The sequence below is a fragment of the Artemia franciscana genome, unplaced genomic scaffold (assembly GCF_032884065.1).
Source record: "Artemia franciscana unplaced genomic scaffold, ASM3288406v1 Scaffold_1424, whole genome shotgun sequence".
Taxonomy (NCBI): Eukaryota; Metazoa; Arthropoda; class Branchiopoda; order Anostraca; family Artemiidae; genus Artemia; species Artemia franciscana.
The window spans coordinates 21,595-93,683 of record NW_027062825.1 but is presented as its reverse complement, the minus strand read 5'-3'; the positions used below and the strand labels follow the sequence as shown (position 1 = coordinate 93,683).

The window sequence follows — 72,089 nt, the reverse complement described above, 5'->3', positions numbered from 1 at the left end:
TATGATATCCCCATCTGTTTTCTCGAGTAGACAAAAAGATTTTCAAGTGACTTCTTGCATGTAAAGCATAGTTGGGTAGAGTGGAAAACACTCGGCCAGCATTCTAAACCACTAAGGTGGCAGCTGTTTTCTTATAGTTGCTACCAGATAGGGAGCAGTTCTTTCCTGCTAAGGAATGAAGAAAACCTATCTCAAATAAGGAGCAAATGATAATTAGCAAAAGGGAAAAAAACTTCTAAAATAAAAAATTTCAATCTGCCAAATACACTTCCCAAATTTAACTTAAGACTGCTCATGACACCTATTTGAGTATTTGAGCAGAAAATGGCACATCTACAAAATGTCAAGTAACTAGTCAATGAAAAAAATTATAGCATTTTCTGAAGTCTATAACACTGAACCAGATTCAAAGTTATATTTATAGAACAAAGCGTTGAATGATAGCAAAAGTGTCCTCTTAAATTAAAACCTTAAGACTGTAGGGCTGCAAAAAAAAAAGAAGAAAAAAAATACAAGAGTTCGTGGTAGCGAAATGTAAGTAACGAGCGACCCGAATTGGAGGAAGCAGATAGGAGCTTGAAACCTCTCCAGTAGGGTTCTATGAATCCGATGGTGTGATTTGACTTCTAGGGGTGTTTCCCCCTTTTTGAAAAATCAGGCAAATTTTCTCAAGATTGTAGCCTTTGATGGGTAACATTTAACTTAATTCCGTTTTTTCGAGTTTCGTTTACTATTGAACCATGTCGCTCCTTACTTTCAGTTGGTTCTATTGGTTATAACTCGATATTTATACCTACAAACTTGCTGCAGTCTTTTCCTAAACCGAATTTACCTAGGCTAAGATACCATCTATCTTTGTTTCTACCAAGTTGGGCAATAAAATTTCCAAATAAATATACGATATATCTATCCGGGATCATATCTATTTGTTCATGTAACTGAAATTAAAATTTATCTGAGTCACTACTATCTCATTAGTCGGTTCTACAGGAAAAAAAAAACAACAAATTTTCTTTCACGGACAACTTTCTTGAGACTTATGAGACAAATCGCAACTCATTAATCACAAAAAAAGCAAAAAGTCGAATTTCTGCTTAAAAAGTCGCGCAGAAATAGTTTGCTTATTTTGATCGTGGAGCTAGATTTAAAGTGCTAGATATGCACATTCCTTGGATCAAGCAAATAAAATTCTGCTGTATATTTCCTATTAATTGAGTTGCACTTTTAACATTACCTATGTTCTATAGAGCCCAGAAACTACAAGAGACATGTGTATGGCCTTGAGCCAAGGGATAAGTCCAAACTAAACCCATCTTTACTTACCTGCAAAAAATAAAAAATAAAATGCCAACATTTCTTATACAGAACTTAAACCTTAAATCCAATCCTTTCAAATATACAGAAAAACAATAAACCAAACAACACTTTTAATTTGAACAATCTAATTAGTTTTCAATAGAGAACAAACGGAACTTAATTGAAATAAGGGCCATTTGCTTAATAGAATAATCAAACTAATAGAATGCACATAGCTTTTTAAGGGGACACAAAGGCAGCAACATCAATCTCATTTCTGGTAATCACTGTTGATTTTAGTTTTAGGCTTTTAAGCTTAATCTCTTCATTCAAGTGATTTCTAGTCAATCTTAGTTTGAAATCTTTTACTGGGTAATTTCTGATTGTTTTTAGTTTTACTTCTCACTTACTTCTATTTACTTCTCATAAAAAACTACTTTTTGTTTAATCTTAAAATAAAAAAACCCACCAACAAAAGACACCATATCAGCCTAATAAATAATGTTTTGTTGGTGAACCCACCAACAAAACATCAGCCTAATAAGACTAAATTAGTTGCTACAAATATATAGAGAAATAAAAACATAATAAATAAATAATATATAGAAGCATGAAAAGTTTATAGAAACTGGGAGTAGATTGAGATTGGAGGATGCATAGGCATAAGCCCCACTTCGGGTCGTTTTATCATATAAATTTACTTATCTATAGACACATGACTTCAACAAGGTTTCAACTTGATGTCAGCCTAAGCTATTTACTTGGTTTGAAAACCTTGCCTATGAGACCACATGAATTATGAATTATTATGAAAAGAGGGGAGGAAAATTTGAGAGGCATGGGTATGAAGGCCCCACTTTTGGTCGTTTAATCATAGAAATTGAAAATTTGTGCATACAGGAAGTACTCGATCACTTTTTTCTAATCACAAAACTTACTCTGACTCACCTCAGCTATCATTTTTCCCTTTTCCGTGTGCATGTTACTGTGAATGTCCAAAATCTGGTTAATGTTGACATTCACCAGTGAATGTCCAAAATTCCTTTTTCTCTGCTTGGATTTTATTAGCTTTGTAAATCCACTTTTTCAGTCTTATGCTTGCTTTGATGGTGGAAGTTAATGTTTGGTTAGGTTAAATTACATACTAATCTCAGAAATGGGCTAAAAACCTAACCTAACCTGTCACCATCAAAGTTTCCATAAAACTGAAAAAGTTGAACTGAAAAATTACATTAATATTATCCAATAATAGGCTAATATTATCTAAAACTTCCACAGAGGTTCAGCAGACCAAATTTAGTGTGTGGAGGGGGGAGGGTCCTCCTCCCTATAATTAGAAATGGTTATACATAGAAATATAAAAACATCCACTATTTAGCTTTGTATAGATTAACAAACATTTATAATGAATGTGGTACCATACATGAAAACTGTTTCAAGTCTGTATCTTTCTAAACTTTCCTGGAGAAAGTTTTTTTTAGACCAACAATAGAGATGAGCTACCTTGCCTCCCATTATGTCAGCATGGCTACACAAGCATTCAAATCAAGCTTACCACAATTTGTGAAGATCAACATTGCTCTTAAGTCGTAACTCATCAACTTTCCAAGATCTTCCTACTTTTACTTCTTGAGCCCCAAAATTTTTTGGATCATCAAAGAATTCTAGAAACCCAAAGAGGCTACTAGAAGTGGACAGGAAATTCTTACACTGAGAGTCCCTGAAAGACAATAAAATATGTTCTACATTCAGTTATTTTTGGAATACCTAAAATAAATCTACAACAGATATTCACAAATAAAGAAAAGCTGGGCTAAAGATCCCAAACAATTATTAATGGTAGCAGCATCAACACACACATAATAAAAAAAACAATGGTTCAAAACAGGAAAAAACAACTTAATTTTTAGAATCATAGAGTTTGCAAAAATTGCAACTTCACAGATCTAAATCTTAAAATTCCTTGGGGAAGAGGGTCCAATTTCATTAGTATAGTAAAAAGATACCTATTTAAGAATTATAGAAAAATGGTAATATTTTTGGCGTTTCATGGGTCTAAGACCTGAAACACCTTACAAATATCTGTTGACATTTAAACAGTAAAAGTTCAGAATTTTAGGTTTTGCTTCAAATGTTACCAACTTTTTTTTATGTATAATAACTTTGTAGAAGAAAATTAGAGGAAATTTACCTTCCTTCCCTCAAAAAGATTTTAGTGCTACTCCAAAGTCACATTCCAACATTGCTGCTGAAAGTTTACAGTAGCAAAGAGCTTACTAAATTCATTAAATATAAATTGGTAAAATAAGGAAGAAAAAAACTCTTAATGAAAATAACAAGTCTTATACACTTCTTGACTGTTTCCCTAAAATTAAGCACTTGTAGCCTAGCTGACATTTTAACATTTATGTTATATCTTCTAAAAACTACAGTACAATACTTACATAGAGATTTATTTACAAACTATTCTAAGATTTTTTAATCTTAACTAATCTTTATTCATGATCCATTTGAATATTTGTTGTTATATTTAAGAATTATAGAAAATTTTATAACTTTACTGTAGCTGTTTACTGTAGCTGTTTTAGGAGGAGTTCAGTAAAGGTCTTGATATTGGGATATTTGCTACCTAAGAAATAAGCAGATTTATATGAACTGAAAATATAAAGGATGGATCCAGAGCCTAACCTATGCCCAAAGAGGATCTTTTGAAGTACTATCCCCACTCTTTCCCACTCCAAAGGCCACTGAACAGTGGCAAGCTATTTGTTAGAAAAATGAAATTTTTCTAAATAGACATACATCATAAATAAGGCCCAAAAAAGTGCGTTTATTGAGGCTTGGTTTCTTTACAATTTTAACTGACAATATCTAGTAGACACTGACTTGGTTCTTATCAGTAATTTACTTTCTTAGAGAAATTTTTCAGTAACTTTGCAAACACTTTTCTGTTAGCTTCCAAAATCACAATTTCTGGCAAAGATGTTTTGTTAGAATGGTAGAAACACTGCTAAAACCTGGGGTCAGGCAAAAAAAAAAATCAACGCAATTTAAAGTACTAAGTACATTTATTATATAATACTAATGTGCACAATGCAGATTAGAAATTAAAATTTAATACACAAATTAGTGATCAGGTTGATTCCTCTGTTGCTTTTACCTATTGTTCTCAAAAATGAACAGATCTAATCTCACCAACAAAAATACAGTGCTTCCAATTTCAAACTAAGCAATTTAGACAAGAGACAAAAAAAAATTAAAGACAGCATGAAACTAAAAAAAGGAGTATGATACTCTTGTGTGTATCCATTTTGCTTGAGGCAAAGTTTATGATGAATTCAAATATTCATAATAAGGGCTGATTTGCAATTTTCTTGATTCAAGCAAAACCAGCAAGGGTTTAAATTACAAGGTTATTTCAAGGCAACAACTCACTTCTCAACAAGAGTCGCAAACTGCTGGAATTACTGTCAGCACTTTCTCTACCTAGTCTTTCAAAACCATCTTGACAAGGGGTGGGAGAAGTAGTGGAGGTTCAAATGTAGGCATCAACTCAAGAACACTACAAACATGAAGGATTTTAAAGCTTTTAAATGGATTAAGGTGATAATTTGGGCTCTGGACCCATTTCTAAGAGGTGCATTGGTATTTGTAGTTCACAACACAATTTGGCTAGGATGAAAGTAAATGCATCAGTTGATGCCCTTTTCAATACTCTTTCATAGTTCAGTAATCATTTTTTCAGGGAAATTCCATTTTTAGCACTCAATGGGGCCCCAAAAGGCAAGACAGTAAATAGTTTCCAAAAGTTATCATTTGAAGTTGATTGAGGGATTGGAAGGAATCTTAATTAAGCAAAAAGTTTAATCTTGAAAATATTTTAAGATTAAAATATTATTTTTTAATCTTAATAGTGAAAATTTATTTTGAAAACAAATTTCCCATAATTAAAAATGGCATCACAAAAAATGGCTTCCCCTCAAAAATGGCATCACAGCAAAACTGACATCATTTTGAGGGGTTTCTTGCTTTGTTTTTAATTTCTGCAAATTAGTTTTCAATATAACATTTTACTGTTAAGACTAAATAGAATAATAATTATTATTCCTGGATCAGCTGCAAATGACAATTTTTCTCACTAGCAAGTTTTTTCAGAAGCATGTTTTTAAACTTTTGATTGCTATAGGCAGTTTTGAGCTCTTTAACAGCTCAAAATGCATTTCCTGCTGAAGTGACTATTGATTTATGAAATAGGGTAGAAAAGGCATCAGTGATATATTCACTTTTATCCAAGCTAAGTTAAATTTTTTGCATAATTCTAGACAAATTACTTTTTGCTATCTAGGAAAGTGGTTAGGTTATAAAAATAAAACTTTTAGTTATAAATTGAGGGCCAAAAAGATACTATGGGAAGGTATAGTCACGCTTCTATCTTAAACCTCTTCTGATTTCTATGTCTTAGATATTTGCCTACTTGACAAGTATATACCTATTGGAATTTTTGACAAAACAACATTAGCCTCTATCTTAATTTTCAGCTTTTGGTTTTAAAAAAAAATTTTCTGTTATTTGAGTAGAAATTCAAGACATATCAATGTTTTTTTGTTTTTTTTTTTTAAATTTAAGAAACATATTTACAAATCTTTGAAAACTTTATAAATTGGAATTGAGCGAAGTTGTGAAGCTGATAGTACTTTTATTGTACTTCATTTAAGAAGAAGTTCTATTTTTGAAGGTTTCACTTTTATAAAGATAAAGATTTACAAAGATCAGTACTAGTGTACAAGATGCAAGTTACCACTGGGTGACTTACCTGGTAATTGTAAGTTTAAGATCAAACTTACTGGCAAGTTTCATAAGTGGTAAGTTTTTAATGAACAAAAATGTTCTCAATTTAAACAAAGCCATCCCTAAGGGAGCAGCCACTTTGCTAAAATCTATTGTAAAAAAATTTTCAGTCATCCAATTCAATGCATGAGTCATGAACTCTTTGAACTTATGCTGATATTGCTCTGTTAGACTACCTCTTTGTCATTTTCTGCCTGAGCAAAAAAAGAAAAAAGGGATATGCAATGAGTCAGTCTGTCTGAGGGAAACCACTTTCCCTTGGCTGCCACTTCTTTGAAAGAGAGGAAACTCTTGCTTTGTGTGTCATCCCCTACTTCAATTTGCTACAGCAGCATTTCTAGGAGGCTGTACTGTTTTTGCCGTTCTTAAAGGTCAAGGAAATGAAAGTCCAAGAGTACCTAGAAAATAAGAGGATATTTGCAAATAATCTCATCCTGGCTACAGCTGCTCTATGTGATGTGCTTTTTGGCACAAAATTACTGATACAGGTTGAGATTATGGATGAAGTAAGTCAAATTGCTGAGCTTGCTATATTTTTCTTCCTATTTTGGAAGGATGGCAATTCATTTAATGAAAGATCAGAAGCTGAATTTGTTGTGGTCTTGAACACAGAACTCTGTAGCTATATCTCCAAAAATGGCCCATTTTCCCAATCATTGTACTTTGAGACTACAAAAGTAGTCAAATCAGCAGCTTGTTGTGAGCTGTTTATCTTCTTTCTTGCCAAGTTGATGCTTATAGTAATAGCTGTAAAAATCTCAACAATTTGTTTCACTCTAGCCTCCTGCAACAGACTCTGGTCAGGTTATGGATTAGAACAGACCCAGAGTAGAAATCACATCAAGCATGAAACAGCAAACAAAATTTTAATGGTCAGAGACTTAATAGCCTAGCAAAAAAAGCATTGGGTATAATTCTAGTTAATTGACTTCTTGCTATCTCGGAAAGGGTTTAGGTTAGGAAAATGAAACTTTCAGGGATGGGTCTACAGGCTAAAGTGTGTCCCAGGAAGGTATTTGAAAGTACCCATCTCCACTCCTTCTCCCTCTAGAGGGCCCTGAAATTTGCCTACATGACAGGTCTATACCTATAGAAATTTTGACAAAACAACATTTTACCTTAATTTTCAGTTAGTAGTTGCTTTTTCTCTGCCTTTAGTTCTGAAAATACAATTCCTGTTATTTGAGTAGAATTTTGAGCCATATCAATCTTTTTTTTTTAATTTAGGAAATGTATTTGTATATCTTTGAAACCTTATAAAATGGAATTGAGCAAGTTATGAAGCTGAAAACAATTTTGTTGAACTTCAATTAAGCAGAAGATCTATTTTGCAAGGTTTCACTTTTAGAACACACATATTTTTAAAGGTCATGGCCCTGTAGAGGGAGAAGGAGTGGAGCCAGTTTCTTCAAAATACCTTCCCAGGACATACTTTAGTCTGTAGATTCATCCCTGAAAGTTTCATTTTCCTAACCTAAACCCTTTCTGAGATAGCAAGAAATCAATTAACTAGAATTTTACCAAGCATTGCTCTGCAGCTTCAAAATGCTTGAAATGAATGTGAAATACTGGAAAGAATGTCTATACTGCCATTATGTTTGTTGTATCAAAAGTTCACTGCTGTGAAATAGTAGAGGTAGCCAGTGGAAGATGATCCACCAGACATAGCATTTGAAGGTGCATCAGATGAGGAGGAGAAGCAGTAGCTGCATCAGCTTTAGCTTATCTTTTATAAATAATTATCTGAAGCCTATAGTACAACTTTTTATAATTTTTTCAGTAAAATTCTAGTTAATTGACTTCTTGCTATCTCAGAAAGGGTTTAGGTTAGGAAAATGAAACTTTCAGGGATGAATCTACAGACTAAAGTATGTCCTGGGAAGGTATTTTGAAGCAACTACCTCCACTCCTTCTCCCTCTACTGGGCCCTGAAATTTGCCTACATGACAGGTCTATACCTATTGAAATTTTGACAAAACAACATTTTACCTTAATTTTCAGTTAATAATTGCTTTTTCTCTGCCCTTAGATCTGAAAATGCAATTCCTGTTATTTGAGTAGAATTTTGACCTATAACAACATTTTTTTTTCAAAATTTAGGAAATGTATTTGCATATCTTTAAAACCTTATAAAATGGAATTGAGCAAAGTTGTGAAGCTGAAAACAATTATGTTGTACTTCAATTAAGCAGAAGATCTGTTTTGCAGTGTTTCACTTTTATAAGACACATATTTTTAAAGGTCATGAAAGGTCAAAGCCCTCAAGAGAGAGAAGGAGTGGAGGTAGTTGCTTCAAAATACCTTCCCGGGACATACTTTAGTCTGTAGATTCATCCCTGAAAGTTTCATTTTCCTTACATAAACACTTTCTGAGATAGCATGAAGTCAATTAACTAGAATTTTACCAATTGAAGTACAACAAAATTGTTTTCAGCTTCATAACTTTGCTCAATTCCATTTTACAAGGTTTTAAAGATATGTAAATATATTTCTTAAATTTTGAAAAAAAACATTGATTTTGCTCAAAATTCTATTCAAATAACAGGAATTGCATTTTCAGAACTAAAGGCAGAGAAAAAGCAACTAGTAACTGAATATTAATGTAAAATGTTGTTTTGTCAAAATTTCAATAGGTATAGACCTGTCATGTAGGCAAATTTCAGGGCCCTCTAGAGGGAGAAGGAGTGGAGGTGGGTACTTTAAAATACCTTCCCAGGACATAATTGAGCCTGTAGACCCATCCCTAAAAGTTTCATTTTCCTAACCTAAACCCTTTCCAAGATAGCAAGAAGTCAATTAACTAGAATTTTACCATTTTTTCCCCTGTGTAAGAAAAAGTAGGAAATAAACGAATAAATTGATGCAAAAATAACTACTTATGCAGTAACTTACCAAATTTACCTGTAACTTTATGGCTAAGAGTAGGTTTTGAAACTTACTACTAGATCTTGGACACTAATCAGTACCCTCTAGAAGGGGATGGTGTAGAGATAGGTACTCGAAAATCCCTTCCCAACACATACTTATGTCTGTAGATCCATCACTGAAAGTTTTGTAGCTTTTCTAGTATTTTACCCTAAAATCCTATTGTAATAGATCTACTACCTACACAGTATCTCACGATTAGGCGAGTTTACCTTGATGTTTGTATGAACTTCAGACTGCTTGCAGCATTGCAGAGCCTACTGATATTTGAAATTCTGTTCATTTCAAACAACTGCTGGGAACCTTTCACTAAATTTATCCAACAGGAAGCTTTTATCTTGTTTGGCTTCAATTTATAATCTCACTATCAATTAAAGTCTTTCTTGATATTAAGTCTCTCTACAAGTGGTACTTTAATTGAAGCATCTCATTTCCTGTTTTCTTTTCACGTGCAGATTTTTTGAGTTATTTGCTGAAGACGATACCAAGTTTCATGCTGGACTATATCATTTAACAATCAAGTAACGAAAACTAACTTAATTGAAGTAAAAAACAGAGGAAAGAACATGAAATCAAGTGATAAAAGGAATGCTAAATCAAGAAAAGTTGTATTTTAACATCAGGCGTATGTCACGTAGTAAAAGTGCAGTGCCTCAGCTCTCAATTTAAAAATTCGGGGATAAGTCTTCCGAATTCGGGGAAACAGAAGAAATGGAATTTTGGTATGAAAATCTGGGAACCCAAATTCGCTTTCAGGGGCAGTGGGCTTCAATAGAGCTTGACGGTTTCCGTGTAGTGAATCAAGGATTTTTTTTCAAATTATGTTCCACAGTCGAAACACAGGATCGGAACTTTTAGCTGAAAACGCTTTGTCCTGAAATTACGATAATTTTTCAAAATTGTTTTCAAAGTGAAAAAAAATCAGCCGAAGTATAATCTGATTCTCTATTACTTTAGGTTTTCTATTATATTATATTTGTTATTTTATGCTTTCGGCAAGTAAATGAATCTTTCATGTCGCTTATTTCTAAAAAGATGGCAAAACTAAAACATAAAAGATGTTAGTCACATACAAAGCAACGGAAACCTGCAACAATTTCTTCAAATATAAGATCTAAGGCCAAACTAACCAGGCATGACAAAAACGAAGAAATGAATATAAAAATTTTTAAATCTGTTTTTATGTTATTGAGAGAGCTGAACAAGATTTCTGTCGTCACGCTTGAGAAGTTTAGCTCATATGTGCAATACAAAACCTTTCTCTGATTTTTAAACGTGAACTTTTCGCAAGGTTGCTATGTAAAAACAAGTTCCCAGTAATCTTCAGCAGTCACCGAAAAAGTGGTAATATTTTTCATCAAATTCATGCTTTACTAGTACCACTTTTAATTTCTTAAAGCCTTATTCCATGGCTGCAACCCGCATTATCACATAAAGCAAGGTAGGCTGGGGGATTCAAAATTTTAAGAATCAACAGGTTAGAGCATTCTTGTGGATTCGTGCACATCGGGATCAGCAGTAAATTAGTTTTGTATTTAAAGTAGACCCTTTTTGGAATAGTTTTTAGATGTAATGTAAAGTTTCCTCTACATTATATTTTTGATTTCGACATATCCAGATTAGAACCTATTAAGTAAACCAGTTTGCCTTGCGCTCAGTATCTTAAAGAAACATTTTCGATGGATATTGGATCCCATCCATCACGTCAAGAAAGAGTTTTTTTGTGCATTTTCTGACGTATTTTGTGCATGAAGTTTATAGTGTTTTTGACTCCTGTCTGTGGAAGATAGGTAACTGTGACTAAATTAAAACACTGAAGTCGTTCAGCAAGTAGTTATCAATGTCAATAAAAATCATAAGTACTTCCACAAAATAATATTATGAGCATGCTGAGGGCAGGCTCATTAGTACAAGTAATGTTTTCGAAGTTAAGTCTTCAAGAGTTTTTTTTATAGCTTTTTACAAGCATATCATGTGTACAGATGGATTGGATGGCAACAATAATTAACAAGTACAACTTGAGCATAAATGTCATCAATCAGCTATGACACGGAATCGTTACACCCCATCATTGAAATTATGGTGCCAGAAAGAAATCCAGTTTAGCTTTGCAGATGGTCACCTTTTTAGGTGTACCCACGTCCTTCGCATAACCTGCTACGATAGAAAATGGTTTTTAATTATAGCTCTAGCCTGCAGAAACGACGCTGAGCTGTCAACTCTCATCAATTTACTAATTATAGGTGCAATATTCGTTGGGAGCCGGCGATTACTCCTCGGAAAATAACCCCTCAGATAATACCTTCCCGCTAAAAATAAAGCTATGATTCATGGATAATATCCCACCCCCCCCAAAAATGGCCCTTATGAAAAATACATCCCCACAGAAAGTACCCAGCCGGAAAACATCCCCCATGGAAAATGCCCCCCCCCCCTCAACTGAAGAAAAACGAGCAAGAAAGTTTCGTGCTTATGTGAATGTTCAAATAGAAGTTGAGATGTTTTGGTATTGAAATGCACCTTTTTAGCCATCTCCCTCCCTCTCTAACTACAAAACAGTTTTATATGCAACAATCTTAAACAAATATCTTTTATGCAAATATTTTAATTGTAAAAAAACAGGGAATTTACCTATGACAGTGAAGTTTATTTGGACCTTAAAAATATTTCAAAAAGTTTGGGAGGAAGGGAGATACCTCAAAGGATACATTTTTATGCCAAATCATTTAACTCTCGTTGAGCCTTCAGATAAATACAAAATTATTTTTAATTGGGAAACGAGGAGAGATAGTCCTATATCCAAATGTAATTACTTTAACGACACCACTGTATGTGGCAAAGCGACCCAGTCCAACTACTGATGATACCATGGTGTGGTATTGCCTTACAATAACTTTAACTTTTTTAGCTTCAGTCTGTGAAAGAAATCTTTCAGTATCGTTCACCGAGAAAATGATTGCTATATTCAGACAGATGATCAACTTCTAAAACCAGAGGTTTATTTCTTAGCCATATCATTATGGTCCTATATTCAAATATAATTACCCCAACGCCACTAGTGTACGCGGCTTAGAAATCCAGTCCAATTACTGATGATACCAGGATGTGGTATGGTGTTCCAACAAGGTTTAGTGTTTAAAACTTCAGCCTGTGAAACGTCATTATAAGCAACTGAAATAGAATATAGAGAGCGTTCGGTATCGTTCATTGAAGAAAGATTTGCCATATTCAGTTAGAACATAAAATTCTGAATCTAGTAGCATTTTAATTTCTTATCTATGTCATTAGGGTCCTGTATTCCACTGTAATTTCCCTATAAATATCCCTTCATAGCCTATACTCGGAGGACCCATTCGTTATTTGTGTCCTGCATTAAAATCGACGCTCATTTTCTCCAATCTTTATTTCCTGCGCTTTATATTTAAGTTTCGTCAGCGTGCGCATCAACATTTTTTCTTCATGTGGTTAATCGGTAAATGCAATCCAGAATAAACTTATTCATGTTCGCCTGTATTTCAACCCCAGTCCCTTGAACACCAACTGTCACTACTAACCTTTGCAATTTGTGCCACCGTCAGTTTCAAAAAATGTCAAGGGGCAATTCATGGTTTAATTGAGAAGTAGATTTGTTTTCACTTTTGGAGGTTAAGAAGCTATTTTAGTCAATCTCCCCTGACGCCTGGTATCGTCACATATACCAGAACCTCATTCTTCACTTCTCTATGTAAACTCGTGAGAGCAAGGAAATCTCTAATTGAATAATAATAATTGACTTTGATTAGTGATTAACCAGGACCCTTTTGAATTTTACCATTATGCTGGTGCGTGGTAAATACATGAATTCCCCTTAGGCTTCGCCCGAGAATTACTGAATTAAATTAGTACGATTAGGTTCCACAGGTCTAGTCAGTTTCCCTTCTTCAAAATCACAAATTTGATGCAGCTTTGATTTGTTTGATGGAAACTTGAATGGCTAGAATCTTGAAAAAATTTGAATCCTGAGCCATGTCGATAGTATAGCAGTAGAAACTGTCTCTAAGCTCTAGCTCCAGTGGAAATTGTCCAAAGAAGAAAGACGAAAAGAGAAAAAAATTGGTGGTTTTGAAGTTTGTGTTGCATATTTTACTTTATGCGTTATTGTGGTTTTTCTTTAGTATAGCTCATAAGGCTCTAGCCAGTCTATTGGGTTAGCGTCCATTTATCTTAGGAGGGAGGTGTTGTGACTCTTGGCCCTGATTATCATATAGTCCTTTTTGCCATTTTGGGCACTTCTAGTTAAGCTAGGACGATGAAAGTTGGCGGGAGTATCCGGGACTGGACCAGACAAAATTGGAAATAGTCTCTTTCCCGATTTGACCATCTGGGGGTGAGTGGAGGGATTATCTTGAAAAACGAAAATCTTGGAAAATACTTATAGTTGAGAAATCTGGATGAAACTTTGTAATAAGAACAATCAGAAGTCCTAGATATGTTATTGACAGTACCGGACCAGATCCGCTCTCTTTGGGGGAGCTTTAGCTTTGAACGGACTTTAGCTTTAAAATTTTTGAAATAAAGTTTCTTCAGAATTCCTCACATAATGTCTGAATCGATGATATCAAGACCAACAACCCTTCGTAAACAAACCAATCACAGCTTGACAATTACTTCTTCAAAATTCAACGTCCAAAGGCAAAGGCAATCCAAAAGTAATAAAATTTCATGTTAAAATAGTTTATGGTGAAAACATTCAGTAAAATAACAATACAGTCAATGTGGCTAATCTCGCCATAGTACTTCAACTTCATCTGTCCGATACCTGAAACAAAGGAAATTGAAAGATATTTGAACTTAAATCTAAAATAAAAAGGTCGAGCCTCAGTTGTAAATTATGTGATCACATAGTTATACTATAACGCCCTTCATGGTGGTAACTTACGATTATGAGGGCATTCTTCATCTTGTATCCACAAATTTTCGTTTCAATCCGAGGCCATATTTTAGGGCTCTCGTGACTATTTTTCGAATTCCCTTAAATTTGTTTTCAAAATGACATTTACTATTCAGAATAATTTAGATAATGCTTAGCATTCCTGAATCGGCCAGAGATGGCAATTTTGCTCACTTTCCAGTTTTTTTTTTTAAATGCACTTTTTAATTTTTGGTTACAATGGGCCGTGGTTGGTACTTTAATGGGATGTTGTAGCTCTGTTGATAACAGAAACTAATTGAAAATTTTTGTTTGAATGAGTTTAAGACTTCAACTCATTTGAAATTTCTTTTGATTTGTGAACAGTGTCAAATTTTGGTGATCAGAGTTTAGAAGAAAGAGCAAAGGATTATTATGTGAGGGAGTTATACTCATGCAGTCCCTAAATTTGTGAGGCTTCTCTAGGCGGAGTTTTTTTTATGCGGTAGCTACAACCTCTGGAGGTTGTAGCTACCGCTACAGCCTCATCTTCTGATAAGACAAGCAGCAGCACATTCAACATGATCACTAACTAAAGTCACAAAAACTAAAAAAAAATTATTTTCCCTAACTAAAAACTTTACAGCACCCTTTTCAAGAAACTTAGAACACGCTTAGAATCATCAAGATTATCATCAACGCTTAGAATCAACTTAGAATACGCATGGTGTCTTCTCAGGCCTGAGGCAACACGTAAAATCCACCTAATGGCCACACAAATCAGATAAAAGCCTCTCCAACCTCCAATTTCTTGATTGGAGGTTAAATTGAGTTTTATGAGGATTAATTTATCAATGTTACATTTATACAATGGCATTTATAACTGTATATACTGAAATCATACCTTGATTTTAGTAATTGAGCAATTGACAATTTTTAATTGTTTTAAAAAGTAGAATTGTGGCAAAGAGTCAAATTTTAGCGTAAAGAGCGAAGGATTGCGGAGGTGACAACCCATTTCATATACGGAGTAATTTCTGTTCGTTTTAAGTTTTGATGTCGCTCCTTAATTTCAGTTAAAAAAAACTAGTTTTTTTTTTATTTAATTTCAAACAAATTCTAGATGAAAGAGTGAGAAAACAAAATAAAAAACTACACCTTATTGAAAATTTTTTACACCTTTCTGGCTGAAATATGTCAGCGACTATTGAAACTACGGTGAATGCATTTTGTTTTGATACTTGGCTAAATACCTTTACCTAAAAATCAAGAATGATACATATTCGTCTTAAAACAAAAAGACAACACTTACTTTTTGTGATCGACTAAGAAGCTAAGAAAGAGTTCTCAAGCAGTTTCAAGCTGATGCTAGGATTTACTGAGGTATATTTGCTTCATATGAAGTAGGGAGCGGCAGTGTTCTGTACTCACGGTTGCCACCCCTAGTGATTTTTTTTTATTACCTAAACAAACAAAAAATCTCGAAATCAAGCACATAAATCCCTTAATTATTGAAGAAAATTACTAAATCACTCAGTAAATCACTAAAATTTTGTAATTTTCTTTCACCAGATGAGAACCCTGTCTGTACGTCTGGCAAAATGGAAAAGTTACGAAGAAGAAAAACAATAATGTTTTCAGCCACTGAAAAAAGGAAAGAGAAACATGCGGATATTTTAGTCGAGACCCCCCTGACTAAAGGTCCAAAGGACAAAATAAAACAAAAGTAAACTCAGACACCGAACCCAAAATTTAAATAGGCCCCCTCCAAGCAAAAGAGTGAGGATAACTCTTAGAAATTATTTTGTACGCCATAGTTATTTTTTACGCCATACCCTACCCATGATGCTACACGGTTTCCTTGGATCGAACTTATCGGAAGAATTCTTTTCGGATAAAGGCTTAATTACCACATTTTGCCAGTGTAAAAGTATGAACTTAGACATACTCTTTCATCCAGAGCCTAACAATATGTAATACAAGCATTAATTTTGCTTGTTGCAAAGATTTCAGAGATACTGAAAATGCAAATTGAGTCACTGTTTATGCAAGGGTACGTAAGTTACTTTTAGATTATTTTGCTCAAATTCAGAATTTCTCTGCTGTTTATAGACAGTTCAAGCAATATTTAAACGAATTGTAGGAGACTGATGACCCTTGGGCCATGTCTTTGACATCTCTGTTTTATAGATTATATATTTACAGTTCCTTGCATAGGCAACCGGAAATTTTAAATAAGCAAATAATACCTTTGCGTACAAGTAGTTTGCTCAAGTGGAGTTGTAATCCCAGCATTATACATTTCTATTCCAGCCCAGGCTATCATAGCGCCGTTGTCTATGCAAAATCTTTCATCCGTAGCGAATAATTTAGCTTGTCTTTCTTTGCACATTTGACCCATCATTTCTTGCAATCGGAGATTACATCCAACCCCACCACAAATAAGGACTTCTTCACTACCACAGTGTGCCATGGCCCTCTCTGTAATATGTAAAGTTGACATCAGTATTTTGATCGATTATTTTAAGTGGGAAAGTTGGATTTCAGATATGACAATTACAGGAAATTCTAGCAATCAATATACGGCTAGTAACCAAGGAAATACAAAGCACGATAACTAATAGAAAGCAAATATATATCTTAGAACTACTATATATGTAGTTCTAAGAACTATCCTAATATGTATGTATCTTAGATGACACTAACTATGGCCATTTTTCACTAGCGATGTAGATTCATTTTTTAAAGCCTTCAGGCTTGGTTGAAGTCCTAGAACCAGCCTTTCTGTTTTCCCCTAAGCAAGAAAATTCACGTTTCACAAAATAGGAAGACCTGCTAGACTCCCCATATTCGTCTTTGTTTTCCTAACGGAAGGCGAAATTACACGATACAGTGAAAGGTTTAGGCCAAAGTGCCAAAAACGAAACTATCTTATAACTTTCCGCTGAGTGCAAGTATCCACGTTGTATTAAATAGGAGAAATTTATGAACCAAAATAATCGCTTTTCATTTTCCTGAAGACAGACATAACGAGGCAGTATTGCAGCAAAATAATGCCATTTGAAAAAGAAGAAGAAAAAGCAGAAAAAATCGGTCAGTTTTTCGGGCTATTTTCAGAGAATTTTGGGGAATTCAAATTTGTGAATTTAAAGTCGGTAAGTAAAAGCACTAAGATGAGTTAACCGACGGAAAAGGCAAAAATAAAAAGGAAGAGAGAAACTACTGGGATTGTTAAATAATTTCTTTTTCGGCAATATAGGAACACATGATGTTAAGGAATTTAGGAGTCTATTGATTTAAACAAATAGAATGTTCAAAATTGGTAAAATAAGCTAAACACGATGAGTGATAAAAAAGGGGGATGGGAGGATAGAAGACGAGGAGATTCACTTATTCAACATATTATTTGTGCAGGAAAAAAAAAAGGTTCCATATCTTTCAGTGGAAAATCTTATTGGCATAAAAATGGGAATTTGAAAAAATAAAAAAACAAGGTGAGCTCTAAGGGTGGAAATGCCAAAAGAAAAGTAAACTTGTCCAGGAGGTATGAAGGGGAGTACTGGACCAAGGTAAAAAAAAATTTGTTCTCCTGGCCTCGATGATGACCAGACTGCTTCTGCGACAAAAGGGTATAAGGGACTTCAATTTCATCAAAGATAATTCTTAGGCACCAAGGATTGGGTGTACAAATGAGAGGAAAATCCTCGAATAGTGGAATTTAGGATAACTGACTTCAAAGGACTGACATTCACTTCGGTAGTAACAGTTTTATCTGACACCTGTTCTAAAATATCCCTTGAACTGTTTCTTCTATATTTGCAAAATATCTCTAAAACAATTAGGTCATCACCAAACATCCCTCTATCTATAAAAAACACCAATGGAGTTTATCATTGCAAGGAATAGAACTGGGTTTAACAAGGCTCCCTAGCACACAACCACTGTAGATAGATATAACAGCGTGATCATTCCCTATCTCAACCATTAGACAAAGCCAGACCAAGATACGACTGCTTCGAGGAAAATATAAACACGCAGAAACAAAAACGATATTAGGTTTTTTCATGGGTAGGCACGCGTGTGACAAAGTTATTCACAGGCTGGACAGAAGAAAAAGAAATAAGACAAATCGAACGTCAAGGGTATAAGGAAGAATGCAAGACGTTGAAGGGATAAAAAAGAAAAAGGAAAATATTTGGTTTGGCTGTAATAATGCAAAAGGTAAGGATAAGATTGGTTTGAGAATGGAAAGAAAAAACAAAGAATGGATTTATGACGACAATCAAGGTAAAAATCTAGGTGAAATGCCAAATAACGGTTCTAGCTCTAAAGGCGGATAAGACAAACATATTCGGAAGCAGAAAGGGACATTATAAAATTCTGTTAGCTACCACTCAAAACCTAAGTGAGGAAAATTTTCTTAGAAAGCGGAGGTACTTATGCCAAGACAGCTAAAACGAGGACTGAATGTAAAGAATAAAAGAAGAAAAAACTCAACTCCCTTCCTTTCTCCAAAAAAGAAAAGGTACTTCCGTATTATATGGTACACACATGAGAAGTGAAATTAGTTAATCCTAATAAAATGTACCAAAATATGATGAAAATATAGTACTTTATTAACAGAATTACGGAAACAACAACAAAGAATTGTGGAAGGGGGTCGTCCAGAACGCATTATATTAGATACGTAGCCTAATCTAAACCAAAATACCAATTAAATATTCAATTAGAATATAGCTGAAATGTAGTTTTCCACCGATCCAAAGCTGATTGTCTGGCATAAAGACCGTAAAAACTGGTTATTGCCTGATCTTCCCGTTAAAAAGTTATCAAGTGTGTACCATATAACACGGAAGTACCAAAGAAAATCGTTTGTTTTGGCATCTGCCAAAGTCTTTTGCTATGTCATATTAAAGCTCAACAATTAAGCTACAGTAAATAATACAAGCAAGGCCCTTGGTGGATCTAGTGAGGGGTCATACCCCCTCCCTCTGGCTCCTGGACAAAAAAGTTTGATAAGCAGCTGACAATAAACTTGGTAGCTAGAATGATTAAGTAATTTTAATTAATCTTGACATAGTGATGAAATATTCCAAGTTTTATACTAAACTTGCACGTAAACCGATACTGGAAAGATAAAGAAAAGAATCGTGTGAGTGAACTTAGAGTAATAAAAAGGGGCTTTCTGATGAGAAGTTTTACGTAATATGCAAGTTCGTGGCAGAATATTCACGATAATAATTACAACAAGCATTGCTTTATATTTTTCTTAAAATACGCAATTCTTTTCAAGTCCTTAAATTTTCTGAAAGCTCAATAAGTATTTCACAGAAAACAGATCTTATTCAGAGGTTTGGTATTTTCTTGGATAGGGCTATCCCACCAGTTAACTGAAGAAAAACAAGGGTCCTACATTGAATTTCGAATGATATTTTTATGGCCCAAAAAAGAGCATAAAAGAGAAAAAATTCAAGGGAATATTTCTCCTTACCAAGAAGAAAAAAGTTTTGACGGTCCATGGCGCAATATTACTATCTAAAACCACAGATTATTGTGAAACCTAACAGATAATTTGTTCTAAAACTACTAGGCTGCCCCTTTGTGGTAAAACATTTTGTGGCAAATTTCAAATAATCCCACCACTTCGAGGATCCCTCCCCCACTATTTATGAAATTCCAGCTCCCTGTTGCAGTAGTGATTAGAAGTTAGCACTAGGAATTTCGTATTTGATCAAATTTAATCCAAACCCCCTTTTAGAAATGCTGGATAGGGCAACTCAGTTAAGTCATACCTGTAAGATGAGACAGTAGCGAACCAGCTCGCCGGCCCACCACATTTCTTTCTGCTTTCGCAATTATGATTAACACAAATTCGCACAATCATTCAGTGACTGACAAATATATGAGGAATCGTTGATGGGAGAGAAAATGGGTGAAGCTTTTATAGGCACCGAGACTGTAGTAGAAAAATATTTTTGATTATAACCCTACTGGTTAAATTTATCTACAGTGCGCACACCATTGTAAACTGGAACAGGATCAGAATGCACATTTATATATTTAACTGCTTGTGTCCTATTTGAAAGGAAAGACACTATTATTCTGATTTTATTCGTATTAGTAGAATAAAAAGAGCTTTTCCACCAATGAAATATAGTTTATTAGATCCACTGCTATAATGTTCAACTAAGTATGAGGTTTTTCATACCTTTACATATTATGACTATAAGGTAAACAAAATATTGAGTGGTGAATGTGAAAAGTAAGTGCCAAAACTGCCTAAACTCAGAATTTGCGATTATCTTTACTTATAGTCACTCATCTACGTTTTGACAGGAATAAGAAAACCTAATTCCCATCAATTTGATAACTAACCAGCAGAGGTAATTTCATTCAAACTAAGGAAAGAGGTTTAAAAAGATTGTCAGCGAAGGCTTTAAGTATTTCTATCGAAATCTATAGTGGAAAAGTGCTACACTTTTCCATGATCTTAATTTCTCAATGACTGAAAAGACTCTAGCGACGTTAATTTTATACGAAAATTTTTTTAGTGTCAATTTTATAGCGAAGGTTATTATATACACACACAGTATTCCTGCATGTCGGCACAGAGACTTGCAACGTAGGCGAGTGCAGATCCGAGATAGGGGTGGAGGGGATCATGAGAGGAATAGTTTGTTGGGGCGATCAACAACAGAATGTAAGTTTTATACCTAAATTACTATGTGGCGAAGCACGGGGGTCGGCCAGATGTGAGGGGGGGCCCACAAAAACCCTTATGATGCGCTAAAAAAATTTTTAGCGTAAATTTTATAGCGAAGGTTATTTTATACACACACGCGCCACCCCAACACCTAGTTGGTGGGGGCGCTTCGCGCCCCCCCCCCAAGCCCCCCCGCGCGCGTAAGTCGTTACGCGCCATATTAGTTACGCGCCATTGTAGTTGTGTCCCTATGTCCCACCTGTGAATATAGATATATATATATATATATATATATATATATATATATATATATATATATATATATATATATATATATATATATATATATATATATATATATGTTTTTAACTACGTAAAACTTGCGAATATACAACATTCTTTGCTGTCCCATTGTCTGTGCATATAAATAGATTTTCAGGTTTACCGACTCTTGAACATGCAACATATAATGGTCCATGGGAAAACAATCCGTATTCAGATCTATACCTCATGATTCTAATGATTGCCCTTGAGCTTTGTTGATGGTGATTGCTAATCGACCATTCCCTGAGTCGCCATCGTCATTTATATATCCCCCTCTGCACCCCGGCGTCCCCTTTGTAGTTATGTCCCTGTGTCCCGGTCGTCATTTATATTCCCTGTGTCCCGGTCGTCATTTGTGTCCCGGTGTTCCAGTCTGTGATTTCTCTTTGAGTGTCCCGGGCGTCATTTATATTCCTTGTGTCCCGGTGTCCCGGTCGTCATCTATATCCCCCTGTGCCCCCCGGCGTCCCCATTGTAGTTGTGACCCTGTGTCCCGGTCGTCATTTATATTCCCTGTGTCCCGGTCGTCATTTGTATCCCGGTGTCCCGGTCTGTATATACATTCGTTTTTTAGTTTTGTTTTTCTCCTTTATTTTTTTCCTTTTTTCTTTTTTTTCTTTTTTAGTTTATTTAGATTTTTAGATTTTTTAGTTTTTTTATTAGTTTTTAGTTTTTTTGTAGTTTTTTTTTTTACTTATGTCCTGGTCGTCATTTATACTCCCTGTGTCCCGGTCGTCATTGTTGTCTCGGTGCTTTGTTGATTGCTAATTTATATTATATTTATTGCCTTTATTGTTGTATAATAGTAAAAAAACTAAAAAGAAAAAAAAACTAAAAACTAATAAAAAAACTAAAAAACTAAAAACTAATAAAAAAACTAAAAAATCTAAAAATCTAAATAAGCTAAAAAAGAAAAAAAAAAGGAAAAAAATAAAGGAGAAAAACAAAACTAAAAAACGAATGTATATACAGACCGGGACACCGGGATACAAATGACGACCGGGACACAGGGAATATAAATGACGACCGGGACACAGGGACACAACTACAACGGGGACACCGGGGGAAACAGGGGGATGTAAATGACGACCGGGACACCGGGACAGGGATTTATATATATATATATATAACTATTATTGTTTTTTACCTTTTTGTAGTTTTTTTAGTTTTTTAGCTTTTTTAGTTTTTTTATTAGTTTTTAGTTTTTTTTTTAGTTTTTGCCTTTTTTTTTAGTTTTTTCAGTTTTTTTTTAGTTTTTAGTTTTTTACCTTTTTTTAGTTTTTTTTAGTTTTTTAGCTTTTTTAGTTTTTTTTCTTTTTTATTTTTTTCCTTTTTTTTCTTTTTTAGCTTATTTAGATTTTTAGATTTTTTAGTTTTTTTATTAGTTTTTAGTTTTTTTTTTCTTTTTAGTTTTTTTGTCCCGGTCGTCATTTATATCCCCCTGTTTCTCCCGGTGTCCCCGTTGTAGTTGTGTCCCTGTGTCCCGGTCGTCATTTATATTCCCTGTGTCCCGGTCGTCATTTGTATCCCGGTGTACCGGTCTGTATATACATTCGTTTTTTAGTTTTGTTTTTCTCCTTTATTTTTTTCCTTTTTTTTTTCTTTTTTAGTTTATTTAGATTTTTAGATTTTTTAGTTTTTTTATTAGTTTTTAGTTTTTTTTTCTTTTTAGTTTTTTTGTAGTTTTTACCTTCTTTTTAGTTTTGTTAATTTTTTTTTTTACTTATGTCCTGGTCGTCATTTATACTCCCTGTTTCCCGGTGCTTTGTTGATTGCTAATCGAACATTCCTTTTGTCCTGGTCGCTTTCTCTTTGAGTGTCGTCATTTATTTTTTTCTTTTTCAGTTCTTTTAGTTTTTACCTTTTTTAGTTTTTTTTTAGTTTTTTAGATGAAAATTTTTTTTAGTTTTTTCCTTTTTTTTCTTTTTAGTTTTTTATTGGTTTTTACCTTTATGTTAGCTTATTTTTCAGTTTTTTCCTCTTTTTTTAGTTTTTTTTTTATTTTTTATTTTTTTTAGTTTTTTACCTTTTTTTAGTTTTTTTAGTTTTTTTAGTTTTTTTAGTTTTTTTTAGTTTTTTTAGTTTTTTAGCTTTTTTACTTTTTTTATCAGTTTTTAGTTTTTTTGTAGTTTTTGCCTTTTTTTAGTTTTTTCAGTTTTTTTTTTAGTTTTTTATTGGTTTTTACCTTTTTTAGTTTTTTTAGTTTTTTAGCTTTTTTATTTTTTTTATTAGTTTTTAGTTTTTTTTGTAGTTTTTGCCTTTTTTTAGTTTTTTCAGTTTTGACGTCACCTGATCCAGTTTTTTCAGGTGACGTCACCTGACCCATCCATCCACAGACAGACAGACAACTTATTTTTATATATATAGATAGATAGATATATATATATATATATATATATATATATATATATATATATATATATATATATTGTTTTTTTTTTGGAGGGGTATTTCTCTGTTGCCTAAGTCCCTGTCACACTTAAAGCTTGCAAGGAAGGATTTCTACATTTACTATGCGAGGTGGATAGGAGGACATCAGATAACATAAGGTGGACGCAAAGAGACTGAAAACCTAAGTTGTTTTGATTTTATCCTGGCTAGTATTCCTGCATGTCGGCACAGAGACTTGCAACGTAGGCGAGTGCAGATCCGAGATAGGGATGGAGGGGATCATGAGAGGAATAGTTTTTTGGGGCGATCAACAACAGAATGTAAGTTTTATATCTAAATTACTATGTGGCGAAGCACGGGGGATCGGCCAGAGGGGAGGGGGGCCCAACAAAAGTCCTTATCATGTGCAGGTTATTCAGCAGGTTATTATTGATCTCAAAATTCGTTGTCGATTATGCATGATTTAAGTAGTTATTACTATGCACTACAAACATGGTTAAGTCGAAAGAAGTCCGAGAAATTTCAAGTTTTTAGATTATTGTTTAAGATTAAGGACATTTTAACGTCAGCTAATACAATACCGATTTTACAGGATTATTAAGTTTTTTTTTGGTAGAAAACAAAGCTTAAAGCCATATGCCCTTGTTTCAAGCACAATATACTATCTTATAAAGTATTAAAACAAATTAAGATCGAGTATAGGGAATCTGAGAAAAAAAAAAAAAAAAAAAAAAAAAAAAAAAAAAAAAAAAAAAAAAAAAAAAAAAAAAAACAGACCTGTAGTTTCAACTAACATTGCAAATATGGTTTCTTGAAGAGAAAAGCACAAGTCTTCTTGGGTGTAACCACTTTCTAAGAGTTTGGCAACTCTTTCTTCTAAATACGTCAAAAGGCCGGAAAAAGAGACATCCATTCCTTTCACTATGTACGGTAACTGTACAAACTTAGTTCCTCTGGAAATAAAACGCATTAAATTGTTGAGAAAAGTCTGTCTGCGCACAATTGACACAATGGACTATCAAAAAGACAAGTAAACGGTGACACAAATACTAAATCCTCATAATTAGAATTAAATATATATATTTTTCGCAGTTTACAGTGAGCCGTGCACAAAACCACAATTTTACGTTTTGATAATTTTCCACGAGGGCATACAAAGAAGTATCAGCAGCACAATAACTAATTTCTACCAGAACTACAGAGTTCTACCAGAACTACAAGTCTTTAACAAAATTACTAGAGAACAAATAAGATAGAGAAGAACACGGAACTACTAGAGGATTTTCATGCGGTACAGTAGCTGAATTCCAGAAAAACTGTGGCGTAGGTCATTTGATTTTGGGCATGACACTTTACAGATAAAACTGGCTGCAGCTATTGGTCCTGCAGAATTAATTAGAAACCTTTGCAAAACGACTAGCTACCTCTCATCGAATTTGTGGTGATTTGGCACAGTAGATTCCAGCCTCAAGCCCTTTTGACTGTTATCCCATGTTTGCAAAAGATAAGTTTAGGTTCATTGGCCGTCCTTTGTTTTATGAAGCGATGTTCTGTTTGAAGAATTCTCGTCTGTTGTATGGTGTAATCACGAATTACAACTGGAATACAGCGAACGAAAGACCAAGGCCCACATCAAGTCACAGGCCAACAAGACTCTTTGCCATAAGATCCCCAATGGTAAAAACATTAGCTACAATTTTGGTAATAGGGCGGTGGCCTTCTTGCTCTTACAAACCGTCGCCTTCTGACGTCATAAATTCGTATTCGTATTTGTTTATTGAAATAGCTATCGTAGCACTCAAAAATGAACGATAAATTACGCTACTTTTACTATCAAAAAATGGTCACTAGTTAGATACAATTACAACATATAATGCAACTTTCAATTCACTTGTTAAATGTTCTTACGAAATATCATGAAAAGAGAAATCACCAATGCAACAGCACAAACACAAAAAAAAAAGAAAAAAAAGAGAGACAGAAGGAGAAAAGGAAGACTGTTTTCCTAAATTAGTGATTAATATAGACCAGCACTTGAATGAGGCCTTAACCCTACTCATCCATACAATCACATAGGTCAAACAGCATAGCCACACACAATCAACCATAAAGAATAATCCATGGACAGGCAGTCATGTCGTCAATAAGTATAAGTCGTCATTTACCAAACAATAGAAAAAATAATAATATAGACAAATAATTCAGAGGCAACACCCAACATAAGGGCTCATCAGGAGAATACACTGGCCTATATAGGGTTTCGCCACTCTAAATTCTCTACCCAGCACAGTGTTGTGGCTACCACAGAATATCCATGGCATCCCCGCGTCAGGTATCACCCCCTAAATATATGCCTATGAAAGAAAAAAACACAGCAAATGTAAAACAACCAAGTAAAACCAAAACAAGCTTATCCTGTTAATATATCCCTCCCTTTAGCAACAATAGGTAAACTAAATATTATAAATTTTACCAAATCACAAAAAACCTTATCTAGTAATAATACTAAAAATCATTGAAACCGTAGCAAAAATTAGAATATTAAATATGGACAAAAAATACGTATAAATACGTATATTAAAATACGGTGGAATATAGGATGATTCGGGCAGTATAGGTACGTAGTGGGTGAAAATTCAGAGGCAACACCCAACATAAGGGCTCATCAGGAGAATACACTGGCCTATATAGGGTTTCGCCACTCTAAATTCTCTACCCAGCACAGTGTTGTGCTGGGTAGATATGGTACAAAGGAGTTTGCGAATCTGTTCGTACGGCACTTGATTGGTTCTAGTTTGCTGTAATGCCTAGTATATATACTGATTGATGCGGTTGGTGGAAGTATGGATCAATGCTTCACGTTTGTTAATAGTGATTTCCCAAATTTCATTATTAGCTCATGTCTTTGATCAAATAAGGTGGGCAAATTCAAGAGCTCAAGGGCACTTTCGTAGGATAACTTTCTTGAAGCTGACAATAATCTAACGAATATTTCCACTCTCCTGTTTTTTTTCTCTCTCTTATTACAGCTCTGAATTCTTGTAATAGATAACTCGTTTTCTCCTTGACCATTGAACACATTTGACAAATGGGTGGTACACCTTTACACCTAAAGGGAGATTTGTAAGATATTTCCGCACGTTTCTAGTTCTTGTTTTGGCTACCATGGCCATCTGAAACCTTTCTCTATTTATTCTCAATAAATCTTCAGTCAATGCAGTGTTACATTCCTGAAGAACCACCCTATTTTGATTTAAACCAGGTATAGTCAATTAACACCTAACTTTCACCTCAAAGAGCTCATTTTCAGCATCTTTGGAGATGTAAATAAGAAGTTCTGATCCTAAAAATACAGCTTAATTACCATACATCCTTTTTCATTCTCTTTATTCATGAGTGTCCGGGGATCTAAGCTACAGCAATAAGATTTTCAGCGATGCAGTAGAAATGTACAAGAGTCGTTGTTTCGTCTAATAGCTACTTAGCAAAATTAAGGGCAAGATTTTCAACATTCTTCCCATCGTCCGGGAAGGCTAAATGTCACAGAAGTGGCAACTATGAATCAGTGTAAAATATGAGAGCCAGTTAAATATTGGGATAGAAAAATATCTCCTAAGACATTGCGTAAATATTCATTAATTCTAACAGACTGTTAATCTTAGTCCTATGCAATGGTGCTCATTTCTACACGAGTATTGTATTGAAAAATTTAATTTTATTATTTTCTTCTTTTCTTAGGGGGAGGGGGAGGGAAGAAAGGGGTGTAGGGCCAACGATTCGAAAACTCAAATACTGTTTAGACAGATTTCGTTCTAAACAAGACAGATTATAATAAACTATACTCCAGTTATAGTTGCTAAATCAGCCCAGCGGCTGACATGACTGCTAAAGAAAATGCTATTATGCTCGAGTCTTAACAGTCCAACTTCAACTAAAGAAATATTCCAAAGAAATCATGCTTAAGTAATTCAAACGTGCTAAAGCACAAGCCATGTACTAAAAACTGAAGTACTTTTTAAGTACACTTTGTTCAGTAGCATAATCTCAGACACTTAATTAAACCCCAAAATACAAATTCGATGCCCAATGTTGCAACACTGCTCTGGAGCACGTCTCTCTCACCATCTTTCGAGTCAACTGATCTGGTCTAAGCATTTCAGCTTGAAACATCGTTCAATACCTTCCAATTAGCCAATAGCCACCTATTCAGCTAGTACTTCCTTAGTAGCCAGGAAAAACTGTGGACGCTAGGAAAAGTGCGCAAAAAATTTCGAACAAAGCACATAAAACTAAATATGAAAGATTTGCAAATCAGTTCAAGTTCATACACATTATTCTATACGAAGCACCTGAAGTTAAGACATATGCGAAAGAAAACCTCCGAAATAGATTTACATCCCTCCGAGCCCCCTTCACTCTCACTCTTCACTCAGGGTTCATCACTATGAACTACAGTCATCTCCAATGGTCAGAAATTGCCATATCTTGCTTCAAAATACATTCTTTTTGCTTTATATCACTTTTTATCTTTGCTTAATCTTCTTAATATTTTGTTAGCACTTATGTTTATTGGATTTGTGTTTCATAAAGCGAATTTGGCTCGGTCAAACCTTGTGATTGTACTTATAGACATGGTTTTATCCTATCTAAACTTCAGGAAACAAAAGCTTTTAAAACTATCAAGCGGAAAAATTAATTCCTGACAAAAAGCATGATGTTTAGTGTTTTTCAGACAATGTCTGGGCTAAAAGAATTACTAGTGTAGTTAGCTGGTAAAGTCACCATTATGTATGCCAAGCGAGTGACACTACTATTTTTTACGACATAAAGCTTTGCTTTGCAAAACGGAACACCACTTTTAGATTAACTATATGGTATTATTTGGTATAAAAAAAAACAAACAAAAAAAGCAAAAAAAAAAAAACAAACAATCTAACCTTTTGAAGCAGAATTCACAAGAGATAAAAAGACACTCATGACACAACCCTCGTTTGGCTCTGCTATTTGATTTTTTTCTCATTTTGTTGGGTTTTCTCTTCTTTGTTTCATACGTCATGTATAGCCAGTGTGGTCTCAGACAAGAAATCTTTTCACTATGCGTTTGACATTCAATTGACATCGCACTACCATTAATGGATAGTCCCCCCCTAGGTGACAGTGTTCTCCATTTTATGGAGACTTTCAGGTTTTAAATTGGAAGTACGTCATTTTGTTAGGTCTAACTTGAGCTCGGTTTCATATACACATGTTTACTCTTGCCCTCCAATTGACACAAATAGCTTACCTCTTTGCCAATTGTTCAATATTATATCCTGGACTTGGATCATTGGGCAGTTTCAGAATCCTAGCAAAACGGTCCAAACAGTTACCAACAGCAATATCAATGGTTTCGCCAAATATTCTATATCTTCGTTCCAAGTAAGCAATAACTTGAGTGTTCCCACCACTGACATATAAAACTGTGGGGTTCTTAGCCCCAGTAATTAGTCGAGCCATTTCAATGTCTAGAAAAAAAGCAAATAAGAATAAAAGAATAGGAAATCTGAACAAATAAAGATCAATTTATAATGACGATTTGACGACGTGAAGTTTCAGTCCGCTCTAAAACTGGGTCTAAAGTCTATTATAGATGGCGTGTTCTTAGACTACGATTTAGGCGAAACTGCACTTGTTTCTTGATAACAGAAGATCACTGTAGAGCAATATGACTTTTCAAAAGATGTAGTCTACTTATTCACCGCGTGACAGCATGTTTCTTCGGATTTAGACAATAGCAAATTCAAAATGTCATAAACTTTATAGCGCTAAATTTTAGCTTAACAGGACCTTTAGCCTTTTAGAAGCAAATTATTACAATTCCTCGAAAATAAGTTTATTTGTAGGGTAGTGAATCTGTTCAAAAACGAATGTATTCAAGCCGAAGTAACTGAGTTGGTAAAGCGTTATGTTCCAGGTTCTAGGTCCGAGAGGTTCCAGGTTCGAACCTTGGCTTTAGCATTAATACAAAGGAAGAAAAAAAACTAAAAAAGGTAAAAACTACAAAAAAAACTGAAAAGAGAATACTAAAAAAACTAAAAAAAAAACTAAAAACTAATAAAAAAACTTAAAAAAATTAAAACTGAAAAAGAAAAAAAAACTAAAAAAAGATAAAAAACTGAAAAATAAAGGAGAAACAGAAAACTAAAAACCGGGACACAGGGAATATAAATGACGACCGGGACACTCAAAGAGAAATTACAGACTGGGACAATGGGACACAAATAACGACCGGGACATACAAATGACTCTCGGGACACTCAAAGATTAATTACAGACCGGGACGCCGGGACACAAATGACGACCGGGACACCGGGACACAGGGAATATAAATGACGACCGGGACGCTCAACGAGAAATTACAGACTGGGACACTGGGACACAAATGACGACCGGGATACTGGGAATATAAATGACGACCGGGACACAGGGAAATAACTACAACGGGGACGCCTGGGGCGCAGCGTTAACTTAGTAAAGAATAATGTATATGGCATTAATAGTTTTCTTCATGGGTCACAGTGTAAAATGGTTTTCGAGTAGCTCATTCGATCTCAATTCCTGAGTCTCAGTGCCCTGATTTTGAGTCAGAACTGCTTGGAGGATGACATGACACCTCTTTGGTGTCCCATCAACCAGGTGTGCAATTTTGGTGTCCAGGATATACAAACTCTGCAAAACAGAGGCCTCATAGATACATTGTAATATAAAAGGGTGAATATTTTGTACGTTATTGAAATAAGGCTAAAAGTCACCCCTTTGGCCTTTTCCCTCTCCTTTTCTTTAAATCTCGTAAGATCGAGGGTCAAAAGTGAAGCCCGCCTTCCCTTTAATTCATATTCTTTCAGTTTCTTTTCAGATAAAAAGATGGGGTTATCTTGCTTTGTTGAAGTCAGAGCCATACAAGAATGTTCAGTGTGTATAATTGGAAATCTGTCAATAGGAATTCTGTATGAAAGGGGATATTTATACAGAAGATCTTGTCTATATAGCTAAAACAAAGGAAAGGGAGCTGGGGCTACATATTTATATTTTAGCCGTGTACTTTAAGTAGCAAAATTAGAAAAGATGGACTTTAAACAGGGAAATTGGAAAGAAAGCTGACTGGTTAATCTATTCTAATCAGTGTAAACTGTGTGAAACCAATGGGACTGTAGGGATCTCTTTGGCCATTTGAAAAGAAATCTTCAATTTATTTCTCGGCAAAGATCATGGGTTATTTTGTTGAACTGTAATATTTTGGATTTTTTTAAAAACTACGTCGTCTCCATGTGAAACGCACCCCTTCCTCTATATAAACTTCTTTGTATTCCAGGAAAAGGGGTGGGTATCCCTTGTGTTAGTTTAAATTACAAAGTTGGAGTGGGAAAATTTCAATGTGTCAAAGCAGGGCCGGATCCAGGATTTTTTTCAGGGGTTGTTCGCTCCTCAACGCCTCGCCTTTTACGCTGAGGTTTTTTATTGTTTTAAAAAGTAGAACTGTGATAAAGAGGCAAACTTTGGCGTGGGGAGCGAGGCGTCGAGGAGGGGACAGCCCTTTGATATACGGAATAATTTCTGTTCGTTTTGAGTTTTAATGTCGCTCCTTACTTGCAGTTAAAAAAAAACTTTTTTTTTAAAATTTAATTTCTGAACGTTTTTGAATTAATGCATGTTTTGATTTTGGCTCACCGCACATGAATAATTAAAACGGAATTTGCATATTTTTTTTTTTTTTTGGCTAAATGGCTTTCTCATAGTTTTGATCTGACGATTTTGATAAAAAAAAGGGATGAGGGAGGAGGCATAATGCCCTCCAACTTTTGGTTACTTAAAACTGCAAGTAGAACTTTTTTGGTTAACGTTTTTATTAGTAATAATATACGTAAATTACGAATTAGCCCACGTAACGAACTTGTATATTTGTAAATTTTTATCGGGTATATGAAGGGGTTCGAGGGGATTCGCCCCTCGTCAATACCTCGCTCTTTACACTAAAGCTTGAATTTTGTCCCAGTTCTTTAAGAATGACCCCTGAATCACAAAGGCCGTAGAATAAATAGTTGAAATTGCTAAGAATAATTTAGCGTAAAGGGCAAGTTATTGTGGAGGAGACGAAGCCACTTATGTCCGTAATATTTTCTATTTGTTTCAAGTTTTAATGCTGCTCATTCCTTCCAGTTGAAAAGACTGTTTTTTATTTATTTTCTCATTTCTCTTCATGGAAATTCTGTTCCCTCAAGATAAATTCCTCCATGGAAAGATCCTCCCACTAAACCTCCGACCCACCCCAATGCGAAAAAAATTCCACCTGAAAACGTCTGTACACTTCGCAATAACCATTACTATACGTAAACAATGGTCAAAGTTTGTAATTTGCAGCCCCTCAACCGGGGACTGTGGGGAATTAAGTCGTCCCCAAAGACATAGTCATAGGTTTTTCGACTATGTTGAACAAAATGGCTATCTCAAAATATTGAACGGATGACTTCGGGGAAAAAATGAGCGTTGGAGGGGCCTCGATGCACTAAAATTTTTTGGTCCCTTAAAAAGGGCACTAAAACTTTCAATTTCCGTTAGAATTAGCCCTCTCACGACATTATAGACTATTGGATCGATACGATCACTCCTGGGAAAAAAACAACAAAAAAAGCAGAAACAAACGAATAAATAAACACGCATCCGTGATCTGTCTACTGGCAAAAAATACTAAATTCCACACTTTTCTAGATAGGAGCTTGAAGCTTCTCCAGTAGGGTTCTTGGATATGCTGAATCTGATGGTGGGATTTCGTTAAGATTCTATGATTTTTAGTGGGTGTTTCCCCCTATTTTCTAAAATAAGGCAAATTTTCTTAGGCTCGTAACTTTTGATGGGTAAGACTAAACTCGGTGGAACTTATATATTCAATATCGGCATTAAAATGTGATTCTTTTGATGCAACTATTGGCATCAAAATTTCGTTTTTTAGAGTCGGCTACTAATGAGCCGGGTCGCTCCTTACTACAGTTTGTTACCACGAACTGTTTGATATTTCGGTGAATATTTATAATGGCTAATCCTGTCAGTTTAGAGTTTTTCATTAGTATTTCCTCTTCTATTCATCCTAAAATTCTCGAATTAAGACCAAAATCGTCAGAAAAAATATGAACTCTAATAAAGATGCATGTGGGTATTTGCTTCAAACTAAGTATACGAGTCGAAATACTCCTTAAAAATAAATAATTATGTGTATATCATTTTTGAAGTTGATAGGTATAGATTGTTGATTTAAATTCTCAGGGTTCCAAGCTGTGGTAGATTTCTAATTAATTTTTTTTAATCTTGAGATTTTCAGATATTCATTTCAAACGTTTGAATCTCGATACGTCTGTTGAGCACAAAATAAGAATTTAAAATTTGAATCAGATTTAGCATTTTCCATATCACTGCATTTTATTTTCCTCTTTTTAAGAGTAATTGGACAATATCCGGGCCCTTTCTTCCAAAACATAAAAGTTCAATAGTCAGTAAAGAGAAACAAATATCTTCCCGTCAATGATTGGATCCGACAAAGTAAAAAAAAAATTGTTTATTTTGCTCTTTTGATGGGGCTTGAACGAGATATACTATATATCCCGGGTAAACTGGAGATACAAACAAATACTTTGCGTTAACAGATTCCAAATGTTGTTAGATCGGAAAAGTGAATCTTATGGCGCTAGTGGAAACTGGCACTAGTGTTGGAACGTCATCTAGCGCTCGTGACTTTGTTTGATCCAGAACTGCTGCACACTTGTCGTTTTTCAATCGCAAAAGGGGGAGGGGGCAAAGAATTTAGAATTCTGCCCCAGTAGGCCTTTCAAGTCCACTAGCCTATTTAATTTTCCAAGATTTTTCCAAGCTTTTCTTAGACCTACTCTATGCTTAGGGCTACTATCTTTGGATGTGGACTTAAAATAATTCCGGAAAAAATGCTGAGTAATTATTACTTAGAAAGAATTTCAGCTTTAATTCTATTACATTGTACATCAGGGTATATATTTGCACGTTAGTGAGTATATGTGTATGTATGTGTATATGTGTGTATGTGTATATGTATGTGTGTATGTATATGTATGTATGTGTATGTGTATATATATATATATATATATATATATATATATATATATATGTATATATGTAAGCCCTATAGATAGGTAGAGTAGCTCCATAGGAGGCTTAGGCCAAGTAGGACCTTGTCCCAGTGGGGCCCATAATAGAAACTGGGAAACCCTCCCCTGGGGGTCATAATTTCAGGTGGAGGAGGAAGAAGGCCCCTCAAATGTACACTCAGCAGGGCCAACTGCCGTGTTCACGCGTCAGATGAGTTACAAACCTTCTCCCAGTAATGGGTTAAATTGCATGGTGAAGCAGAACACCATCGTGGGAGGATCCTCTATAGGAGGACAACTGCGGCAGGGCGTAAGATCCAGATTTATGGACAACGGCCTCTGTAAAGGGCTGCCTCGACCCTTTCGGGGTACCTGCAAGACTGGGAAACTTGCGGTCAATTTTTCCCACTTGAGGAGTGGCGCCCCTCGAGGAAATTATAGCCTAGTAAACAACACAGCACTCGTACGGGATTCTGATTATTGAATAATTTTCTGGGCTTGGTTTGTTTTGATGGGCGTTTTCGGGCTGAAAAACCTCTTCCTAGCTAATTTATCTACTATGGGCTGCCTCCCCGTAGTAGCATAATATTTGTAGGCATGAATATATAATGAGTCGGAGGTAATAGGCTTGGGACTGTCTGTGCAGGATTTCGACTCTTGTTGATAGAAGAGCATCGCCAAGTGTTGAAAACCATGTTGTGACCAAGATGGGCCCAGGATTGCACAAAGCCTCCAACTTACTGGAGGTCCCAGGGACTTCTTGCTGTCCGGTTCTAAGCCGGCTTAAGCGCTTCGGTGTAGACTTGAGAAGATATGTTGGTCCCCATCCTGCACTGGTATCCGGGATCACTGCTTTTCTTGAGGCCAAAATAATTTCAAAGATTTAAAGAACATGAAAATTGGAACTTGGAATGTTACGACGTTAAAAAATGACTATCGCATCGACATTTTGACTGACGAATTCAGACGGTTTGAACTGGATTTATTAGGAGTTTCAGAAACTCATATCCCAGGGGTAGGAAGCATGAAATTAGGTGACATAGAATTTGTTTACTCAGGAAGGAAGGATGGGGTACATAGACAGGGAGTAGGGCTCATGATGAATAAGGAAGCTGCTAAGTCTTGTTTAGGCTGGGAAGGTATTAATAATAGAATACTAATTGCTCATTTTATGACTAAAAAGTTTAGGGTATCAGTTATAGTAGTATATGCCCCCATTGAACCAACTGATGGAGATACTAGTGACTCAGATGAATTTTACTTACAGTTACAGGAGCAAATAGACAGGGTACCAGGTAGAAATATGGTGTTTTTGCTAGGAGATTTTAATGCCCAGGTTGGTAGAAATAGGGATAGATGGTATCCTAGCCTAGGTAATTTTGGCGTAGGAAAAGAAAACAGTAATGGCTATAGGCTTTTGCAATTTTGTAGGTATAACAACCTAGTTATAACCAATACGGTGTTTGGTCACAAAATGGCCCATAAGTTGACATGGTATTCACGTGATGGTAAGACAGCAAACCTTATTGATTATGTTATTGTAAACAGAAGACTAGCAGGATCAATACAAGATACTAGGGTGTATAGGAGTGCCGTTATTGATGTTAAAAGTAAAGATCACCATCTAGTAGTGTCTAAGGTTAATTTAAAGCTGAAATTTCGGAAGAGTAACTCCCTCCCGGGAAGTTATGATGTTGGTAGACTTCAGGATGAAAATTTGAGAAAAAAATTCCAGGAACAGTTGAGTACTAAACTTGAGGGTTTAAAATTTGACAATGTGGAAGATGGATGGAATAATTTCAGAAAAACAATTTGTGAAGTTGCTGATGGTGTCCTAGGGAAGAGTGCTAAGACAGCAACTAGGAATATTAGTGAAAAAGCTTTAGGTTTAATAGAGAGTAGAAGGGGTTTGTATAAGAATTATCTGAGCGATAGGTCGTATGAAAACAAAAGGAATGTAAAGAAAGTAGAGAAAGCATTAAAATATGAACTAAGGAGATGTGAAATGGAGGCGATGGATAAAATTGCTGAGGATCTGGAAGATGCGGCTAGACGGCATAATAGTAAAATATTATACTGGCATGTTAATAAATTGAAAGGGAGTAGCCGATCCGGACTAGTCCCAGTTAAAGATAGAAATGGGGTCACAATTAGTGATAAGGAAAAAGTTAAAGAAAGATGGGTGGAACATTTTGAGCATGTGCTAAACCGAGATACAGTTGCAGGAAAAGATATAGATGAAAATGAAAAAGTTTGTGATACCTTGGATGTGAAGGAAGATTTGTTTAGTGAGGAAGAATTAGCGACAGTACTAGAAGGATTAAAAAATAATAAGGCTCCAGGTGCTGATAGTATGATTAATGAGTTCCTTAAATATGGTGGCTCTGAGGTTAGGAATAAGCTACTGAAGATTATGAACATGATTTTTGAAAAAGGGGAAGTACCCAATGATTTTAGGAAAACCTTAATTAAACCACTGTATAAGAAAGGTGACAAGAGTGAATGTCGGAATTATCGAGGCATTAGTCTGGTCTCTGTAGGTAGCAAATTACTGAGTAATATGATACTTTTTAGACTGAGACATGCTGTAGACAAAGTTTTAAGGGAAGAACAATGCGGTTTTAGAAAAGGTAGAGGATGTGTCGACCATGTTTTCACTCTTAGGTTAATAATTGAGAAGTCCCTTCGTTGTCAAACACCTTTGGTCCTTAGTTTTATCGATTATGAGCAAGCTTTCGATTCTGTTGATAGAACAGCGTTAACAAAGGTCTTATCGTTATATGGTATACCAGAAAAATACATTAAAGTGATTTGCGCTATGTACGAGAATAATACTGCTGCGGTTAAGGTAGGAAATGAGGTTAGCAACTGGTTTTGTATTAAATCAGGAGTTAAGCAGGGTTGTGTTCTATCCCCCTTTATATGGATCATTTTGATGGACTTCGTCTTAAGGAGCACAGGAAAGGCAATTGGAGACCATGGAATCAAATGGGGAGGAAGAACGCTCCTGGACTTAGATTATGCTGATGATTTAAGCATATTAGATGAAAGTGTGAGCAAAATGAATGAATTTTTAGAGGTTTTACGAGTTCAGGGTGCTAAAATAGGCTTGAAAATTAATGTTAAGAAGACTAAGTCACTAAGGTTAGGAATAAGTGAAGATGAACAGGTGACCTTAGGTAACGAAAAGATTGATCAGGTTGGGAGCTTCAGTTACCTTGGTAGTATTATTAGTAAAGATGGTGGGAGCAGTGAAGATGTTAAAAGTAGAATAGCTAAAGCTCAGGGTGTTTTTTCACAGTTAAAAAAAGTTTGGAAGAATAGAAAGATAAGCCTACAAACCAAGATTAGAATATTGGAAGCTACAGTGATGACAGTGGTCAAATATGGCTCTGAAGCATGGACACTCCGAAAAGCAGATGAAAATTTACTAGATGTTTTCCAGAGAAATTGCCTACGGATTGTTCTGGGTACCCGGCTGACTGACCGTATTTCAAACAGTAGGTTGTACGAAAAGTGTGGTTCAATCCCGCTTTCTGGGGCTATAATGAAAGAAAGGTTGAGATGGCTAGGCCACGTTCTACGGATGAAGGATGACAGATTACCGAAGATTGTCCTTTTTGGCCAACCGTCTGGGGCTACACGGAAAGCAGGTCGTCCTTGTCTGGGTTGGGAGGATGTCATAAATAAGGATTTAAAGGAAATGGGAACTTCCTGGGAGGGTGTAAAGAGGGAGGCTTTAAATAGATTAGGTTGGAGGAGGAGCGTGCGTAGCTGTGTTGGCCTCAGGCGGCTTGGTGCTGCAGTGAGTTATTAGTAGTAGTAGTAGTAGTAGTAGTATATATATATATATATATATATATATATATATATATATATATATATATATATATATATATATATATATATATATATATATATATATATATATATATATCTATATTCACAGGTGGGACGCAGGGACACAACTACAATGGCGCGTAACTAATATGGCACGTAACGACTTACGCGCGCAGGGGGGCTTGGGGGGGGGGCGAAGCGCCCCCACCAACTAGGTGTTGGGGTGTAGCGAAGCGCCACCCCAACAGCTAGTTATAAATAAAGCCGTGCATGATCCAATTTTGAGCTTTCTCTTTCGAGTAATAAAATCGGGTAACAATTATGATGAAATAATTGCGAAGGCAGCTCAGTATTTAAAAGCTGATGAGCTAATCAAGGCAGAGGAAGGATTCTGACAGTCAGTCAATAAGTCAACTCGTCATTCAGATCGTGTTAAACTCCAAGACTCAGTCGCAGATCTTATAAGAACCACCCATGCTTGCTACAAAAACAAAGAACTCCCGAAGTTCGTGATATATGAGCCGGACAAGGTATTCATACTTTCAGGGAAGATCACAACCACACTGAATCGCAAGATTAATGAGCTTCGTTCAAAAGTGAATGATCTTAATGGACACATAGGCTTTTTCAAATCTACTTAAAACAACGATAGTGTAACTGCAGGTGCAGCGAATCCTAATGATGTAGCAAAATAATTCTACTCTGTGAATCTTAAACAGCCTCAAAAATGACTTAACAAGTCTAATAATTGTAAAAATTATTTTAAGAGCAATGCCATCGATTAGCCTACTCGTCTCATATCCTGAGTCTGTAGTCACTCAGCAAAGAGTGGCATGTGGTAATTGATGATAAAGATCCAGCTAAATCTCTTGCTGATGCGCTAAACAGCACTATAGACACTGACGCCAGGCTGAAGATCCTTATGTATGCGATATTATTAAACAGGTTCCTGATGAGGTTTCTCCACATGATTTGTCTTCCATGATTCAGAAATGTACAACAGCCGAGAATATCCGGCAAGTTCACTTATACAAGCTTGTTTTTGAAAGCAAGGACGATTTACAAGCACCAATGGGTAATCCTATAATCCTCAACTACGAGCAGTTGCTTATAGATATACATCAATATTTGCCGATGGGGTGTTTTCAGTACCAAGAGCACGGACATGCTGCTAAGAAATGTAATAATACTTCTCGCTGTTCTCGTTGTACTGGTAACCATGCGAACACAAAAGATACATCCTGTAATTCTACACTGATTTGTGTTCTCCTGTTAAAACTCAATGATAAAATCTAAGTTTTCACTGTCCCAGCCAAGTTTTATAGCAAAGGCAGAGTTTCAACCGGGCTTGCAGTACTAACGAGTTCCCAGCTCTTGGCATCCCTCTTCGTCGAGAACGAGTGGTTGTTTGGTGTAAAAGTTTCAAATCTGGTGATATATTCCTGCAATAAACCGACTGATTATAGGGATCATCCTTATGAAGGAAAATTATCTCGGTCTACAGCATAGGTAGCTAAATCTTTGCAGTAGTGTGCCCTTGTATCTCATCACGATATCGTTGAGGACGTCAACTGTAGTCTCTCAATGGCAGACCAGTCAAGAGCTTAAATAATTTTACTTAACTTGTCCAATCTGACTTTTGTCCTAGATGACCATTCGTTTACGTATATCCACAGCCCAGGAGATACTAGCTCCCTTGCTCTGTTCGAGTAATGTGACAGTTAAGGGTTTAAGCTATGTTGAGTTTATTGTTTCAATATCGGAACATTTATCAATCGCAACTGTTTCGTTACTAGTTGTGTTTCCTTTGCAAATAAGAAAAAAATGGAAGAGGTATTTTAAATATGATTGGAAGAAAATTAATATGAGCGCGCATAAGGTTGAGCCCGATGCCATACTCGGAAAAATTAAGGTCTGCAACTGGTGCAACAATCCTCAGGGCTTCCGAAATCAGAGAAACACATTCAAATCAATATTTACTATAGCAAAAACACAGATGCAATTCGTTGCGCCATTCCTTTGCACAAATTACGTCCAGGGTCAAAAACACCTAGTTAGTCACTTAATCTGGCCTTACAAAAAAAGCTGTAAATCCTCTAAATTTTGGTGCCAGATACAGAATGATTGTGCGATCACGATATAGAATGATCTGGAACCGTTAACGATTTTAGGTTGTATGCTAAGCATCATTTTGCAAAGTGTCTCGCCAACTCTAAACATCAAATTATTGACCTCAAGAGAGATAATTTCGCAACCAATCCATATGAGACCTGAAGGTTTATAGGAGAAAAAAGAGACCAGAAGGATTGTCTCAGAGCTACCAAGTTAGTAACTTCATCAATTATTTCACAAGCAAATTTTCTCCTCCCCTTCACCCTGATCCTGCGTTAGAATACGATTAGGAATCTTTATTAGCAGTCATTTAAAAAGTCAGGTCGTTGTTTAATCAGATTTTGGTTTTGACAGTGGTATCATTCGTCTTCAAAAAAGTTCCCGCGTGAAAATGACTACTTATTTGGTTTTTATTTACAATATACAAGTTACAAGCTTCTGCAGGATATACAGTTTTTGTGCCAAATTATTTTCAACTCTGATATTGTTCCCGAATCTTTCTTTATTGATATATTGACTGATGATATAAAAAATATAAAGATAACCGGCAGTTCTGCTCTTATAGGCATATAATAGTTTCCTTTGCCCGTAGTAAGTTGCTGGAGACATTAGAGATAAAGGACGTAAATAGAGTTTTTGCTACCCCTGGCTATTATTTTGGTATTAAGGAAGATCGTAGCCAAGAGCACGTGCATTACCTACTTGCTAATGTTCTGATTTATATAGAGTGGAGCAGTGAGCTCATCGTTCTTGCAAACTATCCACAGCCCAGAAACTACTAGCTCCCTTGCTTCCATGCTCTGTTCGAGTGACTGCATAAAACTAGGATATCAGAAAGTTCAGTTATCATCTTGCATTAAATACCTTGGTTTTCCAATAGCAGATAGTGTGAAATCGACGTTGGCAAGATGTTTCTTGTGCTTTCGACTCTGACCTACATTCTCATTTATTGTATAGTACGTACCACCGTAGTCTTGATCGCTCACTTTATCGAGTGTTTAAAAATATGTGCGCTAGCTAATGTGTTGCCTTGAAAGTTCCTACCAATGATGATTATGTTATCTGTATGGCTAAAATTAGAGTTTTAAAAGGAATGCGCCACGGTAGGGTAACTCTGCCCCCCTTGTACAATAATAGTGCAACTAAACTCCAAAAAAAGATTAAAATTAGTTTTATTTTATAAGGATCGGAGCTTTCCATACTCAATTACGCTAGCAAAATACTCATACTCAATTACATTGTGTCGCCTATTGAGGAGAATTTTTATATTCTTAGTAAGGAATATGTCAAAATCGGTCTAGACCTTAAAGCGTCGAAGAGCTAGGTTCTTACTTTCGGTAAACCTAAAGGTAATGCTGACTGCGTAAAACTAGGATATCAGAATGTTCAGTTATCATCATTCATTAAATACTTGGCTTTCCAGTAGGAGGTATTGTGAAATCGACGCTCCTCTTCACACATCTAAGCGATAAACTTAGAAATGCGTTTCCATACTAGTCCGCTATAAAACCTACTATATCAGGAGTATTTTCACCTGTGCTTGAAACGCTTTTGTCATGCCACTTATCCTCGCATTCACTCCAATTTTAATATTTGTACAACTATTGATAAAAAGTTATCCGGTCTGTATTTTTAATTTTTTGGAGGGAGTTAGAGGGGGGAGACCTAAATTCTTTTAAAACGCTTAGAGTGGAGGGACTGGGATGAAACTTGGTGGGAAAAATAAGCAGAAGTCCTAAATACGTGATTGACATAACCAGAACGGATCTTCTCTGTTTGGGAGAGTTGGAGGGGGGGGAGAGAGTTAATTCTGAAAAATTGGAAAAAATTACGTATTTTTAACTTACGAAGGAGTGATCGGTTCTTAATGAAATTAGAAGTTTAGAAGGATATCGTATCTCAGAGCTCTTATTTTAAATCCCGACTGGATCTGGTGACGTTGGGGGGAATTGAAGGGGGGACCTAAAATCTTGGAAACGGATCTGCTCTCTTTAGGGTTGGGGGGAGGGTTAATACAAAAAATGAGGTATTTTTTTGACTTACGAAAGAGTGATCGTATCTTAATGAAATTTCATGTTTAGAAGGACCTCGAAACTCAGATCTCTTATGTTAAATCCCGACCAGATCCAGTGTTATTAGGGGGGGGGGACCGGAAATCTTGGAAAACGCTTAAAGCAGAGAGATCAGGATGAAACTTGGTGGAAAGAATAAGCACAAGTCCAAGATAGGTGACTGACATAACCGGACCGGATCCACTCTTTTTGGTGGAGTTAGGGGGGGGGAGTAATTCGGAAAATTAGAAGAAAAGAGGTATTTGTAACTTACGAACGGGTGATCAGATCTTAATGAAATTTGATATCTAGAAGGATCTTGTGCTTTAAAACTCTCCTTTTAAATCCCGAACAGATCCGGTGACATTGAAGGGATGTCACCGGATCCCTTCCTTTCCAAGAAAAATGGAATCCTTGGAAAACTTGAAAATCGAGGTATCTTACGAATAGGTGATCGGATCTTAATGAAACTTAATATACAGAAGAATCTTGTCTCAGAAGCTCCAGTTTCTCAGTATTACGAACAATTAACGCATCTAAAAACTGTGGTTTATTTCATTTCAATTTCTAGGGTGAACTGCAAATTTCTATCATATGCATTAAGATGATCTAAGAAACCCCGAAGTTCAAGTTCCCCATAATTCCAAAGTGAACTTATGTCATCCATGCAGCAACCCCAAAAGATATGTTTTAAAAAATAAGAATTTAATGCCAAATTTTCAAGATTCTAAAAATGAATATTTGCCAGTATCCCGCATGAAGGTGCTCCCATTGGTAGCCCATTTTACTAGAGTCATTAAAACTTCACAATCAATTCCTGTCGCTGAATCTTCGATTAAGTGATAATTTTCATTTATTTTGTTTTCAACAATTGCTCAGAAATAATCATATCTATATTCGTATAGATGGAAACAATGTCAAAACTACTAAGCATTGTGTTTTCTGAAATACTTGTGTTATAAAGACTTTTAACTAAATCTGCAAAATTAATAATATAGGAATTTTGGGAATACAGTAAAGGTTTGAAGCATGTGCAAAGCCGTTTTCCAATGTTTAAAGTTGGGGCCTTAGTAAATGCTACAACAGGTCTTCAGGGAATGCCTTCTTTACGCATTTTTTGTAAATCGTAGAATTTAGGACAGAAACCACCACGGGAGAAAAATTTTCTATATAATCATGAGCTGATTTTACCATTCTGTTTTAGCTGCTTGAATTCATTTATAATATTATTAGCAAACTGATCAGTAGGATCATGAATTACTGTTCTATATGTAGTTCTGTCATTTAAATGTGAATAGATTTTGTTGTCATAGTATGTCGTATCCATGGCAACAAGTGAATTACTTTTGTCTGCTTCTGTTATCATAATAGACGGGTATTTGCGGAGATTCGATAATATTTTTATGTCGAGCAAATCTTTGGTGAGAAAGTGGTAGGAGACTTAGCCTTTTTTGGCTGTCATAAAGGGTATTTATGAAACCTAACTTCATCAGGGTTAGGAACAGATGGGTGGTATTTATGCAAAGAGGGCTCTAGAGAGGAAACTATATCTGCCACGGGAACTTCTTTAGAAACTTTTAAGTTATTAATCTAAGAACTGAAAATTGAACAATTTTCATTTTTATCAGATATAGAAATTGAAGGCTTCTGGCGTCAGTGAATAGAAATATGATGCTAGCATTGAAATTTAGATGCTAGAAAACAAAAGGAAGTTAGTATATAATTTACAAATGACGGCCATGTCGTCCGACTGAAAATCAAACTGATACAAAAGATTCCATACTCAATATTGAAGGCATTGAGCAAGTACTTCTTCCAATCCCCTTCTCCCCACTTCACGCAGATAAACATACTTTATCTTTTTTGACTCATTATTGTTCAGCGACTAATAAGGAAACGGCCCTAATAGTTAAATAATAATAATTAAAAATCACAAGGATTGCAGTGTGCCTGCATTAAATCGAAATATACAAAGTACTCAAACTACAAATAGTATTTAATTCCAACCAAAATTGTCGTTTAAGGGTTATTGAGCTTGTTGATTACAAATTTGAGGCCAATATTGCAATTAAGAAGTCTGAAAATGGAATCTGCTAGACAACGCTTAGTATTTAAACAATATATTTAGCTTCCAGGAAAGTCGCAAGGAACAACCTAATTCTTGGAAGGGAGTAACGCCATCCTTAACTGCAGAAAATTCTATTCATTTTAAATTCAGCTTCACTGTCCGTTGTAATCTCTGTTCATTTTCGATTCGACATCTTAAATAATCCAATCTGCTTGTCTTATTTTTAATATTCACTCTTTACTTTTATGGAAAAATTTTATTTTCAATTAGGTACAACTCAAACTAATTATAGCAATGGTTATTACTTTAAATTGCACAAACATGATTTACCTTTTTTGCCTAATACCAAGTCAGGTATTAGTCTTTAATTCGTCTGATACCAACACACTAGAACACTCATTCTTTCTATGTTTTTTAAAGTTCCTTCTTTGGTTACTTTCCGAGAAAATTCCAAAGATTTTAGGTCGTTTTCTTTAAACTCATTTAAGTATAATCTAGGGCTTCCAGCATTTCTTTTACCAGCCTGCAGACTATTTAGTAAAATTATTCTAGTTAGCCGAAAAATTATTCATCGATTTTCCTGGTCTAAACAGTATTTTCGTTTTCTTAAGAGCATAAATTTCATCTGTGTATAAAGTTTTCCATTTGTAATGTTTAGAATATTCTTAAAATTAGCAAATTACTGTTGAAGAAGAAAAACTAAATCGAAAATTTGATCATTCTTAAAATTGCTCATGCCACTTGACCACAACCTTTCATGATGCACAAACCTAGTGTCCTCATACTGATTCCAGGTACTACCTGACTTAAAATGACCCACAAACATGAAAAAGTTTTATAAGCCAAATCAACATAACTTTAAAAATGCAATAGAGAAATTACTTACGGCCAATACAGTGATTGACACCAACAATTGGTACTTTCCACAGTTGAGATAACGTTCGAGCCACAATGGCAACTGATACAAGAGGCGCACCCATACCAGGACCTTTCGTATAGGCTATCATGTCAACATCTTCTGGTGAAAGCTTAAAAAATGAAACTTAGATGGTCGATTAGCTTTTTGAAATGTGCACCATAGAATTTTTTTTATTGTTTGTTTTGTTTATATTACGTTTTGTGTCATTTTTACTCGTTAGTTTTCCCGTTATTGTTTTTTTCACACGGACACGGTAAGTTTCTTTTCCGTCCTCCTTCATTTTTCCCCTTTTTAGTGCTGAGGGTGAATTGCGAATATCGGCCCAAATTATCAGTCATTTCTTTTCCTACTGTTGACCTTATCCCATTTACAATAATAGATTTTTTTTCTTCTAATATTACAACATGTAAATAGTTAATAGCACTAATAAGTTAAAAAAGTTCGATTTTTCCGTAGAACACGACACAAAAAGTCACTGTCTTATGAATAAGATAAGTCTCTGAAAAAAAAAGACAGCTCAGTTAAACCAAGGGTAACAGCTTCACTAAAGAGAGTGGCTTAATAAATTTACAGGAAAACACAGCTTTCATTTCAAATAAAAATTATGCCAGAAATCTTTTTAATATTGATACTACTGGTGATGGGATAACTCATTATAACAAACACCAGGAAATTTCCTTGAGTCAGAATTGGCATCAGATTCAACATATAATTCTAATTCTCAAAACAATTCCACTTTCAAGTCTTATAAAATAAAAGAACATAGCAGTATAGATTTCGATTTATTATACGAATATACTAATTACTTATATAGCTTGTTCCATACATGTGGGGAATATCGTGGTGATTTTTTGGGAGGCGTAGGGTCCTGGAAGAGCTCTCAGCACCTCTGTTTGTATACCCCACATGAAAATAACAGAGATACGAAGATAACTGGTGTACTCACTTGGAATATTTACTTTAAGCCATATATGCTAGAATATGTCAAGAACAGCTAACAATCATAAATTTTACAAAAGTTTCTACTGGAATCTAGACCCTCTTTTGCATTTTTTTTACTTTTAGTTTGAATTTTTTTTTAAGTTTGAACTGCTTACACAGACTTGCAAAATTGGAGTTATTGAAAAGTGCAAGATAAGTTTTTACCGAGTTTTAAATTACTTGGTGTTCTGGATTCGAATGTATCCCTCATTTTTCAATTGCAAGAGATTTTTTTTTAATCGATATTAATATTTTGACTAAAATCTTATTTTAAAACAAATCCCTTATTTTCTACTTATTTTTATGGGTTTAAATGGTTTGAAATCACTATTGCCAAATTGTACGAGCCGCTTCTGGTCGAGAAAAAACAACTCTCCTTGAGTTTAAATGTTTTTCATCAACTTAGTAAAAACTAATTTGACCAAGAGCAAGAGATATAATGTACAGGTAACTGAAAGTGTGAAAGATGTTTTAAACAGAGTAAAAACAAAACAAAAATGAGTTTCTATATAAGCGGGCAGTTTTCTTATAATCAGTCTTAGGTCTATCACCTGTAAGTATTCAACAGTAGTCAGTGGGGTTTTTCTTATCCCATTTTCCTTGATATCTATTCCCTGCATTTTTGATGCCTTAATGGAGCATTCACCCTCTTCTCACACTGATCCTAAGACTTAATTTTTGGGGAAAACAGCAAATCTGGAAATGTATTTTATAACTTAATGAGAAACCAGATACATGAGCGTGTCCATTATATTCATAACAATTGGTTATAGTCAGAATCCTGGTAATTACCCAAAAATTTACTGACAGCATCTTTAAAGGCCACCCAAGCTACTTTTTCCTTTATTGCCATGCTAGTCTCGAATTCTGATTACCCCTTGAGCTTCCAGGGAACTGGACCAACAACAATCCTCTTTTCCGACTCGGCTTCAGGTAAATATGGAAATTATTCCTGCAAGAATATGAAAAACCCGCCATCTTTAGGAACAGCCTCAAAAACTTAAATTAAAAAAAAGCAATACCTATCATAGGATCAACTAAGCTGTTCCTAATGACATTATGGGTACCTGGTTCCAAATGTGGTCTTTTTGGTCATTCTTCTTTTCTTAATGCTGTCCTAGTCATGGATGAAACTTGGTAACTTTGTATATTCTCTTGTAATACCGAGAATCTTGTAGACAACTTTCAAACCACCACGAGTGGTTCAATCGATCCTCATAGCTAATTATTTTTAGGCGAAGCACGAGGTATTTACATCGTTCTTTCAAGTGCATTGGGTGTCCAACTGCTACAGATGTACAGTGGCTTCCATGATAAAGAAAGACAGCCTTAATGCTCCTTTTTGATGAATCTAAAAACAGCCTTCATTTATCTTTGACATAGTTTGGATCAAATGTGTCCATCAATCCAGCAATACAATGACAAAAGACCAGGTTCTCCTCTTCATCAAAGTACTTTTTTTAAATCATCTTTTTTCGATTCTACTGCTGATAAAGATCCTTTGGTCAATACGTGTTTTTCTTTCAATCTAAAGCTCAACAGTTTCACTGTCTCTTTCAAAAGGCCCAGATCTCTAGTCAGATAATTAAGCTCAAACTGTGAGATCTAAGGCGAGTAGCCTCCATAGGGCTAATATTTGACATCAGAGCCTTGAGCCTCCAGATTTTCTGATTCTCAAGACTCTAAGGAGATGACTTGCAATTTAGTTACATGCAAAAGGACTGACTCATCAGGTCCGTGAGGAATGGATGTAGCCTATAGCCAAAGGGATGTTGTCAGGATAAGTGATTAGCTTTTTATTTGTACTGTTGCACTCAAAGACATGACAGGAACAAAAGAAACAGCCATCACAGTGGTTTTTCAGCTTTCTCCACATCACAGGAATGCCGAATTGCAAAAAAGTCTTCTTTCTTTAGAACCATTTTACCAACTGACTACCAAAAGATTGATAGATGGTTATTTCAGCACGCTGAGATTTCAGTGGATATCAAGTTTGTATTTTCACCTTCTTTAAATTACATTGTTGGATTCTTTATATACTTTACTTATTTTAAAATTTGAGCTAGTAGAACCAAGGCCCTTTGTCCCATTATTTTTACCAAGTCACAAAATGTTCCAGATTAGAGGGGGCTGGTCCCCCTCTCTCATGCTTGACACCCCTGTTGCCGATTAAAATGCTTATCAGGTATTCCTATAAGTCTGAAAACGAAAATAAGGATTTGCGCATCTGTGCTAGTTACAACAGGGAGGACGGAGGACAATGGGGATGTGTCATAAGAGCTATATTTTATAGGCTCTCTCATAGCATAACGATGGTCAAGTAGATAAGAGAGAAATTTAAACCCCCTCCCTCCCCCTAAAAAAAATATACAAATCAAAGTAAAATACAACTTTTTAAAGAATGTAGCATAATAAAATCAAATAAGATGATGATTTTTGAAGCTAATGTTAAAAAGCATACACAGTTCATCAATTACTTTCAGTGTATTTTTGTTTTCATCACAGGCTTGTGTTTATAGTCTAAAGATCAGATACTAATTTATTAGATTAATTGTTGGATTGAAATACCAGATCACAAAATTTTCTAATTAACTAGGTTTTGTCACGGCCCCCTCCTCAACTAGCCTTGTGTACGTTTATGGTCTGGGGCAGTGTACAATTCAAAAAATGTTCTTTTAAAGGAATTAATGGCACAGGAATATATATCAATGAAGTTAGTTTTAAAATAGATCCTAAAGGTCGTACTGCTATAGGAATTTATATTTGAGAAATGCACAAATTTTAAAGGAGAAAAACAAAAATTAAAGATTTTCCTAGTTAAGTCCTCTGGGTCCCATAGCCAAGGCCTGAGAACTCTGAGGAGAGGAGGTACAGTTATTCACTAGTTTCGTGCGGTTTCATTTATGTTTTGTAGACTCTGGGCAGATTAAATTTTGGTACAGTACTATATTTTTCTAACGGATTCCTGACATGAATTCCCACAGGCACACAAAATCTTGATTTGTATCTCTAGAATAATCATTTCAGGGGTTACCGCATGCTTCTTAAAAAAATCAGTACCCAATATTCAGTTAAAATTCCTTTAATATGTATTTTGGATAATTCCTAGATGAGAAGGGGGGGGTGGATCCTGGGAGAATCAATCCCCACTACATATAACTATAAAAGTCAGGTTCTCAGAAATCAGTTATATTTAACTGATTATATTTAGCCAGATTTACTACCTTTGCTTCTTCCAAGGCGGTTTGGACAAGATCAATAGCATGAGACTGGTGGTGCCGGGCTGTTTGACTTGGTTGGAAACCTACAAAAAATAGTGTTGCAGAATAAATAGAGTTAAAAGAATTAATTAAGGTAGCTGTTTACATTGGTTTGTAATTAAAAACCTGTTTACAGGGAAAGAGCCAAAAAGGTAACCAAGGAACTCTTGAGGGCTTTACCTCCCTTACCAAATAAAAAAAATGGTATCTTACAATTGGCATAATACCAGTCAAATAAGTGCAGCTTAACCAATGTCTTACTGGTGAAATCACTGAATGAAATTTAGCTGATGGTTGTGAATGGGATGTACTGTGGACAAGTTGAAGATGCATAAAATGTAACATGTAAATAAGAAACTGAGCTGATTGGTTTGCAGAAAATTTTTTTTAAAAAAAACATATATTTCAGGGGAGGGAATATAAATCACTCAACCCCGCATTGTGCAATTGACCAATAATTGAAAAATATATTTTAGTAGACTACAAAAGGTGGAAAGGTGGAAATGTTGGAAAAGTGGGTAGAAGACACACATACTACTTTTCAAGCAGAAGGAACAACTATTTAAAAGGTAAACTATGATATTCCAACCCCCATCATTCCAAATCTTATACTTAATGTTCAACCAGTTTTTTCCGCAGTGTATATTTTATTTTGTCTCTCAAGTATCCTGAATGAAGCCCCTAGCTAAATAAGTACCCAACCAATATCTAATATGGTGCAAAAAACAGATTGTTTTTTTTCTATCCAATTCATGAATGGTAACTATTATTTCAATTCATCTTAACAGTAAAATGCTACTCGGAAAACAAATTTATAGAAGTTTCGAAAAAAGATGTAAATCCATCAAAAATAGCATCCAATCAAAATAAAAATGCTTCAATGGAGTCACAGTAATTGAAAACATAATGTAAGAATATTACAGCCCCCCGTCCCTTCTTGGACAATAAGGAAAATCACTTTTTGCCAAGTAAATCCATTTTTATTCTGTTTTTTTTTTTGCTGCTAGCTGGGTGCTGAAACATCAATGAGAACTGTGTAAGGACTCATTTGAAAGGTAATTTTTAAATCTACTCTTTATATAGAGCTCCCTGCCCCATTTTGAACAACAAGGAAAATCCATTTTGCATTGGAAACCCTCATGTGTCCCCTCTTTTTCTTCTACTTTTTTCTCTTCTTTCTTGATAACCGGGCACTGGAACATCATACAGAACTGGGTAAGGCCTCATTGAATAGTAATGTTTATATCTACTCGTTAGATATAACAAAGATACAAACAGCATGAACCGACTCCTCTATGAGCAAACAATTCGACAGTAAGAACGATTTTTCCCTGAAAAACGAGTTAAAATTAGGGCAAAGATTAAATCATGGGTTACTCTGAAAATTAAAACAACAATGGCAGAGCAAAACATGCTTTATGAGACAAAGCCTCACTCTAACAAATATAAATAGAACAGAAACATAGTAGTTAAGACTACTAAAGCAAGATAGACTTCAGTATGGATACCAAATTATTGCTAAGTTGTCAGCCAGTGACCTAAGAGAGTCCCACACAACTGTATTGAAACTAATGGGACAGCATGAGTTTAAATCTATCCTGAAGGACTAGCAAGGAGAGAATATAACCAAAGAAATAACTAATGCACATTTTTCAAATATTTGCCGCCAACGCCATCCCCTCAAGACTTAGTCGCAGAATGATCCAATCAAAACCATCCCTATTATTACAGTTTTCCAGTTCCAAGAAAAACTCGAAAACTTAGACATTAGGAAAGACTCGTACCTGGTGAAATTCCTATAAGGATGACACATGCAGCCTCCCTCTTACTGGCTCCACCATTGGCTACAGTGTATAGCCAGTGCCTACTGGAAATCATTTTCCCAGACAAACTAAAAAGGCATTTATCACACCAATTCCAAAGAAAACATCATAAACTTCACCATCTGATCTCAGACCAATTTCAAAGACGCCCATCATTTCAAAAGTTTCTGAATATTTTATTTTACAGTGGCAACTAGCAGAAGTAGAACACAAAATCGATCATTTGCAGCTGGGTTTTCGTTGAGGACCGAGCACAATTCATTATTTGGTCACATTACTTCATGATCTGCTAGAACACCTAGAATCATTTAAATCATTTCTGAAATCATTTAAATATTTTGCAGCTGAAATAACCATTTTAGATGATTTAGATGATCGTGAAAGCTTTCAATCTGCTTGATCATGAGACTGTAATCAATGAAGCCTGTGCCCTGGAAGCCCGTTTTCTTTCTGGTCGTCAACAGTGCAAACAACTCAAAATGGGGAAACTTCCAAGACATCACATGTGGAGCAGCCCAAAGAATTCAAGTTAGGTCCCATCTTATTTGTTATGGTCATCAACCGACTGATGAGGCAACACAAAGAGAGGTATAAATTCGCAGATGACCTTTCGCTAGGCCTGCTGCACTTCCTGTCACAAACATCCAATCGGCTCATACCTGTTGTTGCAGAGCTTCAACATGAAGCTGATCAAGTGAAGCTCCAGATAAGCCTTGATAAAAGCTCTGTGGTGCATGTCAACTTCCTGAAGAAGAAGAGCATAAACGAATCTGCACTTCTCCAAACAAAGAGATCTGTAAAAATACTTGGTACCATATTAAGTAACAATCTCTCGTTTGGAGATCACATCAGCCAGATCACAGCAAAAGCGGCTGGCTTTCTAAAATCCTTTGCAAATCTAAGAAGGTTTGGAATGACAGAGCAACTCTTTCTTTTGTGCTATAAATAATATGTAATCCCCGTAATAACATACAGCTGTCCTGTCTGGCACCTGTTGCATACAGAAAAGCACAGAAACTAACAGGAAAATATTCAGAAGACAGCCTGCAAAATAATTCTTGGGCCGAATTATAAAAATTATGAACAAAGCTTGAGCCAACTCCCATTCACCCTGGATGAATAGAGGCATGAAAAGCTGATGAAGTTTGGAATTGACATCCTGAACTCCTCAACACACCAAGATATCCTGCCTCTGTTTACTTCAGAGACCCACGCACACAAACAAGGTTGGTAACTCTGAAAGAGGAAAAAAACTATTGGAATGCCCGCCTACACATTCAACAACAAGATTATTAAACTCCTTTGTGCCCTACTATATCAGGTTTTACAAAAACAGGTATCCTGAAGTTGAGGTGAGGGCTCATCATTTGTGTTTTTTGGTGTGGTGTCTTTTTGTGCTTTTGTTAGATGATACCCATGTTATTGCAGTGTGATAAAGGGAACAAATAAAAATTATTAACATGAAATAGAGCACCATGACAACCAAAATGATTTTTAGTGTCCTTAAGTTTTTAAAATCTTTACAAAATTTTCCAACTCTGTTTAGATTTAACAGAGTAATATTTTTGATAATAAAATTAAATTTTTTGAATTCTAACCAAGCTTGAAATGCCTGAAAGGTGAAACATGGTGACAACTCAAAAAATCTCGCAAAATTGAGACTTGAAACTAACAAAAAATACTGCTTCACAGTTCATGCAACATATATTTTAAAACTGTTCCAAATAAAAATTCTTCTGGTATTTCTCTATATTTGTAGAATTCTGAAAATCTGTTGCTTTACTGAAAACACAAAACCTATGCAACAAAACAGGATTAGCCACTAAAAATCCTTAAGGGGGGCTGCAGAAAATAAAATACTAAGTTATAAAGTTCTCTATAGTTCTTTACCAGCCATGGAATCGATAAATTTTACTACATATTTTTAATTCTCTAACAAAAAAAAAGAAAATTCAAGCCAGCATAGTTTTCAGTAGATTGTTAGTTTTTCACAATTCTATGAATATAAGACAATATTTTGATCCAGTTTATTTGAAATAGATTTTCAGAAACACGTTGCATAGACTACAAATCAGTAATCTTGGTTTGTTTTAGGTTTCAACTCACTTCACTTTCATCACAAAAAACTTATTTTTTTAATTTTCCCTTAAAGACAATATCATCAGTGTAACAGAACTCTAGCCTCCTAATAATTGGACAAAATTTCCTTGAAACTGCAATAAATTGAAATGAATATTTAAAAACTAATAAAACAACCAAAGGAATAAGCATCATCCAAACCATTCCTGATTCACTTACAAGTTGTGCAAGATTTATTGTACAGGATATTTTTTGAGCAATTTTTAGTTTTAGTAATACTTGTGTTTCAAAGAAATGAGAAAAAATTCAATACCTATACACCTATTTGAACAGAATGGCTATTTCATAATTTTGACTAGTGTTAAGAGTTTCAACTTAATGCCCTCACCTTTTCCTGTGATATTGCTGATGTGCCCTTTTGACAACCAGCTTGCACAGTTTTGATTTTGTGAAAAATTCCCTCAAAGTAGTCACAAGTGGATGTAGTAGCCATTGCCAGCAGTTTTAATTACAGTTGCAAGTTGTCGTAGTTGCAGTCAAAACAGACACATTTGCATCCTCAATAGTAGTAGTAAAGTAGTAGCAGCACTGAAAGTTTCAAGTTATTCCTCTTACCCATTCCTGGGATATTCCAGTTATATATTTTTGATAACTTGAATGCAGATAATTTCCCTTGATTTAGCTCAACATACCCTTCAACGTTTCCTGAAATTTCAACTTAGTACCCTTACCCTTTTAGTACACACCCAGGATTAAACATTCCCCCTTTCACAATGAAAAATCCTGCATGTAAAAATGAACAAATTGCATAATTTTCATTCATTTTGCAGGGGGCTTCAGGGGTATGGCATCCATCCCCAGAGTTATAGCTATTGGACATTGTGATTACTTTGAATAAAATGGAATTTTGAGATTTCTATGAGTGTTAAAAGGGCATCTAAAAAAGCAAGAGGGAAGGGGGGTTGGTGGCCCTCCATTCCCTTTTGAAAAATCCTGCATGTAAAAATGAACAAATTGCATAATTTGCATTCATTTTGCAGGGGGCTTCAGGGGTATGGCATCCCAGAGTTATAGCTATTGGACATTGTGATTACTTTGAATAAAATGGAATTTAAAAACACACATCTTTTAAAACACACATTCAAAATCTACGATTAAAGATTTCAAGGTATGTTGGTTTAATGCGAAGGTTAAAGCTTTGTTTGCCCTACTCTGCTTTACGAAGTATTTATTTTGCTCTGATTCAGACTAATATTAATTATTGTTCTCTAGTATATTTATCAACATTTAAAAGCCATATTAAACCAATACAGATTTTACAAACCCTAAGAATCCTTAAACTTTTTATTCCATCAACTATTGAACTTCCAAATAAGTCTTCTACTGCATCTTTATATACTTATCTAGATATACTTCCAGTCTCTCAACAATTTGCTTTTGGAGCAATTCTTTTCAAAATCAATTATGACATTAAGAAATTACCGCCATATTACCTCCATCAAAGTTTGTTCTCCCAATCAAAAGATTTACATAATTATAACACTCGACAAAAAAAGGATATCTACATTGACAAGTATAATACTGGGAGATCTAAATTCGCTCTGTTTGTGTCAATAGCTTGGTGCTGGGATGCTCACAAGGCTCTTATTGATAAATTTTCCTCTATCCATTTAATAAAAAGGAAACTTAAATTTCATTTAGTTCAGGATTATTTTTAATTAAGTATCTTTTTAGTAAGGCAAAGTTTTTGTATGGTTTGTTGCTCTGGGTGATTATGGGCCTCTCAGCTATCTTCCAGTATTAATTTATATTTAATAATATTACATTCTTAATTTCTTCAGTAGTATTGAATGATCCTGAGCTAGCTGCTACTTTCATATTATTGTTGTGTTATTGTATCTTTGCCATCATGTTTATCTTTGTATTGTAGTGTGTTATTATTTTATCTTTGTCTAGGCATAGTTTTTCGAGCTTATCTCCCCATGGGCCTATGTCATATATATATATACATGTATGTGCGATTAATAAATAAATGAACTTGAACTAGATATTGCTATTGTGTCCTTTAGACAAGCCCTCCTGCATATAGCATGTTTTGACTTATCCCTCATCATATTCTAAAATTTATACCTTAATATCATTATCTTTTTGGAGACTCAGAATCAAACAAGGCCCCCTTTTCCTAATAAACAACCTTATACAAAATCAATGGGCAGCTCATTTAACTTATAACACTTACCCCAGGTTGTGGGGGGTAGAGTCATCTCCAGAGGCAATGTTACTTGATTTTTTGAATGTTTTGAACAAGATAGCTTTCCCAAAATTTTGTTCAGATATCTTTGGAGGGAGGGCTGATCGAAAGAAAATGGGAGGGTGACTGGCTGCCCTCTGATTACTTTTTAACATCCTTTTCAACATGCCCTGAAAGTTTAAACTCACTTGGCCATTCTTGAAATATTGTAGATATGCCTTTTTGATAAACTGGATGTACATAGCATCCTTTGGTTTAATTTAACTTGCCCCTAAATATTCCCCAAAGTTTCTCCTTAATACCCTTAACGTTTGCAAGCACAACCAGAATTAATAATTCCTGCTTTTTCTCAACAATAAATCCTGCATGTAAAACAGGGAAAACTACATAACTTACAATCCTTGCCCAGGGGCTTTGTGGAGTATTGGTAAAGGTAAAGGGTAAAGGATATGGCATTAGACTTTACAGTCCGTACCGGCGGTGCTGATCTCCGTTTCTTGGCCCTTCAGCCAGGAAGTGCAATGGGTCCCCAGAGGCATAGTTGACAGACCATTTAACTCCTTTGAACAAAATTGTTTTTTTCAAAATGATGTTCAGCGACGAGGGAAGAGGGGGGTTATCTGAAAAGGACAAGGGGACTGGTTGCCCTCTGATAACAATTCAACATCCCTTGAAATGGTTAACATAATACCCTTAACTGTTGCTTAGATATTTAAAGATTGCCAGATATTGCAGAATCAAACATTTCCCCTTTTCTTAATGATAAATCCTGCATATAAACAATGGATAAATTGCATAATCTACAATCCTTGCCCCAGGGTTGTAGGGGGGGGATGACATCCCTGGAGGCATAGCTATTAAACATTTTGACTGCTGGTACTTTGAAGAAAATGACAAATCCAAATTTTTAATCAATGTTGAGCTGAGGGGCAAAAGAACAAAGAGTGGAGGCTTGTTGTCCTCTATTCTCTCTTCAAGATCCTCTAATCATACCTTGAACGTTTCAACTTAAAACCCTCAGCCTTTCCTTAGATATTACTGATATTACCTTTACATAGCCATCAAGCACATAGTGTGCTTTGATTCTGTTCAGCATCCCTTTTTGAACATGCTGTTTTTTCAACATGCTGACAATGCCCTTAGTCAGCAGGCAGTGTCTTTTGCTTTGATCCATTCTGTGTAGCTTTCTCAGGGTTTGACAGTATGCTTAGGCATTGATAGTGGTTCCTTGTTGCATGAAGTTAACAAATGACACACCATGCCTGTCTCAAAATGCCAACACCATGGTTTTGTGCTGGGACAGAATCTGTTTGACCTTCCCCATTAGAAGATAGTGCATGTATCTCCATTCAATGCTTTGTTACTTTGATTCAGGTGTGACTCAAGAAACCATCACCTCCTTTGTGATATCAAGTCAAGAGCTTTGTTGCACACTCAAATCTTTGGTTTCTATGGTCCTTTGTTAAGAGTTTCAAGACCCTGGGAGCACAGTTTCCTATATGGCAGGTGTTCAGAAACAATTTTGTAAAGCACTGATCTTGACACCTCAGAAAATTTGTTTCACAGACTTGTTATGAAGAAGAATCTGTTCTCATAAATCCTTGCTCAACCTAAAGCCACCAAATTGTCTGTAATCAAAGAAGGGCAAGCAGAGTCATCCTCATGGATATTGTCACAGCCATGTTTTAATTTCTCATAACCACTTATGCACTTTGCTTTTAGTCATACAAGTGTCACTAAACACTTCCCAAATTTGTAGATTCCTTGCTGACAAATACCATATCACTGAGCAAACTTCACATACTGCAGTCAAGTTGATAATCTTAATCATTTTGAAAGCTAAGAACAGAATCATTTAGACTAGTTATACAGCTGAAACTGAGCACAGATGTTCCTAAGAAATGGTGATACAAAACACATGCACTTGTTTTGGTATGTGTGTGAACTACTAGTGTTTGCAATAAAATGAACCTTAATCAATAAACACCCCTTGCATGTTAACAAAGGACAACTCACAGACTTACTACCCTTACACTATGGGGTTGTCAACCCTGGAGGCTTTGTTATTTGATCTTTGGGCTATTTTGAACAAAATTGGTATGTCAAAATTTTGATTGGATACATTTGAGGGAAAAGGCCAGGGGGAGGCTGGTTGCTCTTAAATCACTGTTCAATCTTATGAATGGCAATAAAACTTTTGATTTTCAATCAACTAAACCCACTCCAAAGTTTATACAACCACCCTTCAATATGAATTACCTCTGTTTAAAAAAAATAGTAATAATAGTCTATATTGAAGCCTTATAGCCCTTTACAACACGCTATACTAGAGCACTGCTTACTGATTTGAGGTGTAAGTATTAATATTTGTGCTGCATTCCTGGAAAATTGCACCAAAATAATGAGAAGAAACATAACATTTAAGATATAAGATTTCCAAGCACTCCTTTGTGTAGCCATATGTGCCTAAGAAAAGGGGATTATGTACTAAGTTACTTTGTCAGCATTAAAGACACTTGACACTATTACCAACTTAGCAGCCATATTTAATCTTAGGTCATATGCAAAGCTTTGCTGATTTTTTGGTTTTCTACTGTATTTTGTACTTATTTCATAATGCCAAAATAAAGCCAATTAAAAATGCAAAATAATAACAATGTGTAAATCTTGATATTTAGACTAGCCTATTATTGCCTCATTGTGGGGAAGGGAGGGATGTTTCCAGGATGTAATTATGACAGCAGCAATAGTTATATTTAGAAAAAAAATGAATAATCTAATGCATGCAATGGCAGTTTTAGGCAGGGGGGCATTTCCTGACCATTGGTATTAAAATCTTTTAATTTGTATTTTAACACTCTTATTAAGGTATCTTTCCTCCCAGATTATGAGGTCTAAAACCAATACTGAACGCACAGTCTTGTGGTGGTGCCAGGGTAGACCTTTCACAAGCTTGCCTAACCAGAGCCATGACTGCAAACAGTGATGCAGGGTGACCTTGAGGAGTGACACCCCTCAAGGACATTAAAGCCTAGACTAGTAAAAATAAACATCATTGCACTGGATTTTCATTGACTTCTTCTGGGTCTTGTTTGTTAGGTATACTCTTTAAGGTACAGAATTCAAAATCATTGAATTAATATTCCAACATGAAATGAGTAAATATTTCATCACCTGTCACTCTAGTTTTTCTGGTTCTTGTTTTGCTGTAGTTGATTCAAGGTATATATTGACCAGTCCACAATCCTGACCTATGAATAAAGTGAATATACTACTTGATGCCTTTTTTATGCTCTTTCTCAATATAAAAATCACTTTTAGTGTAAATTCAATTTGAAGCCCTTTACAGACCCTTAAAGATGATACCTTTTCCCTATTATTTTAGCTATAGCTTATATACCTCTGTTTGTGTCACTCTTGTTGAAACGAGTTTACCTGTAAATAGAATTGATGTTGACAAAATTGAGAATAAAAAACACATGGTAAATCTACAATAGTCTGGGTAAGGTTAGAAAGGTTGTATTAGGTTAAAATTGAATTTGTACCAATAGCAATTATTACGTTCAGAAAGAGCATAAAAAAGGCATCAAGTGGTAGCCTATGTTATATTTTCATTGGTCAGAAATATGGACAGCTCAATATTTACCTGATTGAATTTACAGGTACACATGCTAAAGGAAAGAAAACCTTGGCACATTCCATGAAAAATCTATATTTTAGGCTATATATTTGCATATTAAGGGGACTGGGGTAAAGTAGGCCTATAATGAAGTTGTGGTCAAAGTGAGTTAAGTGTAGTTATTCAGCATATTAAGATTTGTTTCTTAATTATTTTCCGTTTTAATAAGCTTTAAGTACACAATATTATTTTTCCTTATTTTAAAAAGCTTAATTTTCTGGCCAGTGATTCACTGGCCTATTACTTTACCTTCCCCAGGTGGTGTTACATACGTTTTTCGGGGATTAGATAAGACTACGTTGTTTTTCATAATTCCGATTCCAATTTTATTTGCACTTCCTTCCATTCCTAGGCACACAACCATTGTTTTATCAATAAGACATGAAATTTGTATTTAAATGTTTTGCCTAAGTTCAAGGCAAGCAAAGCACTGTGTTCAAAGGAGCGAAATCTACATAACATTTATACCGAGTGTTTGTAACGGCAGTGATAGAGTTAGAAAAAGAAGCTAGGGAAAGTGTGTTGCTAGTTTTTGATATTTATACTGTATTTCTTTTATCAGCATAAATTTCATTGATACCTGATAATTTGTAGAAAACTTGATTGCAAAATTTTGAGAGAGTGTCCCTTTTAAACCTTTCCACAAATTCTCGTGTGCCTTTGAAATTTACTGTAATTTTCACAAGGGATTATGATTAGTTTAACTATAAATTGCAGAAATAACATTAGAGCAGCAGCAATGAATAACATGACTGATTTCCTTCAAAATAGGCTGAATTTATTTTAGTATCATTCAATTAGTTAAAATTCAATATTAGTTGTAATTTCCCCTGTATTTCTTAGTACTATTTTATAACAATTTCAAATAATCCTTGAAAACAACATCAAAGTCAAAAATCTAAGAAAAGATCTCCTCTTTTCTTTCCGTCTTTATGTATGTAAATATGCAAAGTATTTAGTATTAGATCAGACGAAAAAATGAACAAATTAAAAACAAGGTTACATTCGTAAAAACCTTAAGTAGTATAGAAAGTGGGATTTCTCACCCACTTAACTCATCCATTCAAGTTGCATCATTTTACCATCAAATATTGCACATTTTGAACATTTTCCATTCCTACATTCAAAATGGAAACAGTTCCTTGGAAAAAAAATTTTGGTCTCATTTTTAATCTTTTTCACAATGTAAACACGGCCTCGAAACCTTACCTAGATCACCCCATCAATTTAAGCCCGTTTCATTTGAATTCACACCATTTTAAATTAACATTTCTGACAGTTTCGCAGTTTCGCATCCTCAGACTTAAGATCGGAACAGGTCTTGTGAAATAAGAATCGGATGAACTTGTGAAATAAGAGTTAATTTAAATTCCGTTTTTCTTATCAATTTTAAAATCTGTATATCATCCAATCTAGCAAAAATTATATTTGTTATTATTTTGAAAGAAAATTATAAATTTCGGTTTGATAGCAATTTATGTTTAGGATTCGAAAAAGAAGCTGAACCAAGCAGTAAATGTAATGAAGGTGCTAAAGCTCCTAATTTTAAAAGAAATGGTGATAAAATGCATAATCACTGCTCATTAGTAGATAGTTTAATCATGAATGGGATTACAACCTTTGAGGCGATAAGGAGTTTTTTACAAAACGGAACCTAGAACACTACTTAGTAAAATTCTTATGGAAAGGCAATATCTTTCCATCAATCGAAACGAATATATCAACGTGCTAAAAACTACTATATCTAATCAATTACTTAGATTAATTGATCTGAACGTAGAGAATATTGGATATGTTTTGTACTTGAAAAAATGTTAATGAAATTATTTAATAATATTTATCTATAATAAATGTTGATCAATGAGAAATAATTATTGTACACAAGATGGTAGCGGAATTAGTAGTTTCTTTAAAAGTATCGTCAAGTCCCTATTATTCAAGACGTCCATAAGAAATATATATGAGGAAGTTTGTTCCATGTATAAGACTATGATTAAACCAAGACTTGAATTATTTAAAAACAGAGCGATTGAATATAGAAAATATTGGATAGATTATATTCAAAAAGAGTTAAATAATGTGAAATCCCTAAAAGATATAGTTCCAAATAATAAGAGATTTTTCAATAAACATCTTGATGAACAGAGAGCTTATTGGACGCAATGATTTTAGGGAAGGGTCTTATACTACATTTTCGGTGTTGCTCTTGTTTACATCCTCAGTGACAATCAAAGATCGGCCTTCACTGTTTGAACATCTTTTAAAGTTTATTTAATACTTTTTCCGCAAATAAATGGCAGCGAATCAAGTTGTTTTTCCTTTTCGGTAAATATTTGAAAAGGCTTTTGTTGATGATTCTACAACCAAGTATGAATATATAAAAATTAGAGAAAAATTATGTGAATGTATCTCAACAATTAAATTATAATTTAATTTTTAAAGATGCAGAATCTTGTATTTTACCAAGTGATAGTTATCTTTATGCAAAAGTAAAAATAAAACAATTGGATGGAACTAATATGCAAAATAATGATAAAGTTACTTTAATAAATAATGGATTTAGTTTGTTTAAGAAATGCTGAATAAATTATCAACACAAAATTTATTGAAAATATTGATTATGTAGGTATAACGACTACTGTTAAAACTCTATTGGAATTTTCAGATAACTATAGTCGAAGCTACTTATGGTGTAAAGATCAAACCCAATCCGTTAATTCCTTTACAGCCGAAAAAGAGTTTGAAAACACTTTTACACCAGTTGCAGCAGGTGGTGAAACTATTACAACAAAACGAAATAACGCTTTTATTAGTGGTTTATTTAAAGATTTAATAAAACAAAAGAAAGTCTCGAGGCTAGTATGTATTTGCCATTATTACGATTATTCGGATTTTGCCAAGATATTAATCCGGCTTGTAAAGCCGTAATACATCAAATTATATTAAAAAGAAACGATTTTTCCAAAATGATTATAAAATCCCAAGATATTAATCGTGTTTTTAGAGGCGTTATACATCAAATTATCAAACAGTTCGTGGTAACGAACTGTAGTAAGGAGCGACCCGGCTCAATAGTAAACGAAACTCTAAAAAACGGAATTTCGATGCTGAAAGATATATCAAAAGAATTGGATTTTTATGCTGATTTCAAATGTATAAGTTTCATCAAGTTTAGTTATTGTCATCAAAAGTTACGAGCCTGAGAAAATTTGCCTTATTTTGGAAAATAGGGGGTAACACCCCCTAAAAGTCATAGGATCTTAACAAAAATTACACCATCGCATTCAGAGTATCAGAGAACCCTATAGAAAAAATTTCAAGGTCCAATCTACAAAAATGTGGAATTTCGTATTTTTTGCCAGAAGACAAATCACGGGTGCGTGTTTATTTGTTTTTTTTTTTGTTTTTTTTTCCCCAGGGGTCATCGTATCGACCAAGTGGTCCTAGAGTGTTGCAAGAGGGCTCATTCTAACGGAAATGAAAAGTTCTAGTGCCCTTTTTAAGTGACCAAAAAAATTGGAGGGCACCTAGGCCCCCTCCCACGCTCATTTTTTCCCAAAGTCAACGGATCAAAATTTTGAGATAGCCATTTTGTTCCGTATAGTCGAAAACCATAATAACTATGTCTTTGGGGATGACTTACCCCCCAGAGTCCCTGGGGGAGGGGCTGCAAGTTACAAACTTTGACCAATGTTTACATACAGTAATGGTTACTGGGAAGTGTACCGACGTTATCAGGGGGATTTTTTTGGTTTGAGTGTGGGGTTCAGGGGAGGGGGCTATATGGGAGGATCTTTACTTGGAGGAATATTTCATGGGGGAAGAGAAATTCAATGAAAAGGGCGCAGGACTTTCTAGCATTACTATAAAAAAAACAATGAAAATATAAACATGAAAAAGTTTTTTCAATTGAAAGTAAGGAGAAGCACTAAAACTTAAAAAGGAACAGAGATTATTACGCATATGAGGGGTTCTAAAAATACTTTAGCATAAAGAGCGAGGTATTTAGGAGGAGATAAACACTTCACTCTTTATGCTAAAATTTTTTTAAATAATTTCAACTATTTATTCTACGGCCTTTCTGATTCAGGGGTCATTCTTAAAGAAATGGGATAAAACAAGATTTAGTGTGAAGAGCGAGGTATTAACGAGGGGACCAACCCCCTCATATATATAATCAAAAATATAAGAATATAAAAGTTTGTTACGTAAGTTAATTCTTAAGTTACGTATTTTTTTTTACTAATAAAAACATTCGTTAAAAATAAAAGATCTAGTTGCCTTTTTAAGTAACCGAAAGATTGGAGGGCAACAAGACCTCCTTCCCCACCCCCTTATTTCTCAAAATCGTCTGAACAAAACTAAGAGAAAGCCATTTAGCCAAAAAAAGAATTAATATGCAAATTTCATTTTAATAATTTATGTACGGAGAGCCAAGATCAGTCATGCATTAATTCAAAAACTTTCAGAAATTAAATAAAAAAAACAAGTTTTTTTAAATGAAAGTAAGGAGCGACATTAAAACTTAAAACGAACAGAAATTACTCCGTATATGAAAGGAGCTTTTCCTCCTCGACACCCCGCTCCTTGCGCTAAAGTTTGATTCTTTCTCGCAACTCTACTTTTTAAAACAATAAAAAATTTTAGCGTAAGGAGCGGGGTGTCGAGGAGGAAAAGCCCCTTTCATATACGGAGTAATTTCTGTTCGTTTTAAGTTTTAATGTCGCTCCTTACTTTCATTTAAAAAAACTTGTTTTTTTTATTTAATACTAAAAAGAAACGATTTTTCCAAAATTATTATAGAATCATCATGTATGTTGCATCTATCATGGATGTTGTCAGTATTACCCATTATCAGCGTTTACCCATACTGAAGCTGAATTAATGAAGAAGGAGGATCAATTAAGATATGGATTTGGAATTTGCAGCTCACTTGAACTAAGAGGGAGGTGTAATACATATAAAAGTGATAACAAAACGGATAAAGAATTAACATGGAGGGTAGTCATTGAACGCTATAATACAACTAAAATTTTTGTTCTTTTACAGAAATCTGAAAAAAATAACAGTTATACCCCGAAAAATATGGTATTTGACCAGAAAAACACTGATAGAATTGAAATGAGGGTAAATAGATATAAACATCCACAAAAAGATTTAAATTTGATTTCAGTGATGCTAATGATGATTATTCTAACGCTTGCCAACGTTTTTACAGTTAGGATATAAGTATAAACATGTTGATAGTGGAACAATTGTAAGTTACAATGATTTTAAAACAGTATATCCTTTATTTTGCTTTAATGTTTCAGAGCATGAACCGAATATTTATTGAAGTAGACCAACTGATGATACAGAAATAAAACTTTTATTAAACCATGTACCTGCTAATATATATAACATTTGCTGCGTTATATTTTCAGAAAGAAAAGCAATGATTTAAGTCATTGATAAAAAATTACATGTCGATATGTAAAATATTTTTGATTTGGAAATCTATTTAATAAAATTATTTACTAATAAATGGAGAAACTTTTAAGCTAAGTGAAATGGAAAATAATAGAAAAAATATTTAGACTTTGGAATAGAATAAACGATTACAGGAATGAAATGTGCTGCAACAAAATATGGAAATAAACTCTTTATTACTATTGATTTTAAAGGTGAAATGTTTGATCTATTTGTACCTAAGCATTTTGATTCTAAGGCTGCTAATCTTGAAAAGAAATAAAAAAAGTTAGATAAAGGTATGATTTTAAAGGCTATCGACAGTAAAAATAAAGATAATCTAAATTATTTAGATATTCATATTGAAGCATCCACTAAATATTAAGTCATACTAAATTATTACATTTTTTCAGTAGTATAAAAAAATAGAATATAAATAAACTCTTATTTCACATATTCATCCGATTCCTTATTTCACAAGAACTGCTTCGATCTTAAAACTCAGGATGCAAAATTACAAAAATGTTAGAAATCTTCATTTAAAATGGTGTGAAATCAATTGTAAAGGGGTAAATTGATGGGGTGATATAGGTGGGGCTGGAACCCCTGCTTAAAACGTGAAAAATTGTAAAAATGAGGCCAGATTTTATTTCCAAGGACCTATTTTCATTTTGTATATAGGGATGGAAAATGATGAGCATGTACAATACTTGATGTTATAACGATTTAAAATGGATTAAAAATGATGTAAATTGAAAAGATGAGTTAAGTAGCGACGAAGACCACACTGCCTTTTCATAACAAACAAATATAAAGTAGAAACAATAGGGAAAATCTTTTCAAGACAGTGGATATCAGTTCTGTGAATATTTCGGCCCTATGTCCAATGGCCGTCTTCAGCACAATACGAGAACGAGAGAGAAAATATGTATATATAAGTAAACTTAAATTAAATTTTGAGAATTCAACCTAATAATGCATTTTAAAAAACGATACTTTTTGAAAATCTTCACTCATCAGTAATTATTTGGGGATAAAACATGTGGTTCGAGAATCAATCAAAATTAGTATCAAAATAAATAATAATATTTTTTTGAACAGGAACTTAGGGGAATACTCACTGAATCCTTTATGCTCAAATTTAATTAAAAATGATCTAACGAAATATTTTACTAAACCGATTTACAATAGTATTGAACCAGCTACGAAAAGACCTTTGAGACAGGCTGCTAAAAATGCAAGGATGGTTCTGAGAAACTGAATTTAATCACTTTGTTCTCTTTAGTGTGAATCAATTTATATTCTCACTTCATTCTTTTTGTCAGTCCTGGTTGAACTTCGTTGAAGTAAGGATGCTAGGGCTGTTTTTAAAAAAGTTTTTAAAAATATATCATTAGTTTGAATTCTCAAAATTTAATGTAAGTTTACTTATATATACATATTTTCTCTCTCGTTCTCGTATTGTGCTGAAGACGGCCCTTGGACACAGGGCTTAAATATTCACAGAACTGATTTCTTCTGTCATGAAAAGATTTTCCCTATTGTTTTTTTATTTGTATTTGTATGAGTTAAGTGAGGTAGAAACCCCGTTTTATCTACTACTTAAGGTCTTTAAGGATGTAACCTTGTTTTTGATTGGTTTATTTTTTTTTAGCTAATCTAGGACAATCAATTTTGCATTTTATCCTACATAAAGACAGAAAGGAAAGAACGGACATTTTCTTAGATTCTTGACTTTGGTATTGTTCTCAGGGATTAGTTGAAATCGTTATAAATAGTACTTAGAAAAAACAGGGAAAATTCCAACTAATCTTGAATTTTAACTAAATTGAATGCTAAGAAAAAGATCAGTCCATTTTTGAAGGAAAGCAGTCATATTATTCGATTTCTGCTGTTTTATTGTTATTGCAATTTATGGTACAACTAATCATAATGTTTTGTGAAGGTTAGAGTAAATTTCAAAGCCACTCGAGAATTTGTGGAAAGGTTGTAAAGGAACATACTCTACAAAATTTTTCCAATCAAATCTTGCTATTAGCTCGGGGTTACACCAGAATCGATCTTTCAACAAATGCTTGAGTGTGAATGAAATTTACGCTGATTTTCAACAAAAAAATAATACCGAATAAGTATCAGAAACTAGCAACAATCTACCCCTTTTTTCTTTTTTACCTCTATTACTGCCATTACGAACGCTCGGTATAAACGCTATATAGATTCCGCTCGTCTGAAACACGGTTCTTTGCTTGAATTTAGGCAAAAAATTTAAATACAAAATTCATGTCTTACTGATAATGCTGTCTTACAGGCTGCTAATTTCAGATTTAAAATGAATAAGAGATGATCTACAAAGATTAAATAAATGTGGTATTTTTGATTGCTTCCAGCATATTCTTAGTGCTAAAGGACTGATTCATAACGTGATTGCTGATAGGCTTGCAAATGAAGCAGCCAATATGGGCCACCACCCAGAATCAAAACTGGGGGACCTGCAAGATATTATAAAATGCCCTGGACAAATAAAGCCGTAACCGTTTCCAAAATTGGTCAAATTCTAGTTAATTGACTACTTGCTATCTCGGAAATTTAGGTTTTGGAAATTTTTTAGGTTTGGAAAATGAAACTTTCAGGGATGGGTCTACAGGCTAAAATATTTCCTGGGAAGGTATTTTAAAGTACCCACCTCCACTCCTTATCCCTCTAGAGGGCCCTGAAATTTGCCTACATGACAGGTTATACCTATTGAAATTTTGACAAAACAACATTTTACCTTAATTTTCAGTTACTAGTTGCTTTTTCTCTGCCCTTAGGTCTGAAAATGCAATTCCTGTTATTTGAGTAGAATTCTGAGCCATATCAATTTTTATTTTCAAAATTTAGGAAATGTATTTGCATATCTTTAAAACCTTATAAAATGGAATTAAGCAAAGTTATGAAGCTGAAAACAATTTTGTTGTACTTCAATTAAGCAGAAGATCTATTTTGTAAGGTTTCACTTTTATAACACACATATTTTTAAAGGTCATGGACCCTCTAGAGGGAAAAGGAGTGGAGGGGGGTACTTCAAAATATATTAACAGGAAATACTTTAGCCTGTAGACCCATCCCTGAAAGTTCCATTTTCCTAGCCTAAACCCTTTCCAAGATAGCAAGAAGTCAATTAACTTGAATTTTACCCCAAAATTTTCCATTTTGTTCTAGAGAAGATACAGTGTGGCACTATAGACTGAAATCAGGATATTTTTTTTTGAGTTTTGTCTGATTTCAATGGAACTTATATCATTCAACACTTTGCAGGTGGTGTTTAACAACAGTGGAAACTCCACAACACATATTTTTGATTGCAATATGTTTGTGCCAGAAACTAATAAGATTAAGATAAATTGCAAAAAAAAAAACAAGATTACAGAAATGTTTGACTCATCATTAGCTTACAACTACCTCCTAATACTTAAAGACCAATTTATAGTGTGATGGTCAAAATCATGAAAAAGACAATAGGAAATGAGCTGGTTTATTAACAAAGATCTTCTGTGCAGAAGAAAACAAGAGTGAGAAGAAAGAGCCATATTGGTACTGACCAGCCTCCTGGCCTTAAACTGTTGAGGACAGGCAGCTCAAGTACTTGCACTTCCCACAAACCAAAACAAAGGGAAGAGAAGATGAAAAAGAAGGATTGCTAGCGTCATTTTCAAGTCAAAGGGGTGAAAGGACCTTATACAGTCTGTATGCCTTCATATAAATTCAGGAAGGAGAAAATGATAAAACTATGGTTATGTGCCTAGAAATGGAAGGAAGTGCAAATAAAATTAGAATAGGAATTATGTAAAACAATACAGTCTTAGCTAATTCCTGTAAAACAAATGTAACACCACCTGGGGAAGGTCTAGTTATAGGCCAGTGAAGCGTTGGCCAGCTATAATTTCACACATGAAGATGATGAAAATGGAAAATTGAGCTTTTGAAAATAAAGAAAAATGATAAAGATCTAGAATAAGGGCTATTGAAAATGAAAAATGTTTATGGAACAATTCTTACTTCACAATATTCTGAATAATTATAGTTAACACACTTTGACTGCAACACCACTATATTTTACCCCAATCCCCCTAATATAAAAATATTACATATTTTTCATGTAATCTGTCAACGTGTTCTTTCATTTAGCATGTGTACCTAAAAATTCATTCAGGTACATGACTGTCTACATTTCTGACCAATGAATATAGTGAACAAACCACTTGATGCCTTTTTCCATGCTCTTTTGAATATAATTATTGCTATTGGTGTAAGTTCAATTTTAACCTGATGCAACATTTCTAACCTTACCCAAATATATGGCCCATATTATTTATTTCTCATGTGTTTTTGATTCTCAATTTTACTACAATCAATTCTATTTACATTTAAGCTGGTTTTAACAAGAGTGACACAAACAGAGGTATATAAACTGTAGCTACAATAGGAGGGAAAAAGTATCATCTTTAAGGGTCTGTAAAGGGCTTAAAATAAAATTTGCACTAAAGGTGATTTTAATATTGGGAAAGAACATAAAAAAAGTCATCAAGTGGTACATTCACTTTATTCATAGGTCAGAATTGTGTACTGCTCAATATGTACCTTGAATCAACTACAACAAAACAAGAACTGGAAAAACAAGGGTTACAGGTGGTAAAATATTAACTCATTTCATGGTGGAATACTAATTCAACAATTTTGTTCCAAAATTCAGCCTCCAAAAAAACCCACCAAACAAACAAAACCCAGAAGAATTCAATAGAAATCCAGTGCAATGCTGTGTCCTTTTACTAGCCTAGGCTATAATGTCCCTGAGGATTGTCACTCCTCAAGGTTGCCCTGCAGCACTGTTTGCAGTCATGGCTCTGGTTAGGCAAACTTATGAAAGATCCACCCTAGCATCACAACAAGACCATTTACTCAGTAGTAGTTTTAGACCTCATAATCTGGGACAAAAGGTACCTTAATACGGGTGTTAAAATACAAATAAAAAGGTTCTAATATCAATGGTCAGGAAACTGGGGTTGTGCCTCCCAAAACTGCCAATACTTGTATTAGAATACTCAGTCTTTTTCTTCTAAATATAACTATTGCTGCTGTTATAATTGCATTCTGGTAACTCCCCTCCTCACAATGAGGCAATAAATAGTCCTAGGCTAAATATCAAGATTTACTGATTATTATTATTTTGTATATTTAATTGGCTTTATTTTGTCATTATGAAATAAGCACAAAATATAGTAAAAAACACAAAAAATCAGCAAATCTTTGCATATGACCTAAGATTAAACATGGTTGCAACATTGGTAATACTGCCAGGTGTCTAGAATGCTGAGATACGCTTCCTCTTATTCCTTTTCTCATAAAGGTATACATATCTTTGTCAGAAAATAATGAAATTTTAACTTTTCAGTGTTTGAGTGAATTTTTTAATGTTAGTCCAGATGCTGAGAGGAAGTGCAGTGGATATAATTTATAATTATATGAATGTTTGTATCTAAAATTTTCAACAACATTTGATAAAATTAAAACATCACTTTTCAGGTATAATTTAGTGTAATCTAATTATGTTTTACATTCAAATAATTTCCAAATAGACTTTGCTCTTATATATTCTTCTTCAGAAAGGTTTTTCTCTGTTAATCAAGAATAAATATTGTCCATTGAAGGTAATTTTACATAATTTTTTTTTGTAGCTATCAATATATTCATAGAGCAAATCCCTTTCTTTTTATTTTTTGAATTCCCCAGTTTTTGGAATACATCAGAAGCATACTTAAAATTATTTCTTAAACCATTGCTATTTACTTTACATTCACTTTTAGCTAAATTAAAAGCCTATCTAATGATGAAACTATAATATGGAGTGAATCTATGAAATGCATTTTGTATTCAGTTTTGTTAACAGTTATTGCTTTATGAAATTATATTCATAGAGTGAAATCTCCACTGAATAAAAACTATTTGATTCATAACTGTTTGGTACTAATTCTCTAAGAAATAAATGCAAGTCATATTTTGAGTAAGTGTGCATTACCTTAGGGATATATTTAAGAATTCTAAAGTTTTTATCAATTCCAAGTTCTTTTAATTCTAAAGTTAATCCTTTTATATTATCAGTCATATGTTCATGATCTAAATGAAAATTTTATCTATTATTTCCTTTTCACAAATATGACAGCTTTTAATAGTTGTATTATTACATTTTTCTTTTACTTGTTCTTGTCTATAACCATGATCTCTCCATCTAATTTCATACTCATTGGCTATTGCTGTTCACACTTCTGTTATGGTAGTTACAAAAGGCCCACTAGCATATTCATTAAAGTATTTATAATATTTGTTTTGTGTTGCATCTAATTCTAATCCATTCCAAAATTTTATGATGTGAATTTAGTCATTTGTGTATTGGCTATATAAAAAGAAGATTTAAAGGAATGGATCTACAGAATTTTATTTAAAATCTATTTTCAAATATAAATGAAAAAGAGCTAGAAAAGAGATTATTTGTTTATTGAAGAAGTTTTAAACATTATGGAAATGTTAGTAATGCTCTCTTAGTATCCAAATTTATATTTACTGCTTCAGGTTTATTAGCTTTTGTGATTTTACCCCTTGCTTCTTTAAGTCTTGGGGCAGTTCTGATTGAAATACTTGAAAAATATCTAGGAATAGCGGAAAGAAAGGCTGAGTATAAAACTGCTTATTCATTGTATTTGGAATTGCTTTTTAGTACAAATCACGTCAATTGATTAATCAATAAATAATTAAACAAGAAAATGAATTACACAAAACATATACAGTTTTTTTCTGGAGAAAAATATAACAAATTAAGTTAAATGGTAATAAATATTGCGTAAAGTGTTTAAAGTTTAACACGTAAATAAAATCCTTCTTACTTTCCACCCATTAATATTACTTGTTTCATTAATTGCCCTATTTGTGTTTATTTTCTATTTGCTTCCTCCTATCATTACAGGTCATATTGTTTTTTTTCCACAGTTTGAACAAAATGGCGTATATAGCTTCCTTCTCTGCACGACAAAAAAATGGCACAGCAATCTATTGCATATTCTTAAAAGATTCAGTCTGTACTGAATTTGAAGAATTTAAGAATAGCAAAAGAATAATTTTTTTGCTATTTGTCTATTATTTCATTATTAATTTATGACGTATTGATAACTCCGCCTGTTATACAGCCAGTCCCAAGCCTGGAAGAAGGAGGAGGGTTGCTCGGGGGGCTAGTAACCTGCCACCATAAAACCGATTACTCAAGAAACAGCAATAGATAGCCTCGGATTGCACGCCCCCGGACAGGATTCTTGAAAACGACCGAGTGTTTTCGTATTGGATACTGGAATGTTAGAACAGTTAATCAAGAAACACAGCCAGGAAAACTCAACAGTGTTATGAGGACCCTTGATAAGTTCCGTATTTACATTGCTGGACTTTGAATAGTGAAACATACCATATTTTGTATTCTGGACTTGAAACTAGAAAAGAGGCAGGTGTTGGAATGGCATTAAGTAGTCGGGCCAAAAAATGCCTAGTGGACTGGGAACCTATTAATGAGCGAATCCTTTGTGCTCGCTTTGCCACTTCTCAGGCCAAATTGACAGTTATTGTTGTGTATGCCCCAACCAATGATACCGTTGATCAGACCAAGGATGATTTTTATCGCGTGTTGTCAAATGTTGTTGCTAAAGCGCATCGGCACGATATTGTGACTTTGTGTGGGGACTTTAACGCTAAAGTTGGAAGTGATGCCTCCTATGCCCCAGCTATCCTTGGTAAGCATGGACTGGGGGAAATCAATGATAATGGCGTACGTTTAATTGACTTTTGTGTGACTCATGAACTTATCGTCGGCGCATCATGGTTCCCTCATAAACATATACACAAATATACTTGGAACTCGCCTGATGGTGTAACAAGAAATGAAATAGACCATATTTTAATTGCCAAGCACAGGCGACGTTGTTTAGAGGATGTTAGGACTTTTCGAGGTGCCGACTGCTATTCCGACCATCACCTTGT

The 72,089-nt window shown here is 34.6% G+C and overlaps 2 protein-coding genes across 3 annotated transcripts in view; both read right to left on the bottom strand.

Annotated features, from left to right (window-relative positions):
- LOC136042534 (large ribosomal subunit protein uL29m-like) overlaps nt 1-9,571 on the bottom strand; it is a gene marked incomplete at its 3' end in the record, with an annotated part of 9,874 nt that extends 303 nt beyond the window's left edge. The window contains exons 1-2 of the mRNA XM_065727495.1: nt 9,282-9,571; nt 2,852-3,016 (exon numbers count right to left, since the gene is read on the bottom strand). Of these exons, the coding sequence (XP_065583567.1) occupies nt 2,852-3,016; nt 9,282-9,352 (236 nt within the window). The remainder of the gene's footprint in view (nt 1-2,851; nt 3,017-9,281) is intronic.
- A 4,195-nt stretch (nt 9,572-13,766) lies between these two features.
- Nucleotides 13,767-58,998, bottom strand: LOC136042535 (probable tRNA N6-adenosine threonylcarbamoyltransferase). 2 transcript variants are annotated; one of them, XM_065727496.1, is made up of 7 exons: nt 58,836-58,998; nt 48,719-48,798; nt 44,481-44,622; nt 28,660-28,879; nt 24,153-24,328; nt 16,207-16,438; nt 13,767-13,867 (listed from the first exon to the last, which is right to left on the bottom strand). In XM_065727496.1, exons 1-7 carry the CDS (start codon nt 58,948-58,950, stop codon nt 13,828-13,830), a joined length of 1,005 nt encoding a protein of 334 aa, XP_065583568.1. In that variant the 5' UTR covers nt 58,951-58,998; the 3' UTR covers nt 13,767-13,827. The 2 variants fall into 2 exon arrangements, with proteins under 2 accessions (XP_065583568.1, XP_065583569.1); XM_065727497.1 differs by lacking the exon at nt 58,836-58,998 and adding an exon at nt 54,896-54,935.
- Between the last annotated feature and the right edge of the window lie 13,091 nt (nt 58,999-72,089).

Coding starts and splice junctions, on each gene's coding strand:
- LOC136042535 (XM_065727496.1), bottom strand. CDS start 58,950: ATGGTTGTGTGCCTAGGAATGGAAGGAAGTGCAAATAAAATTGGAATC. Junction 48,799..58,835: donor TGTAACACCACCTGGGGAAG/GTAAAGTAATAG, acceptor TATTTTTTGTAG/GTTTCCAACCAAGTCAAACA. Junction 13,868..16,206: donor CAAACTACTTGTACGCAAAG/GTATTATTTGCT, acceptor CCTTTGTTTCAG/GTATCGGACAGATGAAGTTG.